At 37.3% G+C, this 52,626-nt stretch overlaps 2 protein-coding genes across 3 annotated transcripts; one reads left to right on the forward strand and one right to left on the reverse strand.

The window, feature by feature from the left end:
* Positions 1 to 14,849: 14,849 nt before the first annotated feature.
* LOC116171308 (CD63 antigen-like) lies at positions 14,850 to 30,234 on the forward strand. Its single transcript, XM_031488078.1, has 2 exons — positions 14,850 to 15,576; positions 28,844 to 30,234. Exons 1-2 carry the CDS (start codon positions 14,862 to 14,864, stop codon positions 29,137 to 29,139), a joined length of 1,011 nt encoding a protein of 336 aa, XP_031343938.1. The 5' UTR covers positions 14,850 to 14,861; the 3' UTR covers positions 29,140 to 30,234.
* Positions 30,235 to 36,125: 5,891 nt separating this feature from the next.
* LOC116171309 (pseudouridine-5'-phosphate glycosidase-like) lies at positions 36,126 to 41,265 on the reverse strand. Of its 2 annotated transcripts, XR_004145431.1 has the most exons (7): positions 40,886 to 41,265; positions 37,943 to 38,165; positions 37,234 to 37,373; positions 36,838 to 37,171; positions 36,638 to 36,774; positions 36,397 to 36,522; positions 36,126 to 36,338 (listed from the first exon to the last, which is right to left on the reverse strand). XR_004145431.1 is itself a non-coding variant. In XM_031488079.1 (6 exons), the coding sequence occupies exons 1-6, from the start codon at positions 41,099 to 41,101 to the stop codon at positions 36,484 to 36,486; spliced, it is 1,089 nt and encodes a 362-aa protein (XP_031343939.1). In that variant the 5' UTR covers positions 41,102 to 41,265; the 3' UTR covers positions 36,126 to 36,483. The 2 variants fall into 2 exon arrangements, 1 of the variants encoding a protein (XP_031343939.1); XM_031488079.1 differs by having other exon boundaries at positions 36,126 to 36,522.
* Positions 41,266 to 52,626: the final 11,361 nt, after the last annotated feature.

Raw genomic sequence — 52,626 nt, forward strand, 5'->3', positions numbered from 1 at the left:
CCAAATTATTGGAAATGACTACCTAATTGCACAAGAAGTAACCGATAAAAAACAATAAATGATTGCACATTCAGTAACTAAAGAAGGTATGCGCAGGTAAATCTCCACTTTATTATCAGAATCGTCTACAATAAAAGGCGCATTTCCACGTTAGCAGTCTTTTTTGCGAAAAAAATAGCACAGGTAACCCAATTGATTTTTTAGTTTCGGGAAAATCCGCCCACATTTTGAAACAAAATGCACCAAGAACAACAAAAGGACAGGAATGTCCTACTACAAAAAAATCCAATCTAAATTGCAAATAATGAAAACAAGTGTAAATTGTGCACAACTCTTGTGCAGATAAAGCACATTTTTTTAACCGAAATAGCTTTTGTTTTGACATCACCAATGGATATATTTCTTGCAGACATCTCAATCTCCCTTTGTGAGTACCCTCTTCCGACAATCCGATATCACGGTAAGAAGTCGAGGAGGGCTATAGTTGGTAGAAATTAATTCCTTTCGTTGAGACCATTCATTAGAGTACCATGAAGGATAAAACTATCCAGTAAGAAAGGCACATTACATGGACGTTTCGTAACGTCACAACAGAGTGAAACAGCGAAATTTGATGGTCGTCTGACACAGCTTCAAGGTATAGGCTACCTACTGCAAAAAATTCCAGGACTCTAGGACCATTCCCCTAGAAGTAGTTCAAAACGGTAGAAGTGGGTCCCGACGGACGGACGGACAAAACGCAAACAATAGCACGTTTTGCTAATTCTCAAAAAGTGCACTATGTATATACACATTATAGCAATACGTACGCAAAAATGTGTCAAATGGTTACAAATTATAAAAAGTAAAAACACACATTAAAATCTATAAACATGGACATGCAAATATATAAAATTTTTGGACATAAATAAATAAGGAACAATGGCCCGTATGAATAAAAGTAAGCAAATGCTTATACTTACAACATTCAAAGTAAATACTCGTAACTGCCCCTTCATGCTGGTCTGTTTAGCATGGTTTAGCAGCGCTGCACTGCGTCCTGTCCTTCTGCTTATAGCGCTGCTAAGTCGTCCAGTGTGAAGGAGCACTTACGAGTATTTACTATGAATTTTGCAAGTATAAGCATTTGCTTACTTTTATTCATACGGGCCAATATATAGATCTTTTAAAATTTCAGAAAAATTCGTCCACAAATAAGAAAGTTGCACATGCACAATTTATTCTTTGACACGTCACGTCATTTCAATTTCATTTTCTAAGCATTTGGTAGCCTTAGAATATCGAATTTATATTATGTACCTACAATAAATGGTAAAAGAGTAAAATTATGGTACCTACATGAAAAAAATTGATTTTTTATTACCCATGACTTTTTAGTAATAAACGTAGAAACATTCCTTCCTTGGTGCAAGTCTTGACATCATAACGACCCAAATATCGAACAAGTTAAAAAGTAATCGTAAACGATTTACATAAAGCGCATTTCCAATTTGTAAGATGCAACTTCTGTTAAAATCGTAAAAATCCGGCAACAATAATATGAAAGATAGCGTTGCACATGGGCAATCCATTTTTGACGTGCTACTTCAATTTCTGTTTATAAGAAGAATTTAATTTCAATGCTTTTCTAAATAAAAAAGTTAGAACTGCGCATGCGCAAACCTAAATTTTGAAACTAATGTTAGAGTTTCCTTCGTTCAAGGGCCTATGTATCAAATTTCATTTAAATACTTCCATAAATAAAAAAGTTGACACTGCGCATGCGCAATAGTTATTTGTGTACCAAGGCCGTAAAAGTGATCTTTTTTGGCCGAAGCTGCTGTTTGCGGCCGAGGCGGTAGCCGAGGCCGCAATTCCGATGAGGCCTAACAAATCACTTTTGGCCAAGGTGCACACAACATTTTTTAGGCGATCATCAAAAAAGAATTCAAAAATTTGCTCATAAACATATTTTTTCTGAAAATCATAGTTATCTTAGACAATTAAAAACAAAGCATTTCCTGTCATAAATGTAATTATAATTAGCATCTTTGCGTGTGTTTTGTGCGTATCAAAATGGGCGATAGCGACAGTTCAGATACCCCAAATGAAATTTTGGAAGCTGCAAGCGTTGCGACCCTAAGTCATATAGGTATGATATAAGAGCAGGCGTTTGAGAGTAAAAGTACAATCACAACTTTCTCCGTTGCACAAGATTTTAATAATGTCAAATGCAATAGGTCCTTCGTAACTGTGGCTTCCAAGACCTTATAGTTAACATGCTGTACAATTATTAGAAACCTGATTACCTACTTTGATGGTAGGTATAGGTAGCTACTTGTGTTCTCAGTTAATTGCTGGTGATTCTTCGTATAATAATGTAAGCAATAACATCTCCCTCATGTTTTGGTTCTACACTTCAAAAAGGTCTGCAAGCAGCAAAGATTGAAACGTCAAACTATAATTTTAAATGTGAACATTGTGATTATGCAAAATAGTGTGAAACATTCCTACAAGTCCGAAAATGAAAAAAACACACGTGGATGGCCCTATCCTTGATGGGGCTAGACCAGATAGACGCTTTGTATCAAACAGATTACTGTTTCTCACACATCAGTTTCAAATAAGTACAGTTTGACAGATGTGTACAATAAAGTAAAGTTTGACAGAAGCGTACAATAAAGTGAAACTTTATAATAAAGTGAAACTTTATGGCCGCAAAAGCGACCACAAAATCAACGTTTTTGTGATGATAGCCTAAAAAAGCAAATTTTGAAACTGGCGCTTGATTTTCCTTTATTCCAAGTGCCTATATATCAATTTTCGTTTAAATTATTCCATAAATAAAAAAATTGGCACTGCGCATGCGCAAAACCAAATTTTGAAATTGGCGTTAGATTTTCATTTACTCCAAGTACCTATGTACCTATCACATTTCATTCAAATACTTTTATAAATAATAAAGTTTGCCATTCGGTTTATAAATGGTCGAGATGCGAAAATGGCACTGTGAATTTTGAATCGATTCGACTTAACTTTTGGCATTGCGTATTATAGGGCTAAAGCTATGCCCATATTGAATTTCATGCAATTCAGGTAATAACTAATGGAGATGTAAAAGCGATCGGACATTTCTAAACAAAGTTATCGTTCACGCGGGCAGATAGAGGGACAGACAAAGGAACAGACAGACAGACCAACAGACAGACCAACAGACAGACGACCAGTGGTCGAAGTGGCAAATATTTTTTACCGGTATGGCTGAACTGATAAAATCTTAGTATTGTATGTATGCGTATATTATCATGAAAAAACTTTATCCGTTATGCCTATGTGGATAAATTTATTACCGGTATGTTTCACAAAAACTAAAAATCTATCGGTATGCCATACCGCCGCATACCGCCTCACTTCGACCACTGCAGACGACAGACAGCAATACAAAATTTTAACGATATCAAGGATAGTTAATGAACGGCAAAAGTGTAAAATTATGGAACATGTAAAAAACGGTTTGTTGGTTTTTTTACAATAACGCTAAAAAGTAGAACTTAAGATAATCATATAGTAGCGATACAGCCGTAAGGGCAGACAGACAGACGGGCGGGCGGACAGACAAACGGACAGACTGGCGAACAAAGTGACCAGACATTTTTGTATTTTTACGAAAATGCGCTAAAAAAAGGTGGCCCGTAGTTTTATAGCAACGTGCCTAATTAACAATTGTAAATTGTTAGATTACATTACATGCCAACAGTGTTGAATTACTATAGGTACATATGAGGAAAAGATTTGTTCTATAAGTCTATTTATTTGTGTTGGATGAAAGTACCCATAGGTGCAGATTTTAATCTGTGCCATAGGTATAGTCATACATTTAATCGCACCGCATTATCTATATTGATAATGTGAGGTAGGTAAATATAAATAAAAAAATATCTTTAGAAATTGAGATTGTGTTTATTTACAATTTAAGAGTAACTATTTGATGCTGTTATACGAATATATAATTTTAATGTAAATATAAAATGGTGTTGGTATAAATTATCGTTAAAATTCCCCGATTGGCTGTATTGAATACTTTTATCAACACTAGAGGTGGGTTTTCTTGAGGGGCGTGTTGATTTTATTAATTTGCTCAGATCTGCTTTGTTTATAAAAATTTAATAAAAGGAAAAATTGTCCAACATTCTCTCTACAATTGCCTATGCCTTACCGTGTCGAGTTTCGCTTTTTACTTTACTACTGTGTGGTAATAAATTCTGCAATTACACGAAAGTTTGCAAAGCAATTTTTCGGAACGCAGATAAAATTTTATAAAATTGGAGACACAGAGGCATGTGGTTAGTTAAGGAAAGTCTATTCCAAAATTTTGACCCCAATATTTTTACTGGATCCAAAGTTATGCGCTAAGAACGATTTGATTACTTTAGCATACAAAAATTTTTTAAGGCCGAATGAAGCTACCTCGATTTTTTTACTTATTTTTTCCAGTATCACTTATTGTCTCCACATCGTATGCGACTTGTTTTTTTCGAAAATTTGAATGATAATTTTCACTGCAGCAGAGCCTTAGAACGGATTGAATTATTTCGCCGTACAAAAATATTCTAATTGCCACAGCGTAAAAAAAACCATAAAACAGCAAGTGTATTTTGTTACAGATCGCAATTTTCTCCTATTTCGTAATAATTGAAACAAATGTTTCCCTCCATTGTTCATCAAACTAATTAACCGCAACAGTAACAAGGAAAATTGTGGTTTGTTTGTAATCTTCAAAAACGAGGATCTACCAGAAAAACAACTGCGTTCTGCAACTGTTGGCATTCTTCGAAATCCAACGAAAAAGGTTGCCGTCGAACGGTGGTTCCCATTCATTGGTGGTGTAAGGAGGGTTGTACTCAACTCATTTCTGTATCAACGTTGTCAACCAGAAGCAAAAGGGCCGTAGCCGTACCTTTCGTTATCATTTATATAAAGATTAAAAGTCTAGACTTTTGGGCATAAGCCACTGTAAATTTAAAGTAGTCAGGCAATTGTCAACCTCAAATAACTTCCCCTGTTTTCACTGATTTGGCTCAAGCGACTTCTGGGATAATAAATCAGCCCTGTACCAAGTGCCAATGGCCTCTAGGAGGGCGGATGAGCGGGACACGCTTCGATCTTCTTCAATTAGGTGTCTTATTTTCCGACTTTCTTTAAAGTAACGCACGTAAACGGAGAGGTTCCTTTTTTTTATCTAAATTTGCTGCATTTTCCCCGTCAACCCCTAAATAAAATAAAATCCTTCTATTCTGCTTTGCACATTTTTGCAAATTGATGCATTCGTATAACTTCACACAAAGCGGTCGCTATAAACTTGTTTAATATCGCTGAAAAGGTTTCGTCGAGTCGAAAATCGTATCAGTTGTTTTTGAGATAATCCGAGCAGAAAAGGACGATAATCACCCAAATCGCTTCAAACTTGGAAATTCGTCGGACGATGTAATTTGAGATTAGACGAGTGGAGCAATTAATTTAAATCTCTTCATGTGTAAACCGCAATTAACTTTTTATTTCAATTTCACGTACTGCACGAAGGACAAGGATTAGCAACTTTTTGCACCCTTCCATTCATTTCGTGCAAGCTCTTTAGATTAAAGGACGTAAAAAAGGGGCGATATTGCTGTTTTAATAACAGCTTGGAAAAGTGATGATTGGAAACTTGTCGATAGTTGCCACGTTAGCTAACTTTTTTAATCATACATCTGTTTTTTTCTTTGTATTTTTCCACTGCGGTTTGCGCTGGTTTGTAGATATCGATTGGACGTTCTGGAAGCCTTGCGTTGCAAATACTATTCATTTAAATCTGCCACATTTACATTTTTTGTTTTTGCTAAATCAGTTTTAATGAAGGACCTATGCAAATTAGTGAGGGCTAAAATAACATTTTCTTAAGAACATTCCGAATAATCTCATTAAGGGCGATATAGATATTACCCTCTAAAGGATTGGCTCCAGCGTCCTAATTAGATTTCTTGTAGAACGTAATAAGGCAAAGTTGCGAGCATTATTTGACAATTAATTCAAATGAAAAAATATAGTTCCTTTCACAATTTCGGCGGACATATTTGAAGAGAAAGGCAGACAGTTTAGTAAATGAAAAGCACGGATAGCTAACTTAATTAAAAGTTATAAATTATTTTGTTTAATATTTATACGGTACACGAGGTCTTTACAAACGAAATTAAGAGAGAAATTTTGTTTTTGCAGATTAAACTTTGTCTTACGTAGCCCGACGTACGGGTATAAATACTACAATCAATAAATTGTTTTGTTAGGGTCCTTAATAGTACTGTATACTAGCGTGTACATTTGCGGTAACTCGCTTACGAGAATGTAATTAAAATTTATTGTGGACGATATTTCATTTTAATATTTCGCATTACGCACAGAAGTGAATTAAATCAGCAAAGAGATGGGTGGGAATAGTAAATTGCGTTGTTTATCAACAAAACTCGAATTTTGTAGCATTGGTGACTGTGTAACAATATATTTCGTAATTGCAACACAAACTGTCGGTCGATCGTTCGCGTCTCATCATGGGAATCTCGGTTTTCGTTACATCTACGTATACTTATGGGTCACACTATGTGGAATATCAATTTTGTTGCTGGTTTTGAATTAGGCACGGAATTTGTTCTTTTTATTTTATTTTAAAGTTCATCTTTGATTTAAGAATTGTTAAATGTTTAAAATTTCTTTAAGTATTAATAGCCTTGTAATTGGTTTCTTTTGATTGTAAAAGTAAAATTACGTATTAAAAGGTAGGAACATCTGGTCGTATTTGGGCGTTGTATTAAACAGTTTATCAGACCTTTGCGACAAGAACATTTGCTATCGCGATGCGTCAGGTGAAATTTAATTAGTATCAAGATAAGCACGTGTTATTGGCGATCAGAGAACAAAAGGTGTGCAGTATATTTCGAGGCTGACGTTAATCAAATTTAGTTTTGATTGGCTGTTTGTTCACGGAATATTAAAGAGGGATATTTTTAGGTGGAAGAGAGGAGATCCTTTGAACACGAGAACATAAAGAAAAGCGGGGCTTGCTTTTTCGGTTGTGTTCCGAGAGGGTGCACGTTTTATACTTACGTTTCTTTTGCCAGTCACCACCTCCGTTTGCATGTGAAGACGCAGTTCATCGTTATCCGAATAAGGTTTTGTGGAAGGACCAAAGTGCGCCCCAAATTAGAGTTCTCATGTTAAATTTGATATTCGTGCCCAGATTTATGCTAGGTGTTATTTAAAATTTGTTTCAATAACTTCTTGGAGTTGCTGAATTCGATTGAATTTTTTCGAAAAGTAAAAATTGAATATCGCAGTTATCATAAAACTTAGAAGGCCATTTCTACAGGTTGCTAACCATGAAATAGAGGGCTTTTTAAATTATAATGCTCAAAAAACCGTCGGCCTTGACGAACACAACGATTTTATTTAGTGTAGAAACAACGTGGTGATTGCTTGGTATTTGGCGTTCGAAAATTATTCTGGAACTTTTCCCGTATTAATTATCAGTGCCAACGTGCGGGGTTCAGAACCATCAACACGACTTCTGTTAAGATATCCAACTATGCTTTTTAAACACATCAATTGGAATTGATATTCCCACACAAGCAAAGGAGATAGAGGTTGACTCTCCGCACTGAAATTCCGCTGGCTGGTCTTCCCACGACAGAGAACGATCTCATACGGAATTCGCAGTTGTAATAAAATAGCACAAATTAAGATAACTGAAATGATCCAAATCCCCGACTCGTCGCCAAAGTTTCCGAAAGGTATTAAAAACAATGTTCTATAGAAAATGACGCAGAAAAGACGAGCTTCCACCACGACTTGCGAATCTTTCTTTACAATTCCAATTTCTAGATTTCGACACCCTGTAAATATTGGCTATGATATGTCCAAAGTACTCAAACCTCCCAAGGTAAAAAAATTCAATCTGACGCTCTAAAAATCGAATGTATATGCAAATTAGAAGCCACCCTTATTTTATAGACAAAGCACGATCTGCAATTGGTTTGCAAAGACAGGCGTTCTCTGGACGTTCACATGGGATTTTTTCTTTGGGGCGACATAAGAGAAAGCAACAGAAGTATTTCAAAGTAAACCCCCCAGTACTCATAAAAAGAAAGGACAGGAGAAGGAGTAGTAGCAGTAAAAATCGAGGCATAGATGCTTCAGTAAAAGGCAAACATATCTGATATTGCAAACATTAGATGTGCGCATGCGCAGTCATCGCCAACTTCCTTATTTATTGGTAGCTATCCATCTTATAACGGCTCAAAACGGGGTGATATTGACTAAGTGGATTGATAAAGACACTAAACCTTCCCCATACTTCTTTTTTCAACCACCTTTATATGTTCTCTTAAACTTAAGCTTGATAATGACCTTCGGGTCGAAACTATAGTCGTTGTCACCTAATGCCTTTATTCTAATACCTGAAATAATTAAAAGAAGTATGGGGAAGGTTTAGTGTCTTTATCAATCCACCTATTCCTTATTTATGAAGATATTTCTTTGAAATTTTAATCATAGACCTGATTAATATTATTGAATATGTCCGAATACTGTACTCTATAACCGCGACTTCCCTCCAAAGTTTAAACTGGAACACAATGCCTCCCACACCCACCTTCCGCCCCCCTTCCCTCCGACAAATCGTCTTGACCTCTATTCAGTGTTCAATGTTGTTACCCTTCTAGACACCTGCAAATGACATTCGTACTAGAAAATCTCCTTAAGATCGTTAACCGTTGGCACCTCTATTTAGTTTTAAAAGTCGGCACCAGGAGGAGCTGACTGCGACCTCTATTTAGTTTTCAAAGTCGCCGTCAGGGGGAGATGACTGTGACCTCTATTTAGTACTATAACGAACTCAAATACAGAAGGTTTGGTTTTTTTTTAGATAAAATTGAAATTATAACTGAAATTGGCATCCATTTTTGTTATTCACCAGAACCGGAACTGGAAGCTATAAAAAACAATTAGAATTACACTAGACAGGGGAATATCATTACTTATCCAAGCAAAATGCCTTTAACTCACAACTTATATCTGGAGCTCTCAGTAAAACTTGGCTACAAATTGTGGAGATACGTGATAAATAATGCCAACCAAGTTTGAATTTTTGTACTGAAGCAAGATATTTTACGGCCGGTACACATGGTGGATGAAACGTACGCTAAACGAAAATATAAGCGAAAGTGGTCTATAAATTTCGAGATCTTGTGCCATAGGCAAACTTTCTTTGTGATTTATCCTCTTGGCAGCTGCATAGTTTCGAAATTATTTCAAACCTCAAAACTTTTACGCTTCCAACGTCGAAGTAATGCAAAGCATTTCACTTCTCAAAATATTTTTACATAAAAATCACGTACCTACATTACCACAATGACGTAGTGGCCTTTAGCATTTACGGAAAGCGAGAGTGGAAAATTTAAGAAAAGTTGTAGTTTCAGTGCAGTGCCGTTTTATCCCCGTCCAGAGAGTCATAAATATATGGAGCATTATCGCCCGCTAACGCAGTTTTATGTAATATCCTCGTACTCGTGACGGCCACCGTGAGATTTCAGTTTTATTTCAAATTTGATGTACAACTGGAACGTGATTTGCTTGCGTTATTTGTAAGGGAGGCGCAATTAAAAACTAATCCGGTACACGCGACGTGCCAAACGACATGAATACGCACGGATACATTGTTTCGATAACCAGAAAATGGAGGAATCTCACGGATATTGCCTTAATCGAAATCGAAAAATTGAATTGCTCAGGGCATATATGGAAGGGAATCCAAATTGTTTTTTTAATTCAGGGCCGTTCCGAATCGAAATAACTTATAAAACGAATTAAATTCGTGCGTCATTCCCAAATGAAAATGTCATCCCTCGTTCTCTTTGCTCTTTTGATGTTTCAGACGTTTCCTCGCCTTCAATTTTAGATAAAAATTAAACTCGATCAAGTATTTCGATCAATTTTAGATGCTATAAAAATATTGTTAGGGAAAGCAATTTTGATGTCATAAAATAGTTGCAAATTGAACATTTAATAATTAACTTCGTCCCCTTATTTGTGTACCTACATAGCGGTTCCCGTAAATGTAATTAAGTGATTTATTTTAACAATAAATTTATAACAGACTTGAAATCAGTTAAAATATTACCTGAATCACTCACAATTATGCCCTATTTATAACAGCACGAGCTACTTATCAATTCGGCGTTGAAATTGGAACTGAGTGAAACGCAATTTGATTTGCTGATATAGCAAACTGAAGTGCTGTCGAACGTTCTTCAACATTCTAAAGTACATCATATTTCTCGGAAAGATTGCGTCACATTCTTTTATCTTTTAATCGGGTCCGGCGTTTTCAATTTTTTAAACGAAATTTTAGTCAGGACATAAAACTGCGAAACTTCTCCCACTTAAGCTAATCGTTTTCTTCAATAATAACCCATGCCCCATACATTCCTACTGGATATGGGCCAAATTCATATTATTACAAGAGCTTTACGACAATGAGTGAATATGCCCATTATTTCGTTCGGAACAACTAGAGTGGAAATATTGATTTACTGGTAATATTCGCAGGACAGCAGTAAAGCGAATAATAGTGGTAATAGCTAATTTGCAATTTGAATCAATTAACACGTTTCGTTTAACTGTGTTATTTACGAATTTGGCCCGATTATCATTCTTGCTTACTTAATTGTACGTCATATAAATATTCCGATTTAGTAACGTTGTGTTGCGAACATCTTGTTTGAGTTGATTATACCGGGTGATTCAAAATGACTGCAGACAGTTTAAATTTTCCGCAAAACTCAACATACCAAATGTCATTTATCTGAAAGCGGCGGTAGATTAATTTAAGGATCACTAAACAATAATCACAATTAATTAATTAAAATATCAAGCACAATTGCACGTCCCGGTTCATGTATTCAAATATTTACTGTAACGAGGGATTGTCACTGTATATTTTTACATATTGTGAAAGAATCAATTAATTCATAACGGAGTTACAAAACATTTAACATTCAACAGTCGATTAACTCGCCCTTAATAAAAATTTCGCAGTAAAAGGAAGAAAACAGTACAAACGGTTGAGTCACCCCACCCCGTATGTGAAGTATTTCAATTTTTTAAAGTAAATGTGATGAGTTTTACGAATAAACACAAAGTGTGATCGTCTCTTCGAATTTGTATTTCACTATTCGTTTTTCCTTTTAGTAATTTGTATAGATACGTAATTTTTGCGTTTTAATTTTGTCGCTTTTGTAAATTGCTCAATTTAGATAAGGTGCTAGAAGTAAGACACATCTGGTCGAATTCTACGTGATTTATCTGTTCGTTTGCGATCAGAAGTTTTATTGTTAGGGAAAATTTAATTAATGCACATGTGGTTCAGATAAGAAGCTTCAGGTGCGCGTTTCTCGTCGTAAGTGGGGACACAAGACGCGTTCTGTCGAAGCTGGGGTTATTGAAGTCTAATTGTAATGGCGGTTTATGTGAAAATTCATAAAGGAGATTATTTTATGATGGAAGTGGTGGATCTTTGAAATACGGAAGACAACATTTAAAGACGACTTTTTCTTTATTGGTGACGATCTGGGTGCGTGATATTTCTTACACGATTATTTTGGGCAGTCGGCCTTATTTGTTTAGTTGAAGACGTAATTAATCGTGATTATAATGAGTAGAAAAAGTTTAAGTAATCGAATTGAGAGATTTAAGTCATAACGTCGTAAGGTGGGTTAGTAAAAGCTAACGGAAAAAGTAGTAGTTTGAGTGTGATTAAACCAAGCAGTTGTTGCATAGTAAAGCCTTTCGACAAGGTTTGTCCTTTTTTTAAGTAAAAATATGAAAATCCGCCAAATGTCATCTATTTCAACAAGCCAGTTTTTTTAATTAGCAGGATCTAGTTTAACAAAAACATAGAAAAAAGGTGAACAATTGCCTATTTATGTTTACATAGAATCCAGTGGCGTAGTAGTAGTAGTATTAGTTGGACCACGTTTTCTGAGATATGCCCCACAGTTGGTATATTTAAACACTCTGTATATCTTCAATTTGTTTGTGTTCTTTTTCCTGAGTACATTTATGTGTCGCAACTTACATATTTTTGGATTATAACCATGAACCAAAAATACAAACGCCATTTTTGACGGTTTTTTAATAGTAGGCCATGGATTCATGGAGATTTTGTTTCGTTAATTGTATCCATGGTGACTAATGCAGCCGATCGCAATCAATAACAATGGCTGACCGTCATTCCAAAAAATTTAAAAATAATCAGATATCAGACATTATAAAAAAATATAGGTAGGTGATGGATTAACGTTAAGATATATACAGGGTGTTGCATTTAAGTCATACCAACTTTGGGTTATATCCAAAAATTTTTTACTACGCCACTGGATAACTACATAAAATATCTAAAACATTGGTAATAAGATATGATAACATCTCAAAAAGTCAAACTTTTCGCTGTCACTCTGTACCTCAGAAACAATCGTAACTAGATTGATTCTTATTAGTTCCTTTTACCTACTGTTCCCTCGTGAGCCTTCTTCACCTTCTGTTGCTGTAGTTAATGTCCATGCTTGTCAGCTCATCTTCTTATGCTTCCCCTCCTTTTGAACTTAGTTCGTGTTTATCCATTTCTTTCATACCTAGTATTTATCTCTTATTCTTGCCACATTCCTTTTGTGTTCATTGTCGGTGATGAGGATTCTTTTACTAATTGATTTTCTCTTCCGGTACTTTCCTCAAATTGTACCGCTCTGCGTCATGACGCTATTCTTAACTTCTCCATCTTTGTTTTCTTCTCTAATACAGATATTGGTGTCCTTCCGTTGAACCCGAATACTTTGTATTCTTTCGCTAATCCCATTCCTTTCACCCTCATATCTCCGTTCCGTATATAAACACCCCTCTCACCATTGCATCGAACAGGTATTTTCTTGATCTAAAGTCATTTTTGAAGCTCTTCTCTGTTGTTCACTATACCTGCCACTTCGCCACTTCCATTTTTTTCTTAGTTCTTTTATTTGCACATTTGCCCCATTATTTTATTGCAATAGACATATCTTACATCCTCTACTCTTTCCTCCCTCCCCTTTCCTCGGTCCCCTTTTCCAAATTTTATGATCTTCGACTTTCCGGCATTTAACTCCATTCCCATTCTTTCCCCTCTCAATTCTTCCCATCATTTCCTTCATCCCTTCTACCTCTGTTGCTAAAATTATTTGGTCGTCCGCGTATGCCACTACGATTCCTCCTCATTCGATGGGTGCATAAGGTGCATAATCTTATTATTTAAAAAGCGGAGTGAACAAAGTCAGAAAGAAAACTTAAATGTTGAAAACGTTTCTAAAAAATTGAGGACATACCCAGAAAACCTAAGTTATGGTTGCTGGGAAAATAAATAAAGAAGAAATTCAAATTTTGGTGCTTTCATTCTGTCGTTTTGATAAAGACTGATCAGTGAAGTGTAAGATGTCCAGTCTTCAATTGGCAGAAATGACGGTCCGCCGCTTTACTCCAAATCTTCACGATCTCATACTGAGATTGGAAAGCGCATACGTTCTTTTAAAGCCACATACAATATTATGATTTTCCTTGTCTTTCACAATAAATATTCCATTTATTTTTTATGTAATTATCTCGCCACCCATCGCGCCGCCATCTTGCGCCATGCTCGGACCAGTTAAATGCACCATTTTTTAACATCTCAAAAAGTCAAACTGTTCGTTTTCACTCTACGCCTCAGAAACTTTGCCAATATTACCGGCTTCATCCTTTCACACGCAGCAACATACATAATGAACTCCAAAATAGCACACAACAAAGAAAAACTGTGACCATTACGAAATTGGATGTAGCTCTAGACGATGATATCACAGATAAATTAAATTGCTATAGCCTGTGGTCATATAATGATGTTCGTTTACTGACCATTAAAAAGAGGAGGTATCCCCCCTATTTTATTCGGGTATAGTATGATATTTGTTCAATGAGCGCGAATCCCTCAATTATGTTCGAAAGAACACGAAAATCTTCCCGAACTTGTTTATTTCTGCAATAAAAGAAAGTTATTTACAAATACGAAAGTAATAACCTACGGTTAACTGGAAAAATTTTCTAGATTCCCCAATCTTTTTAGGGGATTTTCGTGTTTCTGCGGAATTTGGGCAATTTAACGATTCAAGGCTCATTCATGTGAACAAAATCGCGAACGAGTCGGCTAGGTACACGGTTTGAACTGTAAATAAAGTAGTAACAATTTACTTAAAACGGAATCCGTGGATTTTCCGTGTTCTAATTTAGTTCAGAATTAGATTGTCGTTGATTTTGTCATTTCGAATAAAAAAACTGGCGACGGCGGTTACGTAATTTTTTTCGTACCAATCTCTTAATGTAATGCGATCAGTGACTGAATTGCTTTTAGATAACTTTCCAAATGGACGCCTTCTAAAGGGCATTAAAATCGAATCTTATTTCAATAAATTTCGTGTTCCAATCTAATTTCTAATGTGACTTCAGTCCGGTTACGTTATAGATGTTACAAAGGCGTGGAAAATTGACATTCAGTTCCATAGGAGTTATTGTCGGTTGCCGTAAAATTATTAAGCCTCGGGCTTTAAACCATTCTTTCAGGAACAAAAACTCTTTTTAATCCCTTGTTACTTAATATACTATTTGCCTTTTGCGGAACATCCGCAACAAAATCCCTCGGCGTGACTCGAATAAGCACTTTTTCTTAGTATTTACGATGTTGGGGAATTGTCGATTATAATTCTAATGCCTAATTTTGTTACAGGTGTGCATGGGGGGCGATGGGTGGCACTGCGGCTGAGGGGGGGCTGCGGAGGCGGATGCCGTTGCGGCGGTACCGTGGTGGACCTCCTGTGGGCGCAGGAGCGCTGTCCACCCGGGCCATGCGCTACTACCGCCTCTGGATCTACACGTGCAACACGGCGTTGCTGGCTGGATCAATTGCCTTTTGTGGAGCTGCGGCAAGGACATTAATTTTCGATTACCGCCGCTTCCTGATACCATCGCTTACGCTATACCAGCCGTCGTTTTTGTACGCTTACCTAGCCCTCGCTACGCAAGGAGGAGCGCTTCAGATACTGGGATGTGTTGGTGCCGTTCGACTATCGGAACGCATGCTAAATGCGTATTGGTTACTGTTATTGGTGCTATTGTTCGGTGACGTTGTACTTGGCGCGTTTTGGGCATTTCGATTCGATAGAGTTTGCCAAGAGCTGAGACCAGGGTTGCGGATCAAGTTGTTGCAAGAGTATGGCGCGGGGGGTGACCTAACTATACTATGGGACCGTTTGCAAAGAGAAAGCGAATGTTGTGGACTTACCGGTCCAGGGGACTATAATAATCGGAGTGGATATCAGTTAGAAATGCCGCCGAGTTGTTGCGCGGAACCATCTCGGAATGTTAACGAAACCAGGTGTGTACGGCCGCACGCCAGTGGATGTGATGAACGGCTACTAACATATTTGCGGGATACCGCTTCGTTGCTAGCTATTTTAGGTGAGCCATATTTATTAGCAGTAGGTAAAAGAGAATGGAGCTTATTGGTACGTAAGTGGTACCACTTGGTAGTCCTGGCCATAGGTACCATGCCCATCCCCAAACACCACAACAAATTCTATAAAGACCCCGAAATCCACAATAGCCCTTTACTCCAAACAATATATATATCGCCCACAGCGCTTGGAACCGGAATCGGAAAAAAACGAAATTGGAACCGGAACCGTTATTGAATAAATTAGTGACATTGGAACCGGTTCGATTTTCATTCTCAATCAATTCCTGCGTACCAGATCGTAAAACGGTTATAGTTATTCCACCTAAGGAATTAGTTCCTTGAGTGAAAGGTGTACTTCCGTAAAAAAAAAGGGGGGGGTCATTTTTTACACCAATGCAATACCTCCCTTACTAACGTGCAGGTGTGTATAAAAAATAATAATTATGTTTATTCATAAATATTTTGACTTTTACTACTCCTAGAATCCTTACAGAACTGAACAAAAAATGGAACCGGAACCGGAATCGAAAATTACTATATCCAGACAACCGTAACTGACCCCGGAATATAAGTATGCAACCGGAACCTATCGGTTCAAATGGGTTCTAACCCCTGCCTCCCACGATGACACTTGTTTAAAAGTTCTATGTGAAAGTGGGAGGGTTGGAAGGTTGGATTTAGCGTTATTTGTTGTAGTCGACAGTGAGTAGCGACGTGACTCTTTAAAAAGTTAGTTCGCGGAGCCCTGAAGAAACCCACTCTTTCGGTATAAAGTCAACTTTTAATGGCGATGAGAGATCAAATCTGTTCAAGCAGTCATAGCATCAGTTACATTGCAAGATCCACAGAATACCATGGTTTTCAAAAGAATACCACAGATTACCATAGATAGAACATCAGTAATTACCACAAAATACAATATAGTCGGTGTTTTCGTTTTTCGAAAACTTTCTCTTCACTTTACACTTTTCTATTCATAACGTGATTATTCTTCCACTGAAATCTGGTAAAAAAAATTCCAACCGTGGCCCCACTCTTTCGTAACTACCACTATTTGAGTAACCATGAAAAATTAAAAATACGCTTGACTTTCCTCACAATAAAATACCCTTTACGAGTACTAAATTTGAATCCATTTACAGGAAAATTCTCACTAACTAAAACAAATCAAACCTTAAAAGGAAATTAGAAATCCTTGTTAATGGGCTCCTAGGTAATAATTTTTTCTAAAATAACAAAATAACAGGCTCTAATTAGCCTGGTTGGTACCAGACTCAAACAAAGAAGAATTTTTTTAATCATTAATGTCAATGAAACATTTACTCAAGGGAACCAATTATTAATTTTGTACAAAACAAAAGGATAATTTTTTACAGTACCTCTTAAATAATGGTCCTTGAAATTAATAACTTTCGTAGCATACAGAATCGGTAAGGCCCTTCGTGTACAAATGATACCTTCTGAATTACCATTGTTTAATTGATAGTGGATCTAAAGTAGTACTGCAGTTGGCCTCATCAAGATTCTCCTGATAATGTTTCGCGGGTATTGACTAGCATGTGGTTTTTATTGTCCACTGCCCGGGGGTTCCGCCAAGATAACCCTTATAACTTTCCCAAATAACATAGGTATGCTGATTACGATCGACTTTCGCTACGGACTCGCTATTCCCAGACACCCGGATTTCCAAGTAAGTGTAACGGGAAAATTATGGGGACCGTAGGAAAATATTTCGGCAGTTGGCCCTGGTCAAATTTTGGCAATTGGTCCGGAATGCAAATTCGGCAGTTAATCCGAGATGCGGGATCATATTTCGGCAGTTGGCCCGGGATGATATATTTCGGGAGTTGGCTCGAGGTGCTTTGATAATTGATTCGGAGTATTTCGGAGGTTGGCGGTGGGGTATTTCGGTAGTTGGCCCGGGGTTACCCGTCATCTTGCATGCTGGATCCAGCTAGGATGCTATACCCGATACTGGATCCGCCATTTTGGATGCTGGACCCAACTTCATGGATGATGGACCCTACACTTTTACGTCACCGGTGATTGCTGGATTTTTTTATTGGTATGGCTTTGGGATTCGAACCTGCGATACCTGAAATAGAAGGCTAGCGCGTAACCACTTCAGTTACGGGGACTTTAACAATTTTTTAGTTACAGGTTGAAGAGGTGTAGTTTAAACTTTATTCATTTTGAAAACTGTGCAAAATTGCATTTATTTAAGCACACAACATGTACAGGGTAATCTAAATCGATTGTATCGACAATGGTATCGATGGAATTTATTCAGAGAGTAGAGTTATTAAGAGGTGGAAAAACCGGGCCCTATTCTGCTCCCCTGACAGCCCTGTATGCGATAATCCGTCCAGGTTCACAGTTGCATCCTCTTACACAAAAACGTCATTGCACAAGACACAAACATTCAAACATAGCACTTCGCATGTACACTCGCTACGATTGGAAGAAGAATGACTGGTTAAGGTTATGCGTTAACGTCAGACTAATGACGATAAATCCAATATTTTGTCTGTACTACACCGTTATTTTCGCTGGTCTTAGAAACTAGATTAAGCTGTCGATTAAAGTCCATTCCCCGCTGTTCAAAGTCCAAAGGTTGCCGACCCCTGAAATATGTGTATGTGTTTGTGATTGAATATTGAAGACAGTTTCTTAACCGTTAGATGAACTTATTAATCTAATAGATGGCGGTTAGGTTCCTATCCATTTAAATACAGCTACTGAGACACTGGAGTGATAAAAAATATACCAACCTGAACGCAAACGTGAACCCAAACGTGAACGCAATCTCGAACGCGAACGTGAACGCGAACTCAAACCTGATGATTCAAGTTCAAAGTTCAGCGTTTCAGGGTCCAGCATCCAAGATTATGGTTCCACCATCCAGTATGGTGGATCCAGCATACGAGATGGATGCAGCAACCAAGTTCGCGGGTACAGCATCCTAAATGGGCCCCAGATGACGCGTACCCCCGGGCCAACTACCGAAATAGCTCCGTGCCAACCTCCGAAATACCCCGGGTCAACTACCGAAATATATCACCCTGAACCAACTGCCGAAATATGGCACCCCAAGCCAATTGCCGAAATGTGATCGCGCACTCCTGGCTAACTCCCAAAATATTTTCCCACGGTCACCAGAATTTTCCCAGGTTAAAGTACCGTTATGCTACTTTTATACTTCAGCACTAACACTTCACGTTCTCATGATAAGAAAAACCCAATTAGACTTTAGTTCGACCACGGCCAAAGCCCAAATACTTTTGATTACTCGCAATTAGCTCTACACCGGCTCAAAACCGAATGCCCAAAAAATCTTTCCTTCTATTAATCCCTACCTAACCCTTTTAATTAATTAACACCCCAAAATGGCGCTTTATTCATGAAATCGTCCATTTTTAATGAAGAATTAATCCGATTTATTTCTTCTAGTGAATTAAAAGGGAGCTAGGGTCATAACTCAAAATTCCACGCTAGTTAAAATGTGTTTTTCCCAGAATCTTCAGTTAAATCTTGCAACGAAATTCCCAGTCAGCAGTTTTGGTTATGTAGACCTAATTAGCATATAAAAAACAAGGGCGTTTCACTCGTAATGTAAACAGTGGCTACACCTAATTCTACAATCTTACAATTCTGGAGCACGGAAGAGGCTGGTCAATGTTTGTCTGCGAGATAATGCAACGGGGTTGGAATTTAAGGGGGAATTTAAGCTATTAAATAGGCTTTAAATGTGTATTTTAGTCAGTTTCAAAGACACATCGACGATTTTAATGTCATATTTCCTTTTAAAGGTCGCCAAGCTCGCGTTCGGCTCCCGAGCGTTACGCGTCCTCTATATTCTGTGGAGTTGCGCATGAGAGGATTTTACTTCCGTCCAAAACATATAGTGCATACCGAGCGATAAGAAGTAGCCACTTCAAAAATTGTCTTAGCACAATATTTATTTGGTCCACGTCATCCCTTTACTTAGATTTTGTGTTGGGTTACTTCTCTCCGGAAGTGAATTTTATAACCGGTTTTTCTAACCTGCTATGCTCGCAAAATTGAACACTGAATTATGCTAAACTTTTGAATATATAAACGACAAAATCAGTACGAACTAGATTCCATTTACAGATGTCAGAATGAAATCGAAATGATTACTGTTCTTAATTCAAAACCCGAAAAACATTTTGAGCAGTACGATTAACACTCCCGTGACCCTAATTCGAAAGAAATTTTCTTGCGGTGGTCCCCCAGAAACGAATTTCTCCCAAACAATTCCAGACTAATCCCTACAACCTACTACTTGTTAATTAACGCCTTTGAATGCAGGAAATCTAGATTGTTCCTTAAGGAGCCCACGCTCTGGAATTCGGCTGAATTAGATGTGGACAATGATCTCTGCTATCGTTGCAACTAAAACCCTACTGAGATAGATCTCTTTTAGTACCCACTGTAGCCGAACGAATTCCGCAATTCATTATGAGGTCAACAAGTCGTAGAATTTAATACGCAGCGAAAATGGCCGCTACCTTTATTTGAAAACTCAGAATTTCCTACAAATCTTGCCCATCAAAAGCCTGCGACAATGTGTAAGAATGTGTAAGAATCTCCGAAATTACTACTTTCTAAAAATTCGAAAAAAATAAATCCAAGCTGCCGTTGCACGAAACATGAACTTTATAAGAAAACTTCTCCTTTGGCCCACTTCCTATATCAGATGATTTATTGAAACAATCCTGCTAGTTCTACATGTATTATAACTTGTCCTAAGTGGAGTCAGCGAAAATATTAGCTGGAGATTATGACACACGTCGTTTGAAATGGTACGCCGTACTTTTTATTCGTTGACAAAATTTGCGGACTTTTTTAAATAATAAATCAAGAGCTGCGGACTATTTATTTACCTACCCCCACACGCAACCTCAAGCTATCCATTAACAATAAAAATAATTCACATAAATCTATCAATAAACTCACGTGTGTTGGAGAAATCATGGCATGACCTAGTCTACTTAATTATGAATGTATCCGAAGATCCCTGTTTGTCAACTGACCTCACGTAATAAATTTATTATTCATGAAAAAAGCATATTTATTTTTAGAATTTCCGATAAAATCACGAGGGAGGGTTGTTCTGTAGGTATATAATGCTATTAGCGCAATTTCTTTTCAAAGATATTTTCACAGAAAACGTGGAAAAAAGGGAAATATTAAAATATCTTTCTGCCGTCATGTAATATTCATTCATTAACTGTAATCTTCTTTTTTCCTTTTCACTTGACTCGATTCTTTACTCATCGTCGCGCTTTTTTCCCATTAAGGACTTTCATTTTTGCTTCAAAGATGACGTATTGCCATTCTCATTCATGCTTTCATGTTATAATTCGATTAAATGAATGTAGATAAAGTACTACAGCTATTTATTAGAATCCACAATTTTGCACGCACTTTATGTACGTTAGCAAACCAAAGGGACGTTTGTAGACAGCAACGCAGGTCACAAGTAAATCATAAAAGAACATCATATTATTTGATTCGAAGGACCATGTTTCATAGTCACAAATAGTTCATCCTTCTCTTGGCACTTTTCTTCTAGTTATACGGGCCCAGACACATATATTTCGGACCAAACCGTTGAGTACAATTTAAAGACTCACAATGGAATTTTTCTGAGCGGTAGTCCTCTATTACGCTTAATAAACACAGATTTTTGCCTCGAGGAAAACCGCATGATTTTTATTTATAGACAGATGAAACTACGCATTGTCCATTGGTATTGTTCCGATAGAAAAACTGTTTTGGAACTTTTGCCCGGATTAATTACCGCATTACTCTCGCAAACTTTTTTGTTGCACTCACTCATGCCGAGAACGCATTTGTAACTAAATATCCCTAATTAATATCACTACATTTCAAAATACATTAAGAAACAAAGCGTTATTGAAATTAAACGACGCAGCCAAAGATCAGCTTCATTTGCACCACGGTTTTAAGAATTCCGTTCCACTTGTCAATTAATTTATTGTGAAATGAACCCCCAAAATGTCGCCAAACTATACACTTTCTTTGATATACAGTGGCCTAATGTTCTACCCTTAGGTATATATACGTCTGAGCTCGTATTTTCAACGTTGGTGTTTTGCTAAGTCGACCGTTCGATATAGATTAGATGAAAACAGATTTCAACTTATTGGTGCACGCCGACTCGTTTCCATTCTTATCGTGAAGGCGAGACACGAACGTGATTTATATCTCAAAAAAAGTATAATGTAACCAAAAAAAAAACAAACACAAACTGACTTCGTGACGTTAAAAGATATAAACATAAAATTCAAGCACCTCAGCAGTAAGCTATTTAATGCTCGATCATGAACCGAAGATGGAGCTCCAATTTTACGTTCCTATAGGGCACTAAAATCGGATTAGGTGTTAATGCACGTTTAAATACTTTGTAACGTTGCTTGCAATACGAAGTACTTTATGTCCAAATAACGTAATCCTCGTTCCTTTTCAGATGGTTATAGTAAATTATGCGGGCTTTAACTAAGCAAGGCACGCAAGAGGAAGCTCGAGTATTAAATTGGACTTTTATAATCTGCGATCGATGATTGGGTTGGAAATTATGGCTTAAAGTGCTCAGGATAATTTGTAGATTTAATATTCCTTGCATTTTTATCTACAACTCGTATGCCGTCTGCTTTAATTTTCCAGCGCAGTTATCCAAAGTGAATTGCTTTCCATCGCTATACGCTATTCAAACTTTGACCATTCGAGTTGCTAGCAATTAAGACCGATTTAACGTACAAATATGCATAATGTTACAATTTCATCGCCTCGATTGCACAATTTCCAAAGTACAAAGGCGACACTTATCCCACACCGGATTATGGGTTCCATCAGACATTGTTTTAATTTGTTCCTTGAGCAGTACAGATATTCTAATCTGTTGTTTCATTTCGCACCCTGAATTACAGGATTTAACGTACCCGTATTAATTTAAGGTTAATTTGCAAATCTCTTTGAGCGGCACGCATTTTTAACCGTCATTCCTAATGATCCTAATAACATAAAAATAACCCTGACGAATGAATATGTTACGCGATGCTCTCAAAGCTCAGGCTTTCAAAAGTCCAAAATTATCTTCAAATTATAAAAATCTGCAAGTCTATTTCATTTTGTACTTTTCAGGATAGCAAATTGTATTCTCTTAACTCCAGACCGAAACGGAGGGGCATACAAAATGTACAGCCAAAGGACTGTTAATACGTTCACCACTTTATTTATTGCTGACTACACACTACACTTCTTCTACATAACTTATTAACATCACGAGTTACTGTCCTTACCAAAACGCCACCAAACAAACAACTCCAGTGTACAACAAAACGCATAGCAAACAGCTATACTTCCACCACCAAAAAAGCCTTGATTAACACCTGCCTCTTATGTTTAACAACTCTCCCCTTTCCTCGACTTTCGCCTCTCCTTTTTTAACAAAACACTGCGCGTCTTAGGAAAATCAAACCGCGCCTATGCTATCTTATCTCGAAATTTAATTAGTGTACACAGCACAAACCACTCTTATCGCAACGACCGGAGATAAACTTTTACCAAAAGTATAAAGTTAATCTTTTTAGCGCATACTTTAGATTTATGATAAACTGGCTGTATCTCAGTTACCTTTGAGCATTGAGCGCATGAGCACAGGATCTTTTCTGTTAAAATAAACAAATCTATAACATATTAATATATGTACCATTCCTCATGAAACACGCTGTATATGAGAAGCTTCTTTTCAAAGTGCAATAAGTCCATTTTCAAAATTCTGTGTTTTTTCAGATTGAGACAAGTCAACCCTATTATCAATCATAATAATATAATGCTTCATTTTATAATGCCACCAAAAAAAGACATAGACTAAAGACCGTATAGTGTGGCGGCGCACCATCTTGCTGCCGCCACAGATAATTTCTATTTGGAAACAACCAATGTGATTATTGATATGGTTGAATAGAATATTAAACGACCTATCACAATCATGTATCTCAAGCCCCTACTTCCTATTTCAAAATGTATGGGTTGCCACCCTCACTCTAAGGGTATTAAATTTAGGGATGAAATTTGTACATATTATGATGTAATTTTTAAATATGAAATCAGATCTCAGGTTCAGTCGCACCCAGTTAAGAAATAATGAATTTATTCCTTTCATTTGCATCATATTGTATACAGTAGGTACATGTAGTAATCCCAATCCCAATATTGATCTAAATTAATAATTTGGAAGACTCGGCAGCCTTGATCAATTTCCGAAAATTCCGAATGATTAGAACATCTTCAATTCTTGAACTCGAGAACAAAAATCTAAGATGAACACTCTATCCGGGTCGCACAAAGGATTAGAATAAACACACAATTAAGACGTGAAAGAGTCTTCCAACTTATGGCTACCTTCCTATGGAAGTTGATAAAGTATAACAGTTCAAGGTATTTAACTGAATGTATAGTAAACCGTAGCGATCTACACAGCATCAATACCAGGAAGTTAAAATATCACATATCTAAACATGGGACTTCTAAATATAAGGGATGCTTTGCCTATGTGTCTCCCCATACACTTAATTTAATTTTTGACTGCTAGGAAAAATTAAAGTTTAACTTGCACTTAAAGTCATATTATTACACTTATTATTTTATTACCTTTTTTTGTCTCTCTTTTTTGTTTTGTTATTTACTAAATACAGTCATAATGATATTATAGCTAAGCTGGGGCATTATACTTAATTTACTTTGGCAGAATGGAAGAACGACCACGTCGAATTCTTGCCTTTTGCGTCTTTGTTTTGTATCATTTACACAATAAATATATTATTATTATTATTAAGTTTAAGTTCTTAAACGTGGATTATTATTAAGTGATTGACAATTACTACAATTTTTTCCACAACTCAAGTAATGGAAAATTTAAACAAAATAACTGCACGAAGCTTGTTTGGACAAATTACCCCGTACGCAGACGTTCGGCAAATAAAATAAAAAAATCTCGATGAAAAAATGACGAATTGCCGGTGGCTGTTCAAACGGTGCCAACTTTTAACTTTTAATAATAAGGGAACACTGAAAGCCTCACGGTGCACTAACTGCTTGACTTTTCAACTTGACAAACTTTTTCCATAAAATGGACAAACCGCTTTAAACTTCTCACACAGCATTTGTTAACTTGGTTCTGCACAAAATTATTGTAATAAAGACAAAAACTTATACTAATCAAATCAGGCGGACTACACAAATAATGTAAAGACACGTACCTACACGCTTTCCAACCGTCGCGAACCAGCCAGCCTAGTTTCGTCGATTGCTGGTATTTAATGAAACACCGCTTCCACAATAAAATAATCTCTCAAAATCTTTCAAAAACACCGCCAATCATAATTAGACCTGATAACCCCGGCTTCGAAAGAATTTACAATTTTCTTTTGCTCGTAGTGGCAGAAAACCCACTCCAAAGTGATGTTGATCGGATTTATGGCACATACATGGGCGGTGTAATTAATTTAATCCGGAAAAATGATTCACGGTCATTTCAAATGATGCGATTTGTCGTAAACAACACATTTCTTTGATCCACTGCACACTTTGAGAGCAAAATTCAAATATTAATTTGAAACCGTGAGAAGTTTGCAGATTTCGAAAAAAACTCCTACCTTAAAAAATATCAAAGGTATTTAACTCGAGAGGAGGCGTTTGATAAGCAGAAATAGTATGAAACCGTTTGCTTAAATATGCCAAATTTAACTTAAAAAGACTTGAGGTTCCCTCCTACCAATGTGGTTACATAAGATTCATAAGAATGTGTGAACTTTGACCGTTTACAACAACAGCTAGATTTTGCTATTATTTACTGGATCTTAAATCAAATCTAAAGCAAATTTGAACTAGAAACGTCTTTTCCTTATTGTTATTCTTGGCGATTATATTTCCTTAATTTTGGCGATCGCTTTATATCTGTTCTAAATGAACATTTTTGAGAGGGGGCCGTTACGAATCTGTTCTAAAATGAACAAATGGTAACGAAGACTTTTAAACATGGCAACGGACAGCGTAAAATGTAAAAATTTTGTCATGAAATGAGTTGAGAAATTGTCATGCTTTATTGACGTTTGAAAAAAACAAAATTATTATCCCGCTTCTTAATTTTAAAATTTTTAGACTTCAAAGCTCCGTATCTTGGGATCGATTCCACCAAACAAGATGATTTTTTTTTAAATAAAGGTAAAGTTTAGGTACTTTGATTGACTCTTATCGCGCTAGAAGCAAAAATATTTTTAAAAAATTTCAATGTCGAGGTTTTTCGAGCATCCTGAGGATAACATAATGAAATTTTGATAGAAAAATGGAGCGCAGTACTACTGAACACCACTGGACAACACACTAAAGTTTCAGAAACTCTGCATTTTTTACAAGCTCCAACCCCCATACCGCCTGAGCTATAGAGATACTTCATCAAATCTTGTTAGAAAGGATCTTTTTGGAAAAATGTTCAGGAATATTTTCTAAAACCTTCTCCCCTTCGAAATATTCCCAAACTTTTATTAGACAAATTTATTAGGCACCTTTTCAAAAATTTTCCGCCTTACAAATCATTGAAACTATCCTTGAAATCATCACAAGAGGTCGTTACAGATACAATAATTTTTTTTAATTTCTGAATCTCATTCGAAACCATCGAAATCGTTTTTTAAACATCTTTTACGATATTCTCTAATAACTATTAAAAACCTCTGGCGAAACCTTCTTAAGAAGAATATGACAAGGATTTTTTTGAGGATCATTTTAGGCTTATTTTTACAAATTACATTACAAAAACTTATTGCAAATGTAGAACTGCTAATCAATAAAGACATTTATTATTATTATTAAATGCTTTTAAAAAAGAATGTTCCTTAAAAAATGTACATTCTTTAGTTCTCAGAACCGTAAGTAGTGTGTTTAGAAATACTTTTGGAAATATTCTAAGAAATAGTCCTTCATTATCGTTCAGCTCGTCCTCAAACCTTTACGGAACTTAATAAAAAGAAAAGTTAAATAATTCTGGGTCTTCCAAGAAACCGTTTCTGACAACATATTAATAATTTTCGTAAAAAGAACCCTTTTAAAAATCTTAGATGTATCCCCTACAAATTAACCACAAATCTGTGGGTATATTTTTTAAATCAGAAAGGTCTTTTTGTAATCATGCTAGAAATTTTGAAAAATATTTTTTGGAACCGTAGACATTATGTGCAAAACCTTTTAGGAATCTTCTTGGATAAACATTACGAATTTTCTTAAGAATATTAATGCCCTTTTTTCTCTTGAATTTAGTAGAAATGGTAAAGGAAATATTAGAGGTAAGAAGTTTGTAAATTTTCCTAACCAACTTACTACACACCCTTCAGCATATTTCTGTTCATTAGCGCATTTTTTAAGAATTAAAAAAGGCCCCCCCCCCCCAACGAATTATTTCCTGAAATGCTGTTTTTGAAAGTAAAAAGTGCATAACTTTTACATACGACAACCAATTGGTCTCAGATTTTGCATACGCATGCCTTTAGTGATGCCAAGTTAAACTTTAGAAAATGGGGGGGAGGGGGAAGGTGGGGTAAAAATACTTGTTTTTCTGTTGTGCCATGATGTTCATTTTCCTTTTCCTCTAAAACGCATTATGCGGGTCACTCTGTAATTGGGCACATGCCTGTTAAGGGTCCCAAACAAGTGTGTGGGTACCAATACGATGTATATAAACCAAGATACATCGTTGCTACATCGTGTAGCTATCGCGTCACTTTGAAGGCCCTTAGTCTTTATCTAATTAAACCCGTCCAAAAATGACGGAGTACTACTCAAGGCAACCATTAATTAATTTTCAATTATTAAAGCTCCATTTATTTTGAAAAACCCACATAATTCGAAAAACCGCACCCTCAGCGACTTTTAGGCGTACTTGTTATCTGTACGCAACGTAAGAAATTTAATATTTGACTCTCGTTAAAACGGATGTAACTGCATACAAAAGACAGACTCCCTGACGTGATCCAGTTTAATTAAACACGATCAATATTTGTCGGAAAGAACACGCTAGAACCTTGACATTTTCTTAAAAATTCTATTTTACTTATTTCTGCGAGAAAAATCGAACAAATTTAAATCCACCGCCCCTTACAGTACCCCCTTTTGTTTTTTGAGACGAAGAAAACCTGATAAGAAAATTCTAAAAACTCCTAAAAGAAATGTAACACCTTTTAAATCTACTAAAAAGTAAAAACATAAAATAAATGTCAAAAACTCCTAAAAAACTAACCTATCCAATCTAAAAACCCTAAACCTAATCAAAAAACAATTTATATACATTTCACTTCACTTTTCCACTTCATTATTCATTTCGTACTGTCATATTTTCTTCTTTTTTATTCCTTTTTTTCCAGTTGATAAGATTCCATCTTTTCTCCTCAACTAAACTAAACGTGGAGAAGCTAAACTAAAAACCGTTCTCTTACGAAATTTTGTTTCCTGTCTTTGCAAAGGCCAATACAGAAAAACGATTTAAAGATAAAATTGACGATATTGTTTTGTGTAAAAAACTTTTATGCTGTGGTAATCATTGGTATTCGTGCTATCCTTTTTATACTCCGCGATATGATCTTGGCACGTAACGTCAAAATTCGTATTGTCACATTTTAGAATAAAATTGATGCCTAAACAATAATTTTATTCATGAAGTCCGAATATTTTTTAATAGGAAATATAAGGCGGCGGATACTCTTAGTGAATAGCACCGTTCCAAACGAAGCCGAATTGAGTTAAAAAGGCGATACGTTTTAAAAGCTCTAAGGTACTTATACGTTTTGAAAAAATCTATAAAATTTACATTAAGTTAGATACATGAGCAGCTTCAATTTCCGTTCTGTGACGTTTATACACTTTGAATATAAAACAGTGTTACTTATAATCGAATCAAAGCCTGGGAAAAGTGAAATTCTATACTCTTTGCAATAGATATGTGCTTTGAAATAGCTCTTGTTCACATTAACAAAATATTTCGCTAAGTATAATCAGTTACAAAACCATTATTTGTAGAATCTCACCCCTGCTACTGTGCTCCACAATTTATATCACATGGATTACACAATGTGGGTTATTATAAACGCATTATCCTCTCTCTGTAGCATTAAGATAAGCCTCCCTAAAATATGTTTGCGGCTGACTGAGCGTATTTGTATGTTTTAGGTTACTGTGTGCTCGCCTTCCTAAAGCTGTGCTTCCTGGGGATCCTTCGTTACGAGATCCGTGAAATGATACAAAAAATTCGTATCCTTCGCGCGGAACTGGAACTGCCGAATGTAAATGGTGCCGTTCCCGGTACGCTTCGAGCTGAAAGTGCCGAAAGCGAACGCGAATCTCTTCTGGTGAGGCCCGAAAGTGCGGCACTGCTCTCGTCGCCACCGAATCCGTCGAAGAATCCGAACGGCAATAATAATTACGAGATGAGGGAGTACAGACGAAGCAGTCGCGACAATATATGACTAAAATATCGCCTGGAGGGTCTTTTTAGTCGCGGTAGATGGAACCGCGAGAAGAAAGGTCCTCTGGCCACGCCTCTGGAGGAAATATTTACGAAGCCAACACGTGCCCGACCAAGGGACGAAACATGTTGAGACTGATCGAGTGACAAGGTAAAACTCGAAAGTCGTAGTCACCGTTCCGCTCCATTTTAGATTCCTACATAGGGAAACTCAAATTTTGAGTGTCACCAAAACGTTCATCATAAACCAAAGCTTTTTTAGGAGCGCTTAGAGCGCTTTAAAATTTACTACCTACTATAGACCACCACGGTATATAAAATAATGATTATATTAAAATAACAATGTATGTAGCTGCGTGAAATGATAACGAATAAATTCAGTAAGATAAAATTGCTTAAATTTCGTAATTGAATTGTAAAATGTTACATAAATTTAAATAATTAAATGTGAAAACCTCCGCAGCTTCAGAGGCGAACGGACGACTGTTGAATAGTGATTGATTTAGTATAGTTTCGGGAAATGACGATTAATGTTTGCATAAAATGAGCTTAATTTTGATAGTGCCTCGTCATATACAGTTACCTAAACGAAGCTGATAATGGACTTACCTAATATTTATACCTAAAATGTAGCGAACGTAGTATTATACAATATTCGATTTGTGTAGAGAATTCCAAAATATTAAATTGCTTTTAAATATGAAAGAATTTAATTGAGAATCTAGTGTGATATGAGATGACGTGCATAGGAACTTACATAATATGTGCGAAGCCTTTGTGTACATATTATATTTAATTTTTCATGAATGCGTACGAGTGCAGCCATTCAATTATTCTCATTTCCAAAGAGTTTCCATTGATTCGGTTTAAATAGACATCTCAAAACGTTGCGGTAAAACCGAAAGACTGTGCATGCTTCAGAAATTTAAGCACGTAGTGCAAACGCACTTAGGCTTAATCCTTTAGGATGGATAAGTGACTTTTAATTTTAGGCTTCCAAAAATTTGCATCGAGTGATATTGCAAAAGTAACAGACATGGTTGGCAACACTTATTTTATAAATTACGACAAAATCAAAAAACTCCATAGATATAAATGACAGTATAATGACCAATTCAACCTATTTTTACGCTTCCTCATTTTTTACGCGAACTTTATGCGATAGAATTTATGTAAAGTTATTGTTAAAAAGCTATGTCATGTTATGCCTGTGAATAGAGAGAATATACAGTGCGTTTCCTGATCCGTTGCCACGGTAAATGATTATTTTAATTTCACTAATAGGTGGTGTACCAATAGTGAAACGCTCTGTACATTGTAACTATATTTCCAATAAAATATTGTTAGAAAAAGACACTTTGTTCTCTTACCTTTAACTCGTCGCCTTTCAGCTTGATGCAGCAGTCGACAATGGATCCTCCGATGACGACCTATAAAAAAAAATAAAGGTTGGTAACGGTAAGCCTTTATATGACAAATTTAAGAAAGAGTTTCTTGAGGTTTTGTACACGTTGCATTGTATTAGGATAGACATATAGGTGAGAAACAATAATGGACGAAGTGTAGAACCTTGTGGAGGGTCCTGACATCACCGTACCGTAACATAGAGCTTTTTCAAAGGTTAGGCAAAGGGTCCAGAAATCGGCGAATTGTATGCATCCTTTGCAAAAATGCACCACTAACGAGATATCGCGTTAGAAAGATTTTTCTATGTCCATAACTTTCCTATACGGCCAGTTATAATTATCGAGACTTGTGGATTCAACAGGCCTTCTGTAAATAAATAAAGCATTGTCTCTTTGTTTTCATGTTTAAACCGCTGTACAAGGCTTTTTTCGCATTGATACTAGGTACCTAAACATCGAGAGTGACACAACATAAATAAACAAGTTGTAAGTGAGCATATGCATGATTAAAGCGCATTTTTGGTAATACTGGTCAGTATTTTATTAGCGATAAGTTTAAAATTATCGATCTCACGAGTAATTTTGGCTACGTTAAATAATTAATTTTATTTAATTTCATTTGAGGGTACGTTTTTATTTTGTAAAACAAATCACAAAGTAAATAATTAAGTTTTTATACTGGTAGCGCTTTCTAACGGTAAAATTATAGCACCTCCGAAAACCATATAGAAATTATTTTCTTAAATTATCGATCTCACAAGTGATCTAACTCAAAATATACCAGAGCCTGCACATCTACACTATAGCAGAAAGCTTTTAGTGAAAATTTGAAGTCTCTAGCTACTGTAGTTGCTGAGATCTCACCCGGACAGCCGGCCGGCCAGCCATAACGAATATAATAGCGTATTTTTTTAAAAAATGCGCTAAAAACAAATAAACATCATCAGTTCTCACATGACGCAGACAGATAAAAGTATCACATGCAGTTATGGGTTTGGAATTGTAAATTTTTTATACATCGCTGCTAAGTAGTGGTCATCGTATTGATTGTTTGATAATTTGTCATCATAAATAGCGTAGGTATCTTTATTTCCCATTCACTAGGGCAATGACAATTAAAACTCGCAATTTTTAAAAAAATCTTGACAAGAGGTCGACCTAAAGCTCTCGGTATAGTTACTCTTTTTTGTATTACAAAAGCTCAGTAGGTGTCAGGATCATTATAAACAGAGAAGCACTTATCTAGCTGTAAGGTAATTAAGCGACTTTTAATTTTAATGGATAGCAGTCTTTGGAGAGTGTGTTTGTCAAGCAGATTTTTTTTCGATTATGTGTCAATAGTGCAATAATAAAAGAGCTGTTGACCTTGGTAATTAGGTTCAAGACGGGTAGTCTTTTACCTGGTCACAATATTTTTGGCGACCGTGACAGGACAATCTTTGATGGTGTTTCGCGAACTAACTGTGGGAGAAGAAGGAGTGCTATTGAGTTTATATACGCGGGTAGTATATCGATTGTTTCTGTTTTTTGATTGTGATAGACGAATACCCTGAAAAAGAAACACGGAATTTTACGAGCAAGTTTTGCCAGATTTGTAAAAGATCTGGAAAACCAGTTGAACGCAGACAAGGGAGATCTCCAAAAGGTAAAAGTAGTTTGGGAGATGTTGCAACAAAAGGGGGAAGCGTTGAAGACAGCTGACAATGACAGTCTTGTCCTGCAGGATATTGCAATTACAGAAGTGAATCTGCTGACTGAAATGGACACATCGTCGAGTATCGTAAGCTGTTCACCTAGGAAGTCGATGTGTGAAGGCGTTCGACAGAATATAGAAGTAAGGTCACTAGATGCATTTAGTGAAGGAGAAAAGGAGTCCCGATTGTTTCAAAGTGAAACAAATGCCATTGGAAGACAAACGTAAGACATTGATCGACAAGGGCGCTTGTTGTGGTTGGACTCATCTTCGGGCAATATGTACCGTTTCGTCAGAGCGTAAGGTTGAGACGCCTACGAGAAATCAAGGAACACGTTAAGATTAATAACCAGCCCTGTGATGTATCAGTAACATTAAACTTAACGTGCAGGTTATCTGTCAAAAACATCATCAATAACGCAAAATAACGTTTTTTGGAAGATAACTTGCACGTTAAGTTTGACGTTTCTGATACAGGGCTGAATGATAAAGGTAAATCAATATTAACGCACGAGTGTTTTTTGCAAACGGTCTACGTGAACTTGATGAATGGAACAAAGTGCGTGCGCTGATTGATAGTGGGTCTCAGAGATGAGTACAGTACAGAGACTCTGTTGCAGTCCGAAAAGGATCGAAAAGTTTGTTTATTCGCGTTTTGGAGGTATGAACTCAGCAGAACAATGCCATAATTGTTACGAATTGGTGCTGTGTGGTAACGACGATTTTTGTGCTGTAGAAATTCTGGACCAACCAACGATTTGCTGCGAGATTGACCCCGTTATGTCCGGTCCCTGGACGTGTGAGTTAGAGTAATTGGATATTATTTGTTTGACCGACCATTGAATTATTGTTGGGGTCGGATATCGTCGGACATTTATATACAGGTCGACGATCTCATTTCCATTGTGAGAGATTTCTTTTATTTTTTTCAGTGTTGGGACAAAGTTCGGGTTTGCGCCCCTCCCTTTACCAAATCCTGGGACCGCCACTGCCCTGGGTGGAGGGACATCCTTTCTTTCCCACTAATTATGCTATTGCGATGAAGAGGATGGAGTCGACTACAAAGAAATGAAAGGGCGGCCTTATAAGTATTTACGATCACATATTTCGAGAATGGAAACAACAAGGAATTGTGGAAGAAGTTCCGACTAAAGAATGTCACTTTCCGGGGCACTTCCTGCCACATAGGTCTGTTATTTAAGAGGAAGGTTTAACGACAAAGGTTAGGCCTGTATTTAATGCATTACCCAGAGAACGGAATAAACCGTCATTGTCTCTTCTGCGGAAAGGTTTGAACAGTCCATATTATTGAGACTTCGCCAGCAAAAGATTGGAGTTACGGCTGACATACGAAAGGAATTTTTGATTATAGGATGTTTTTACAATTCTTGTGGTACCAGCAGCGGAGTTTAGACACCATCGTGTGGTTTTTAGTGTCTGATGTCTATCATTTCGTCGGTATACGGTCCATCCAAAACTTTTTGTAATTTCGGGAATAGTCCGCGCCTCTTCTGAGGACGACACAAACAAACCAGGTTCCCGGGTTGATAACCACTCGCTTGGGCCTTCACTTCGCACTGCTCTTTGATTCTATCACTAGGTAACTGCATATTATCCAGAATGGATGGCGCCCAATTTCTGTCGCAGATTCTCCACGTACTCGTTCCCCACAGTTTCTTCCTCGTCTTCTTCTCAGTGAATAGAAACTTCTTCATGGCCTACTCAAAGTACTTGTCCGTTGCTGCTCTAATAATCTTTTCATTATTTCTTCTAGATTCTTGTTCTTTTTTGTGATGTGCACGTTTTCTTTGCAGCATAATATTCCATTTTCTCATATATCGTGCAAGTTTCAAAGCGTTTCCACTTCGCGAACACCGTCTATGAACGTCTGCACCACCATTTGCTCTATAAAGCTTTCTAGAGGCGTAGGATACGCCAATCCGATCATCGGGCTATATCAGCTTCGAATTCTTGGAAAGCTTCGCTCAATTTTTGCGTTTGATTTTTAAATTGGGCGTAATACACCTGCCACAAATGTTTATCTACGTATCGAGTTTCCAACCGTGATACAATTTGCGCGAAGTCTTATTACTGGTGTTCTGAATCGTACGCCAAACATCCAACGCATCTCCACGTAACGCAAATATCAGCAAAGTTGTCTTCTCATAACCTCACTTTACAGCCACAACACAGTTGACCGCCACATCTACATCCACATCGACTCACAAAAAATAACTTATCTTACCACCATTCATCTATATTTTAATATTTTAACTTTGACGCTAGGGCCAGATGATGACAATAAATGTCGAAATCGATTGCCAAAAAAGAAAAAATTTATTATAATAGGTAATCCACTATAAATCCTTCACCCTTGTCTTCTCTTCCCTGTCCACTTCTTCGTATTTGCGGCGACGTCAATCTGTCTCAAGTAGGTGGACCACGGTGATTTTCCATCGAATATCGGTGGCTTAACTCGAAATTTCGCAGTACCAAATATACTCTCACACATTTCGGCGGCTTGTTTGCGGGACGATTGTGGAACATCAAGCAGATCTTGTGTTATCACAGATGACACGTCACTCTTTTCGCGTTCTTCGGTTAATACCTACATAATTCGTTTTCATAGTTTATCGATTTATTTCATTTTCTACCATATGAATCCAATCCTCGTTTTTATCTTGGACACTCTGTATCTTATTTTGGACACACTGTATCTCATCTTGAAACAGACCTCTTATTTCTTGTTAGCTTACTTCCATTTTCGCTTCCATGGCTTGTTGACCAGCTTCGGTTTTAGCTTGTTAACCGGCCTTCATTTCTTGCATTAATTGCAGAAGTCGATCCATCTTTCTGGTCACCACTAGCATAAACTTTCACTAATTGTTCACTAACACACTACCCCACACCTGACACCAGTGTAACGTAAATTTAATTACGTCGTTTATTTACAAAAACGATAAATGTATAACAGCCTTGAAATGAATCGATTTACAACAGTAAGATAATATTTATCACTCACAAATACACAATTTATAACAGCGCGAATCATTTGTTACTTCGGCGTCATAATTGGAACTAACTTGAATCATAATTCGATTTGCTTATATAACAGAACCTCTCTCGATAGTTGTCGAACGCTTCCGGACACTTCCGAACCTTTCTAGAATGTTCTAGAACAAACACATCGTATTTATCTTCAATTAATTAATTTACTTCATCGCCGATGACTAATCCTCCATGACGCCTCGATGTCTGTTGAAGTTTCTGGAATGTTCTCTACAGTACTGGTTCTTCATTCAAAGTTAGCTGCCTTTAAGCATTTTTGACAAGTAGATAATCGTTTACATTACTTAAAATCACCGGCGGTGACTTAGCGACTTTATAAGTCGCGTCGTTTAGTATAAAAACAGTCACAGGTAGCCGCCCAGTGCAAAACGTATGTCTTTTATTTCGCATAGGCTAGATAGAGATGCAAATATAAAGCATAATTTGTGTAGAAGTCACAGGCCACAATTTTTGCAGTGGACGGCTACCTGCGATGATTGACGTGGCTGGTTTTTTTTTATAGAAGAGGTGTTTTATTCATTTGCTGCTTGTTAGGGCTCTCATCAAACTTCGGCAAGGTAAGGGGTATAAGAACATTTTTTATTACTGAGCAAGCCGTGGGTAAAATAAGAATTAATTGTCTTACTAAAATTTTTGCCAGTGCCGTAGAGGTTCAATATTATTTTCGACCCCTCCAAATGAAACTAAGTGGTTATTTATAGTGTCATCATCACCAATGAAGTGTTTGGATATAAAAACACCTACAAGATTCATAATTTATTAAATATACAATAAACGCTACTGCATTCGATAATAAATATTATATGTTCCAATTCCCCAGAATGTGATGCAGTACTTTACTTATATATCTATCTAATGCTCCAATGAAACAAAACGCCCCTTAAGCATTAAATTCTACACCAAATCATTGAATAATTCTAGATGGGCTGAATTGCACTCGCTAAGTACTCCAACAAAAACCCAAATTTTTTCCAACACAGAAAATTAAAAAGCTTTTTAACCTGGTAATTTACGAGTAATTTGCAATACATACTAAAAAATGAGGATTAGTTAGCACATGTATACTTTATTAAATGGCACACGCACACACCAAGTAAATTATGTAAGAGTCATTCCGCAATCGAATCAGTATGCTCTTTCAAATGGATATGCAAGTGCAAAGCCATGTAATATGGGCTTATTTCAGTTTAGTAGCGTCTGCCAGATTAGGGAGGATCTAAAAACAATGGTCACGTAAATTAAGCATAAAATTTAACAGACCACAACAATAATGTATATAAGAACAGCTTTGGAATAAATCTTTTATAAATTCATTGAAATGAAATACAAACCGGCGGATTGTCAGTAGTCGAGCTGCCTTCAAATTTTCCAGACCCTTGAATATTTCCATTTGAATCACCTTTTAACCCACATAACTTTACAGCAATTTCGGAGGCCACCCTGGCGTTATTTTTAATAAACGCAATGTCTGAGAAAAACAGTTAGGGAAGAATATTAACAGCATTGACTTCGTTATAATGAAAAAGGATACTGGTCTTCAGCGAGGAACCTTTGGTTAATGCGGAAATCTGCGATAGCAAGTAGGGGGTGATTTCTTTACCGGATATTCCCAAAGTCTTTGCGCTTAACATGGCGCGATCAATTATTTCGTTCATTTCCGCCGCACTCATTTCGAACTCTTTTTCAACGGGCACGGCGAATAACAATCCCGATGTTAATCCCATTTCGAAATGGCATTTAATAATGTTTGCAGCCTGAGCTGCATCAGTCACATAATATGGAGCTTGGCAGCCACTCGTTCGGCAATAAAATGCTGGAAACTCTCTATTACTTCCAACAGTTGCCACGAATACTCCTTGAGTTTCCTACAATAAAAAAGAAACGGAATCAATGGCTGCCCTGACCTCAAACTTATCGCGGCACTTACAAGATATTCCAACGTCTTGGGAATGTCTAGAATTGATTTCACTCCACTTGAAATCACTGCAACTGGACTTTTTCCAAGCTCAATTAAATCGGCCGAAATATCAAACGTTTTCTCGGCTTCCCGGTGAACTCCACCTAAACCTACAATGGGAAAGTAATCACCTCCCATGTCGGCATTATCATTATATTATTGAAATAACAGAATAACAACTTATAAAATATTCATGAGCCGTTAATAAAAATTGGGGTTGAACAGAATTTCAATCTGTGCACTTTCATGTAAAACATGATCCATCAACGTGTAAATTTGGGGAGACCGCGCATTTGAATATTGGTAATAACTCTTCCTCGATATTAGGAAAAAATTGATTACCCACCTAGCTACCAAAACAACGTTTTTAACCCTCGTACGTTCGCTTTGGGCTTGGCATTCGTCCAAAGTTTCGTAACGACTTCATTCTACTAAAAAGAAATGTGGCGTCAGTATCTTAATACTGATTTAACCAATCATATTTCTCCGTCAATTTTTATTTTCAGTGCAAGGGACTGCGGGAAAAATACAATTAAATTAAAACCTCGCTTCGCTCATTTAAATTGTAATCCCAATTCTTTTTCTTTCGATCCGATACGGGTCTCACGCTACAGGCATTTGTTACCCGGTAATTTGGAAAAGTGGAACGTCTCTCTAATACAAATTACGAATTAGTTACCTCCGGTTGCAAACACCTGGATACCAGCTTGTTTTGCGACAATTAAAGTTGCAGCCACAGTGGTTCCTCCATTTAGCTTGTTGGCTATTACATAACCAAAATCTCTTCGGGATGTCTTTATGGCACTCGCTTTGCTTGTATCGGCTAAGTCTTCCAATTCAGTGGAAGTTAGTCCGACTTTGATACGACCCCTCAAAATCGCTATTGTTGCTGGTATTGCGCCCTGAAAACAATAACAAGAATTGAGTGCCGAGTATAGCGTTCGATTAACATTCAAATCATTATTTAGGTGTATATTCCGGACGTTTTATTCAATTTTCTTTAAGCGTAAATGTGGTCGTTAAATTTGAGAATGAATACAATTTCTACCATGATATTTGAATTTGAAGTAAATGTAAAATTTTTGCTTAATTTTCTTTAAATAATCGCGTAGTATTTTGATTTTATTTTATTGTTCATTTAGAAAGTTTAAGGACAGTTGGAAATAATGTTTTGTTAAACTTATCTTATTTAAATCCGGTCGTTGCGATAAGAAATTTGTTATCGCTGCGTAAGCTAATTTGTTTGAAGAAAATCGGCTTTCGCCAATAAGAAAATAGGTGTTGTTGCAAATCTTGCCACTTTTTTTATACTGGTACTGGCACGTAAAAAAGCGAAAGATGGCACATCTCTACTATTCATATTCTATTAATTGCACTTACTAGTGCGTCACGGAGCTAGTTGACTCCTCCTGCAAACTCTAAATTGGTCATCTGCGCATAGTCCGCTCTCGCCTTCTTATGTGCCGGTACCAGTATAATAAATTTAGTTTTAGGCTCTACGAAATTTTATTTAATACGTCGTTGAAAGTGAATGTTTAAATCTAGTTAAGCGGAAGGATGTATTACGTTTACATACAAAGTTACGCCGGACTTTTGCGTCTATAATGCGCTTATCTTTTATATGCGGCCTTTCCCAGTACCAGTTAAAAGGAATTTTTTCCACCATCAAAGAGCCAATTTTACATCTGTCAATTACAGTGTCGTCTAAATCGAAACTTAAGTGCAAGTAAAGGAGTGAAGTTCATCCGTTGGTGTGTTTGTTTGTGGAAAATCGCAGTTATGACCGAAAATTCTAGGTAAACACGTTAAGACAATTAAGATTTCTTTAATTAATTTGTTCAATGGATGTGGTGAATTGGAAGGAATCGACGGGACCAATTCAATGTTATAACTGCAGACGAATGGGTCACAAAGCTAGTCGGTGTCGCTACGAAAAGAGTGTACCATTTGTAAACGTTTTGGGCACTTGGTAAAAGATTGCAGCCGCGATTTTAAAGCAGCAGATGCAGATCACTATTCTACCACAATGCACGTGGAAATTTGCAAAGCGACTATTACCTTGACTGTTGAGCAATCGAATGCTTATGTTGACTCCGGATGTGACTAAAATTAAAGGGAAGTCAGTTTTTCGCTAGCCTTGATCTGGTTAGCGCAAGGTACCGGTTCCCTATTTCTAAAACCGCGATTACGATTACGACCCCTGACGGTCACGCATGCCGTTTGGTCTTGCGAACGCACCGTCAGTCTTTCAACGAATACCTTAGAGGGGCTACGGAAGGGTAATCCCACCTTCTGGTTATCCAAATTTCAATTTTTGATGCCCGAACTGCCACGAAATAGGGATACGTCTCATTCGGTGAGGTAGAAATAAGAATGCAACAGTCGAAAGGCCCCCAGCGTCTAAAAGTGTAAGACAATTCCTTGATCTAACGAGCTATTTTCGTAAATTCGTGTAAGGATTTTCTCTTATCAATAAATGGAAAAATTTACATGGACGGAACAATATTGTCGTTCAATAGGTCGTTCAAAGATACATGTGGGACAATACGCTGGTAGGCAGGAGAACGGTCGCGTCAAGCGGGTCAAGCGGGAGAAGGCGCCGAATAAAATTTCTAATGCACTCAATTATAAAAGACCAGTAAGTACGCTTTTGTCCTTTTATATTGATTGTATACGAGTGTCGGAGGGGGCGAACCCAATCAACAGTATGAACAACCGAGAGCAAGTCATGAAAATATCAACGATAGAAACCACAAAACAGCCCTGCGCAGGGGGAACTCCAGCGGCTAGGAATGATTATGAAAATGTTCATCAAAGTCGTACAAGAACATCGGCGAATAGAACAAATCAGAAAGAGACAAGAAAAAACCCAAAAGGAATTGAATAGGTGGAGAGAAGGTCAGCATAAAACAAGAAACTGCTCAAGAAACGCAAAACGGGGTGAACAGGTGGAAATCAAAATAGGTCACAAGAATAAAAAAGAAATGATACTAGGATTTAGAGCGGATCAAATTCAATTGATAGGGACAATCGAGGCCGACCAGAACCAGGTGGAATAAGAAATTTCCCGAAAAGAAAACTGTAACAGTGGATCCGAAGATGAAGAGAAGGGAACAATGGGGGGCGACCCATTAATTTTAAGAGTTTGGAGGGAAAAAATTCAAAAGTAGTATACGCTTACAGGCAACAACCTCTGCCTGGTCCAACCAAATCTAATAACACTAGATTAAAAGTAATTGTTACATTGTTGATGGAGTCAAATTTAATTATCTGGCCAGTTATACTTTTTCTAGTTTAATTGTCACATTATAGAACGGCATATGTCTATTTTAAACCGTTTACGCATTATATGCATTGATTTAAACGCTAGACATATGCCGTCGCGAAATGTTTAGTAAAGGTGGTAGAAACTTTGCGAACACCCTGTATTCTGGACGATTATAATATTTCAATCACTGTGTACCTAAATTAAATTTTACTATGCGGTATGCGCATGATTGACTTATTTGTGCATCGACTCCGTTGTTGGTTTGTGCTTAGATCATATGATCTAAGGGTTTGTGCATCGACTTAACCTCATAATTCCACGTTTCAGCATACCTTTCCTACAAAGCTATTTTACCTTTTCTCGAACTATTCCCTCAACTTCCCGTGCGCAATGTAAGTTGTCGGGAAATGGCATTCCATGGGTTATAATTGTCGATTCCAAAGCAACGACGGGTTGGTTGTTTTTCAAGGCATCCTTTACTTCTTCATTGATTATAACGTGACTTGATATTTTGCGTTTTGCGGAATGTCTTTGTAAATTAAAGTTTCTGTTAATTAAGGTACGCCACATTATTGTCAACACTTAAAAACGGACAGTAACACAGAGAGCAAGACAAGACACAGATGTTGAGAATAAACTACCTACTACTATATGCCTATAGTGGACGTGTAAATTAAGCTATTCATTATGCTATCAGTAAAATGTAAACTTGAACCAGAAATAAATATACAGTTTGTGCGTGACTCACTCCAATTTCCTCAATTCAATTATATCTCCATTACTGCTTATCTCAAAACATGTATTATTGTCATTGCGCAAAATCCCACGCAGCTTTTTTTGCAGTACCTACGCTTTTAAAAAGCCTTCATGGGATGAATTTTATACGATTTTAGTGCTAACCAACACAGAATCGTATCGTACAAATTTTGGTGTTGACGCACTACCAAAGAATTAATCAGAAACGTGTGGAGGTACATGACCGGATTTACCATGGGGCGATGTGGACCCAGGCCCATAGCGGCAAATTTTTAGGGGCGGCAAAAAACCAAATTCGGGAAATAATTCTGCAGTACTATCGTGGAAAAATAACATAACCTCTTAAGAGATTGAAGTTGGAATGTTACGCACACTCTTACAAACTTAAAAGTAATCATGAAATAAGCTCACATTTCGACGAAATTATGTGAACTTTGTATTCAGATTGTGGAAAATTTAGGGCTTCTCCCGCAATTTTTTTTTGTTTAAATCGCCCTCTAGTCCATTTTTATCAATTTCATGGTCGTACCTGGGGGACTTAATAACGTCACGTAACCGTTAGATTCTTTGAATTCTCTGAAACACGATTCAGTGGTTACACGTAAACTTGGAATACCACTTCTGAATTTCACATTGTAAATATTACGTAATAACGTATATTCTTAATTAAAAGTAAAATTAGATATAGCCCCATGATCACTTCCTGTTATAATGATGCGGAAATATTAATAAAAAAAAAACGAGTAAATTTCTCTAAACGTAAACAGTTATTTGTTTGTAATTCAGACAGATATGATACCGTACTTTGTTTCAATATAACACTTTATAAATCTCATAATTAATCTAATAGTTATTTATGCAATGAGTGTATAAATGAGCAGTGGCGTCGCTAGAGTACGATGCGCCGGGTAGCAAAACAATTAATGCGCCTTTCTCCAAAAATAAAAAATAAAGATTTTAGCAATTTATTTTAGTATTGTTACAGTAATGTATAGGTACACTAAATACACATTAACACAATAACAATACAAAAAAAGAACTTACTATTTTTCCTTGAACCACAAATTAACTAATGTAATATTTGAGAAAAAAGAACGGCAAAAAAGAAGCCAATATAATGAATTGCAAAATACACAATGAACTTAACTCGCATACACATGCAGGTGCAGGGCAATAATGATAACGTTCAATGCTTCGCATCGCATCCTTGCACGTGCACCTCGCATGACTTCATTTAGATTTAGTTGAAATGTGATATTGTCAAGATTCGAGATACAATAGGCCTTTATGTTAAATAAAGGTCTTTCTTTTATACATAAGCTTACAGGTTTACTGTATCACAGTTAGATAATTAAATTTAAATCTTGTAAGATTATTTTTGTTGAATTTTTGCTACTCTGATTAATCCCAACCGCGATGTAAATGTAAATAATATAATAAATAAACCAATAAACGATACTAACCGCGCCGCGGCGCCTTTCGGTACTTGGCGCCGGGTAGCAATTGCAACCCCTACTACCCCGATAGCTACGCCACTGTAAATGAGGCGTTTTATTGGTGAGTGAGATGTTTAGTCCACGAGCGCAGCGAGTGGACTAAATTCGAACGAACCAATAATCGCCGATTTATACATGAATTGCATACAACGTTTTTTCGTCGACTTCACTGGGGTAGGTAATTTTAAATTCAACTACAAGAAATTACAAACGAAATTATGAGCTCCGACGATTTTTCACTAAATTACAGCTATTGTCGTTGCTATAGTAATGTGTTGTTTTATGCTGTACCGTCAGTACTCGTAATCACAGTGGAAGATTATGTTGCTTGCTCTGCTGCGGAGGCGATTTTAACATTATATCCACTCAAATCAAAAGAAACTTATTGGAACGGTTTCGATCAGTTCGGCAATTGATGGAATACAATGAATTTGTAAGGAGATATTTCCGAAAATGTCACGTTGACATTTTACCTTGAAAAGGTATGTGAAATTAGAATGTAATTAATTCTTTTGCAACTGTACTAAAGTACGTGTATTAACAGTGAAAGATATGGAAATGTTCATCCCTGTCGTCGACGTACTCAATGTTGAAGGTAAAGTAACTGAATACCTTAACAATACCTTATCCGAGGTGCTACACATACATCCATCAGGATATGCTTTGCTGAGATCGTTTGGCGACCATACTGGCTGCTGATCTCACTACATTAAAACCGACATTAAAATGGTTAGGTGGATGGAAGTTCTCAGCTGTTGCCGAAAGTGAATTGTTATATATTGTCATTTCCCTTTAATAAAATGGTTATGTGTAAGTGGTTGCTAACGATTAATGGTTGCTAACGTATAAATGGTTGGTTGCTAACCATTAATGGTTGCTAACGATTAATAAGCTTCATCATTGTACTCGTCACTAAGGAGTAATTTATATTGTTATCGAGAGGTCGACGAAAAATAGTACATTATATATCAAGGTAGAGAAGTCCACTATTAATAGATATATACTTCTCTACCGTGGTATATATACTATTTTTTTCACTACTAGCACTTGAAATCCTCTAAATTAACATATTATATTGATAAGAGAGTTAACGGTTGGACAGAATTGTTTGTTTTTTAATTTAACATGTCAATCAAGTACGTGGAAGTACAAGTCAAACAGGCCGTATTTTGTTCTGTCATTGAGATTTTTCAAAGAGTAATTTCGTTCGAATTTTTTCAAATGTGATAATTTTAGGTATGTAATTTCTCTGGAAATTGCGAATGGTGGCAATTATTCGTTTTAGAGAACTTGTCTAAACGTTCATTGAGCGAAATTTCGGGTTGGGTTTTCTAAAAGTGACAGCGTGACAGTTCTCATTATTGACTACTAGTTAATAATAAAAAATTATTAACCACTTTGAACAAATGCCGAGAAAACCTACTTTACAAGTGGAAAAAAGGTTAATAATCATGTCATCAGACGCTAGTAGTGAAAAAAATTGATTGTTACTTTAGAGAGCCCATTACTGTTTAAATTTCTGGGTGGAAAAGTTCAATTCTTGTCTATAAGACATGGAAACATTGGGATGCGCTTGCGACCCATGAGAAGAGCAAGGGATGGCAATTTATGGCATCATAATGTTGCATATCGGAGACGTCGTAGCACTACCTGAAGAGGATACTGCCATACTTTGTTATTTTCGCGTGCCCGTAAAGCGAATGGGCCACTGAATTGGCGACGAAACCTCCTGCTACTGCAGCCAATCTACAGCCACCGAACTGTTTTAAGTTGAAGAAATCCACTGGCACTTGCTAATATTGTAGCGATCATATGCCAAAAACAATGTCCGGTAATTAAATGTAATTTGTCACATTTTAGAAATAGATAGTGCTATTTTTTAGGGCTATCGTATTGGAACACTGTGTTTAGTGACTACCTGATTGGATCTGGAGAATAAATCTTTCGTTATTGACATCTGCACAGATTATAATACTAATATTGTAACCCAGTCTAAATCTGTAATCACAAAAGATCGCTGTAGGTACATTTTAGAATAATAAAACTGACATGGTCATTAGGCATTACCGCATTAGGTTTGAATGTGGATCACAACCTTATTTGGTCGTTCATAATGTGGATGATTTTTTTACCTTTACCTCATTAAAATAAGCAAGTAAAACATGAAGTTTTACCTATACCCTTTCCTGCCCACCATTGTTCATTCACTTCAAAAATTCATTCGGGGAGTAAATTTTTTACTACACTCAATTTCCCTTATTTGAGGGGATGTACATTGAAATTCTTTAGTATGGGCCATTTTTTAACATACATGTTAAATTAATATGAATATTAATTAGGTAAATTTCCAAATCTGTATTACCGACAACATTTTATGTAGGGCAATAATATTGCAGATGGCGCATAAGATGAATATAAAACGTATAAATTTAGTGAATTATTTTATTTTTGATAATGGAATGATTATAATGATGATCGTGAATAAAATCGTATACGAACCTCGACGAAAGGTTATTTTTCTTAGAATATAATCACCCTCGGCGCTGCGCGCCTCGGGTGATTAAAATTCTTCGAAAAATAACCTACTTTCGCACTCGGTGCGTAATATACTTTTAAAACCTTTAATAGTGTGAGTCTATTAAATAGATTATTAAATTGTGTAAGAGCACACAATTTTTTTTAATTAACCTCACGAATTACGAGGTTGGGGGGGAGCACGTGATGACAACGTGATGTGTAATACGTTGAAACGTGCTCCTGCCAGCGAGTATGGCATTATTTCCCAACGTAAAGTTTACAGCAAAAAAAAGGGAGAGTGATATCAAGGACGCACGGGAGAGAGTTTTTCCACAAACATTGTTGGAATTTTTTTTTAATTTGTAAACTAAATGTTGACCCAACAACATAAAATTCTTGGAAATTATACGATTGTATGAGTGTACAAACCGGGAGGAGAAATTGCGAGAAATTTCAAAGCCCACGAGGTGTGTCACTCAGAGTAAAAATTCCAAGAAAATCGTTTCAGAAACAAAATGTGTCACAAAGGTCAAGACGGTTGAGGGCATTACTCGAGAGTATAGTCTGCCTTAGTCTTAGACCGGTGTCGTTTTTTTTTGTTTCGGAAACTCATTACACGCGCCGGTTGAAGAGTATCAAGTTGGGAGTGAGCAAGAGAGATTTGCTTTCACGATATTTGAAATCTTAGTCACGTGTAACGAAACAAAGTTCTTGATAAATCCGCTTAGAATAAATCATAACTTCGACAATTCAAATCAAGAAATTAATAAAGCAGTGCTTTTTGATATCTTACATTTGAATTAGAGATTTCAAGAGAATTGTTATTGTGTAAATCGATACATGCACGATCGCACAAAGTTTTTTTAATGTGTTCATTTTTGAATTTGTGATGTGAGAGTTTACGGCAGAGCAACTGAAACTTGAAAATCTCAAAAATTGTTTAAATTATTAAAATAACTTGTAGTACGGTTTATAATAATTTACAATATAGAGAGGAGAAGGGTACATGGTTAAATATACTAATCATGAAACAATTAACAAGAAATAGCGGAGAAAAGTGGAAGAAAGGAGAATGACGAATTTAATGGGGAGGAGGACGGAGAGGGGTCCGTTGTGGGGCATCACTCACCAATAGATAATGGAGGGGGGCGCAGTTCAACAAGATCAAGTCGTGGATCTAGATATTCGAGCACCAGCTCAAGCAGCTCATCAGATTCTGAATGCGAGAGAAATCGCGTATTTATGGAAAAGATGTGCCGATCTTTCAGGAAGTCCGTTGAGGCTCAACGAGATAACACTATCAACCTCCGCGCGATTTCTGAGACATTCGCATCAGTGGCAGCTAAATGCCCACATAACACAAAACCATCCACTAGATATATAATGGATAGCATTTCTGGACATCCACAATATCTAATGGATAGCTGTAGAAATTGTATGGATATGTAATGGATATCCAGATGTCCGCATAATATCCATATCTTATATGGATATCCCATAGATATGATATATAATATCCATTCTCGAGTGATATTCGAACCCACATCCGCCTTCCAACATTCATAATTATTTTTCACGTTTAATCTTCCTCGTAACAAACTTCATAATTTAATACGTAAAATTTTTAGTTGAAAAGGTTGAAATCAATTCAAACGGAATAGTCTGCAAACATTTATAACATTGAAACTTGAAACTTTGACATATGCCTGGCGTCGCCGCCTCTCCCAGGATTTAGTCAACTGTCGTGAGGATGCGTCCCTGGTTGACACTATCAGGGACGTTTCTCCACTACTTTGTTGCCATCGCGCTGGGCCGCGACATATGCCAAACAATGTGGTGGATTTTGTGGATTGGGGGGGTTGTGGGGGGGCGGCTAACTGGGTGTTATCCGACCCGAACGGGTACGCCCACAGCTTCGCCACTGGTATTCTGCCTTAGAGGGAACTCTGCTTTCTAGTGATAGCTTCTTCTCCGGGCGTTCATTGGCTTCCGATGTTCCTATCCTTTGGTCTCGTTCCCTTCCCTGTTTTCCCTCGTGTTAGGCTCTTTTTATTGTTGTCCTCTCCCCGCATTACTTTCTGTCCCCTTTTCCTCCTCCCCTTGGCTACTTGTCCTTGTGGCTGATTCTTCCTCCACCTCCAGGATTCTTCTGCTTTCTTTCTTCCTTTGATGTTTGTCTCTGCTATTCTCTTCCCATCTTCCCATGGTAATCCCCGAGACCTCTACCGTTTGGTTTATGGTGGCGTTCCATGTTTGGCAGGGTCGGCCTAGCTTCCATTCCGAGGTACATAGAATCTTAGCAGCCCGAATGATATGGTCTTTGTTCCTCCTGTTGGTATGTCCCCAGTATCTCATCTGCCTCATCTTCAGTCTCCTGGCAATCGTCTTTTCCTCTAATAGTTCTCTTCTCTGCTTTCTTGTGAGGTTGCTGTTTTCTTCAGTATCCTGAGTGCCTTCCACTCCGCCCTCCTCAATGTTCGTCTGTTGCTCTTTGTTGGCGTTGAAGTGTTAATTCCGTATAAGATTGTCGGTGCTACGATCGTGTTGTAAATCATCATTTCAAGCTGTCCGGTATTTTCTTCGCTCGTATGAAGTTCCAGATTCCGGGTGTGATTCTGAATGCGTTGATGGTTATTCTGTCTTTCACTGCGTTGTGCCTGCTGAGGATGCTGCTTATGTACATACGTTCCCATATATTTGATCTTGTGCTTCATGGTTATCTCCTTCCCGGCTATGGTCTTCTCTCCTTCTTTGTACTGGGGGTGTTGTTTGCTGGCACTCTTGTCATCATGTAGCTCTTTTCGTTGTATATTTGTAGGTCCACCATTTCCGGGCGTACCTGGTATCCCGATGGCCTGGACGAAGTCCTCAGTGTCTTATAAATTATCCGCGATTACGAGTAGATCGTCCGCGTACGCCAGTAATGTCGGTAGTTGTAATTGGTCGCCTATGCTAAGGTTCCTCACCACCATCCTTGTTTGTTCTATAGCGTGGTCTAGTGCTATCGCGAAGAGCCTTGGGGAAACGGACATCCTTGTTTGACCCCCCTGGTTTTCTTTTGGTGTTCGGTTTTCTTCCAAAACCATTGTATACTAGTATACTCCCTTTGCCACGCGTGTATGGTTCTGTTGATTAGGGATTTGGGTAGTCCCAGCATCGCCCACGCTGTCATTGGTATATATTTTCTGTTTCCCCCTTGTTTCCTCCTTTTATATTTTCTGATGTGCCTATACCATTACATTTCCGTATTCCTCTCTATTGGTCTGAGTTTGGTGATGTTCTCCGCGAACTCGGCGAATTCCTTGATTTCGTGTTGCTCATAGGCTCTGTTTTCTTCTTCCTTGGCTTCCCTTAGCTCCTTCTTTGTTTCAGGTTAGTGTGGGTTTTGGCCCGCTTTCTGTTCGGTCACATGGGCGGTTTCTGTTTCCCTAGTGTTTTCCTTGTTGTTTCTTTGATCGTTTCGCCGATCTTTTCCCATATGGTATCCCATCCCCTTTTTGCTTCTAGTCTTTTACCACTGCTTTCGGTACTCCTTTCTTTTCTTCTCCCCTGACAGAAGTTTCACATTCCGCCCTTCGGTTTCCCCGTTGTGCTCCTTGTCCTTTCCTTCCTGTTCTCTTCTTCCCCTCCCCCCTCTTTACTTTCCCCTTTACCATTTTGTGGTCCGATCCTACTGCTTTTTCCCATATGTCTGCTGTGTTCGTGACGCTTATTTCCTTTGATTACATGTTACCATTTTGGACTTGCCGAATATGTTTTCTACCCTCAGTCCATGCAGGTGTACCATGTTCGTAAAGGTCGCTGCCGTTCCCTTCCTCCTATTCACTTCCGTCCAGTCTGCCTAGTTGTGCATTGAAGTCGCCTAGTATGATACCCAGGCTCTTTTCGCACTTTTTTTGTTGTTTCACTTCAATTTCTGAGTTCCGCCTGCCCTCTTTTGTCCGAGGAGATGTGGCATCCTATGATTGTTAGTCTTCTTATTTTCATCTTGATTTGGGCCATGGATATACTCTTGCTTTTCCTTCAAATTTCTCCACTTCAATGCATCGCTGCTTCTTGATTATACGATTTCCGCAACCCTGCTGGTTCTCTCCTTCTTCCCTCCACGTATCCGTCTACGTCTCCTATCAATTGTGGGTAGAAATCTTGCAGGTTTTCCCTGATGTATGCGTTGATATCTTTTTTAATCATTTGGTTAATTTCCTGTGAGGCTCTGATGTCACTGGCAGTCGCCTCAGTTGGTACGCTCCAAACAGGCAGTCCCCATCCTTATTTATACTGATGCATTCTAGGATGTATTCTTTTGATCGCACTTCTATTTGATCGCTGTTACGAGTACTTGTCTTTAAGGTCTTAATCCTGGTTTGGGTGGTGGTGCTGTTTATTGATCGCTAAAAGAGATACCTAGGAGAGATAATTTAGTTAAGTTAATTGTTAAGTCACCGAGACGTGCCCCTTCAGTCTATCTTTGACCGCCCCGTATATTCTATTGTGTCTGGGAGACTCTAAACTAAAGGTACTAACGAAAGTAAAAAGCGCAAAAAAAACAGGAAAAAAAAGCCGCTGTAATTTGGTAAGAAAGGTTTCCTTTTTTTGTCAATCATGCCTATTAGACCGAAATTTGAGAGCTTAAATATTGTAATTTATGGCTTAGTTTCTTTATATGTCTCCGGTTGACAAGTTTATATTTCCTTTCCCAAGGGTCAATTTGTTCCACCCCGATTCGAAGTAGGTATATTCAATGTAGCTCCCAGTGACTTGCGCCTCTCTATTCTATCTTTTCCCCTTTGTTCACTTTTAAATTAAATTTAGCCTTAATTCTAAGTAAGTGAGTAAGTAAGCAAGTAAGCACTTATCTTAGCTTTACGTTCTTGTTTGTCCTGTTGATTGGAGGTTCCTGCCCTGTCTTCTCACGATTTAATTAGTCTCGCGCGTTATGAATCTTGAGATTAAACTTAAAACTGTAAAAATTCGTAAAATCTCAACCACTGGACCGATTTCGATGAAATAAGCACTAAACAATTGCAAATTTTGTACGCTACCGACATACATTTTTAAACCTATACAAACACAAAAACCCACTAAAAAAAGGTCGGAGCTCGCTCAAAACACGTCCGCTCGCCATGAAAGACGAACTTCTCCTCCGCAAACATTTATAACATGTTACATAAATTATTGAATATTTGTACATATTGTACAAAATACGTTATTGAAACTGAACACTAGGTAAACATGTTAATGTATAACAATTTTTAACAATACTTGAAACGTTCATTAAACAAGTATTTTGAGATTATGAAGTTAATAAACGAATTCAAATTGGAAATAAACATTTGACTAATACAACTATATCGAGGACAGCATGAGTGGTGGTTTCAGACCACATTAGATAATAAGGCATGTAAATTAAGTACACCTTTAATTAAGTAAATATAAACTTAGTAAACAGGTACGTTTATGTTGACGTTCAGTATTGTACTGGAAAGTCCTAATGTCAATACATCACACGCCCCTTCTTAAACAAAATTAAAAAAATAACATTTCATTGGTATACTTAAATATTACATTATTAATCGGTCTGGTATTTTAACAAGTCTGCCACTTCTGGTATAATAGTCACTCGTCACAATCGGGTTTGTCTCACTGGAAGTAGTGCCCACTTTCACTTCAGGTTCGCACTTCAGAGTTTCTTCGCTCATCCGCCTGGGATTGATCTGTTGCCTATTCCGCCGGTAATCCGCTTCCCCTATGCGAACAATGTAGTCGTTAGGGCCTAATTTCTTCATTACAACGCCAGGTTTCCAATTACGTATACCTTCTTGAACGAATACGTCTTGTTGTGGCTCCAACTCGCTCAGCTTTTTCGTTGAGATGTCATAGTACGCCTTTTGCCTTTCTTGTAGAAGTTTTAGCTGATCCTTAATACCTCGAATTGGGAACTTAGGCTGGAGAAGTTTACAACTAACGGGTAAAGCTGTCCTTAATCTTCTTCCCATCAGCAGCTCACTTACTTACGGGTATCTGCAAAAATGCAGACGAAGCATCAAGTATACTAAAATATTTAGCACCTGCGAGTTGCAAAAATAAAACGTCCGCGGTGGGTATTTGAAAAATTTCACGTTTAATGTATTTATTTAGCGCACGAGGGTCCATGCAAATTCTAATGTCGTTTTTGTCTGGTTTTTGCACAACCACTATAGGGTGGACCCAATCGGTAGGTTCAGTTATGGGAATTATTAATTGTTCGCGAACCATTTGGTCCAGCTTTGCTTTCACTTTATCTCTAAGAGCGATAGGAATTTTTCGCGGTGCACTTACACAAGGCACTGCGTTATCACACAAGGTGATTGAACATTGTTTGTTTATTTTACCAATGCCCACAAAAACTGAATTATACAAACTTAAAATGTCGGGTAGCTTTTTACTAACCGCATCCAGACTAAGTGTCTTATTTATACCAGCAATTGTTTTCGGTATAATGCTTAATTCTCGCACTGCATTTAATCCCAAAATTGAGGATATTTTGGGATCGTCAATCACGTAGAACAACAAAATATGACTTTGGTCATTGTACGTACGTTTTAGATAAATTTGTCCCATCACATTAATTTTGTGACCCGAATACGATACTAAAACTGAAGATGCGTTCGTCAGTTTTTTAATTGGTATATTTAAGGATTTGAAATCGAAAATATTTAGTGTATTGACTTGACTTCCCGTATCGATTTTAAACTCAATATTTACTCCCGAAACGTTCAACACTTTTACCCAGTCAATTGCACTAATGTCCGAATTTGTGATTGTCCACACGATTAGGTTAGAGTCTGCATTTTGCTCGGTAGCAAAATCTTCATCTTCGTCCAACTCGAGATCACCAAACTGTTCAATTAGTTCATGAATATTGGACTTTTTCTTACAAAAATTACGATAGTGTCCAGTTTGCTTACAAAAACTGCACACTCTATTAAATGCGAGACACTTACCAAATTTGTGTTGTCGCCCACAATTGGAGCACGGATGGTTACCTTTTTGTTGACCTCCAGCACCACCTGAGTATCCCGCTACTTGGCTGAAACCTCCCGTTGAGTGATCGCTCGATTCACGCACTTGTCTGTAATCACTTTGTGGTCCACTACTGTTTTTAAACCGTTGCTTAAGCGCACTCACTGTCACATGTTCTTTGTTAATCTCTTTTTGAGTAAGAACACTACTCTCCATCGATCGGCAAGTATTTATCGCGTCACTCAATTCCAGGTTGGGATCTTGTAGGAGTCTTTCTTGAATTCGAGGATCTCTTACCCCTAACACGATTCTGTCACGTATTAA

Source organism: Photinus pyralis, unplaced genomic scaffold (assembly GCF_008802855.1).
Source record: "Photinus pyralis isolate 1611_PpyrPB1 unplaced genomic scaffold, Ppyr1.3 Ppyr1.4_LG5, whole genome shotgun sequence".
In the NCBI taxonomy this organism is placed as follows: Eukaryota; Metazoa; Arthropoda; class Insecta; order Coleoptera; family Lampyridae; genus Photinus; species Photinus pyralis.

Bases quoted from the DNA above. Each gene is read 5' to 3' on its own strand.
- LOC116171309 (XM_031488079.1), bottom strand. From the start codon at position 41,101: ATGTGGCGTACCTTAATTAACAGAAACTTTAATTTACAAAGACATTCC. The intron at 38,166-40,885 runs GTAAAATAGCTT...TATTGTTTTCAG, and splicing joins AGGGAATAGTTCGAGAAAAG to GGCGCAATACCAGCAACAAT. The intron at 36,775-36,837 runs GTATCCTTTTTC...TGTTTTTCTCAG, and splicing joins AGGTTCCTCGCTGAAGACCA to ACATTGCGTTTATTAAAAAT.
- LOC116171308 (XM_031488078.1), top strand. From the start codon at position 14,862: ATGGGTGGCACTGCGGCTGAGGGGGGGCTGCGGAGGCGGATGCCGTTG. The intron at 15,577-28,843 runs GTGAGCCATATT...TGTATGTTTTAG, and splicing joins TTCGTTGCTAGCTATTTTAG to GTTACTGTGTGCTCGCCTTC.